The sequence below is a fragment of the Ipomoea nil genome, unplaced genomic scaffold (genome assembly GCF_001879475.1).
Source record: "Ipomoea nil cultivar Tokyo-kokei standard unplaced genomic scaffold, Asagao_1.1 scaffold1436, whole genome shotgun sequence".
NCBI lineage: Eukaryota > Viridiplantae > Streptophyta > Magnoliopsida > Solanales > Convolvulaceae > Ipomoea > Ipomoea nil.
Genome location: NW_017617864.1, coordinates 777,332 through 849,420, shown reverse-complemented (window position 1 = coordinate 849,420; position 72,089 = coordinate 777,332). Strand labels below are relative to the sequence as shown.

Below are 72,089 nucleotides of genomic sequence, written 5' to 3'. Positions count from 1 at the left end.
TTTTCATAGCACTTTACATGAAATATGCATTTTATACCATGACTGTGAAGGTAGTCTGCAGAAACATGGCCTCTGCTTTATTTTTGTGACTGGAAGTGTCATTTTTGTATGACACATGGCAATTTTTTTAAATAATATTTGTTTTTCTTTAATGTGGCATTTGTTTTTGTTTTTCTTTTAATAAATATAATTGAAGTTCAAAGTATCGTTTTTGGTTGCAGCTAAAGATTCCCTATCATGTTGTTTCAATTGTTTCTGGTGCATTAAATGATGCTGCTGCAAAAAAGTATGATTTAGAAGGCTGGTTCCCTGCCTCTGCCACACATAGAGAACTTGTTTCATGCTCAAACTGCACGGATTACCAATCAAGAAGATTGGAAATTCGGTATGGGCAGAAAAAGGTGGGATTTGCTTCCTCTATTTTTTGTTGTGAAATGATCTCCTTAAAAATATACTCTTTTGAGATTACCTATATAAAATATTTAAATATTACTCCATACTACATATCACTATTTGGGGGATGAAATTCATTCAATGGTGTCTGTTGGGTTGGTGTATGCTACAAAATCTGCTCTTAAATACGGAGTATGAGGTATGACAGTAATGGTTAGGTTAATATTGTGCTATTCTACATATTTTCTTACCTTTCTCCTTGTCATCATTGCTAACACAGGGAAATGACCAATCGGCGAAACAATATGTTCATTTATTGAACTCTACTTTGACGGCAACAGAGAGGACTCTCTGCTGTATCCTCGAGAATTACCAGAAGGAGGATGGGGTGGAGGTCCCCGAAGTATTGCAACCTTACATGGGTGGAGTGACATTCCTCCCGTTCAAGAGCGTCCCAACTGGTAAAGATAAAAAATCCAAATGAGCATTTACTTTCTAATGCCTTCAAACTAGAAACAAGGCTTTAAGGAAACACTATGTCAAGCTGTAGCTCGGTTTTAGAAGATATAACTTAAGAATGATTGTTTGTGATCCAAATATCCAATGCCCCTTGAGACTGATTTGAGAAGCTGTCGTTGCACAGTAATGGCTTACTGCGGAAATATTTCAGATACATATACTACTGTTCTACCTGATGTTGTGGTTATGGGTTTTTTTTTTTTTTTTTTTTTTTTTTTTTTTTTGTTTTTTGTTTTTTGTTTTTTTTTTTTTTCCTTATTGCTGCATTGATAAAGCAAAATCATTCAATTATCTACTGACATGATTAAAACCTTTACTCGTTTGATTTTTCTTTCCTTCTCCTTTGTGCTAGACTTTGATCTCCCCTACACATTAATTGCACTTGCAAGTGTATTGTGAAAATGGCATTTCACTTGTTATGCATAAAATATTATATCACATATTTATATAGCTAATATATTCATGTTTGTATTATAAGACCTTAGTATTTACTGAATAAATGTGTAGTTAATTTCTTGAGTTTTTATTCTTAACTATTAATGCATATTGATAGAATTAATTAACCCGGGGTCTGAATCAATTAACCCGAATAAATGAGTGAACGTAACAAGTATAGGATTAAACAAATTAATGATGAATATGTAACGATAATAGGGGTCAAAATATTGGTACGAATATAGTCACGGGAACTAGTATTGCATTAATTATGGATAAAATGCTATTACAAAGATAAGGATTATTATTATGTAATAATGAGACAAAGTGTGTAATTAGGACAAGAGATGTTTAAACAAGACACAAAGGAGTGTTTTTATACTCTAATCCGCCATCACAACTCCGGAGAACATGGTGGGAGTTGCTTGGACTACAATTGTTGTTGCAGGACTCGGTCGATGCGGGGACCCCACCCCTTGGCTGAACCCGGAGCTTGGCCAAGTGTGGACCACGAGGTGGCCGACCTCAAGGTGGTCGACCCTAGGGTGGTAGATTGCTCCATGCTCGGCGTGCGTGTAGTCAATTCGGGTCCCCGGTCTAATTTGCTCCATATTACTCCGTTCCGGATTAGCTTCGTAATTATTCCATCATTAGTCCCCTACTTTCGGTGTTGCGAGAAGTCGTCAATACAATAGAGTAGTACATCTGACCAACAATTATGGACCAAAAATTTGCACCTGAAATCACAATCCGTGCTCGGATAGAACTTCTCTCGCGGTAGGAGTCTAATAAGATATAGAATTCGAAATTAGTCCACCTTATCCCCTTAGGAGTCCCAATTCCAATAAAACTCTTCCAACTGCTCCATAAATAGTCTCAAAACCAAACCTACACATGCTACACTCCTACAACCATACAAAATTAGAGCTACAAAAATCCTTCTCTCATCAAGCAAACTACCTCTACCCGCTACTTCCCAGCCGAGGCTGTCGCACCGTCACACCGCCCAGCCGAGTTCGTCGCAGCGTCACGCAGCCTAGCCAAGCTCGCCGCAACGTCGCACCTTCCAGTTGAGTTCGCTGTCGCGCCGCCCTTTCGGCAGAGTTCGCTGCAAGCTTGCCGCTTGGTTCCCTTGTCGGCCGCCAGCTGCGAGTCCCTGCGCCGCTGAGTCGGCCCCTCCACCTTCAATTTGTCTCCCCCTTTTGTTGTGTCGGGTGAGTGTTCCTTCACCCCTTTTTATAGTTTCTTCCGAGTTTGGAATATTCCGAACTTGTGTTTATGCATTTGGTATCCCTTATTACGAGAGAATATTAGCTTCCATAAGACCTTTTGATTATGATAGTATATTGGACTCTATTGACTCTTTGGACCTCCCCTCGTCAAGTGATGAGTCCCTTCGTTTAGACCGATTTCCGATGAGTCCCTTCGTTTAGATCGATTTCCGTCTCCCCCCTCTTATATTGAGGACCTTTTCGTAGTACCCTTAACAATGCATCCTCCTTACTCGTTAGTCCCGACACCTCTCCCGGTTCCATTCTCCGCAAGCCGTTACACTTAACTCGATTCCTCCATCCCGCGAGGGATCGAGGCTAGCACGAGTGGTTACGAGTTCGCCCTCGCGCAATCCTTGGTAGGTCCCACTGCGAGGCCCGCATTCCTCCCCCGGGGGTGACTATATTGGAGCCCTTCGCCCCTCATTTCTTTGGTGTCCACCTTACCTCCCTTGAGATGGGTCTTTCCTTTCCCCTTCATGATTTCACCCTAGAGGTCTTGGACTATCATCGTATTACTCTGTGTCAACTAGTTCCTAATTCTCATAGAATGTTGACCGCCTTCATTGTTAGGTGCCTTCAAGTAGATATACCCCCCAATCTTACGCTTTTCCACTTCTTCTTTATTGCGGGTAGCTCATCGTCCGCCCTAAGTAGGGGCTTCGTAGCTTTCTCGGCTTGGGATAATCTGAAGGTGCTGGAGCGTATAAAAGACTTCCATAAAGAATGGAAATTGAAGTTTGTCTTCGTGTCCACGGGTGATTCCCTCCCTTTTCGAGTACCTTGGAGAGGGTACTTTGCAAGCATAAATCTCCCAAAAGGACGGATGAGCTTGCCTGTCACATAGAGTTGTTCTTGGGTACGGAGGGGGGCACCTTGATTTGAACTTTTTGGTCACCCACGAGGCCTTAACTGGGGCTGGCTTTAGTCGAGACCCTCCTCCCTCCACCACGGCCTGTCGTGGAGGAGCTCCCATTGGCAGAGGAGGCAGATGAGTTTGAGGATGACCTAGTAGAGCCGTTTGAGACACCCTCGCCACCCGAGTTGTTTGAGGCACCCTTGCCACCCTCTTCCACCAGCTCTGGGCACCACAGTTTGATATTCGCTTGCACTCTTTTTTTCTATGTAGTTTCGTATTTGGTACTCACTCGTTGTATGCCACAGGTATGGCCGTGCCTAAGGAGTCGCTCATTGACATTGTTCGACGTCTGAAGAGTCGCGGTGATAACGCTAAGCGACAAATGACTGCTGAGACTAGCCATGCTCATGTGGATGCCCGAGCTCTACGTAGTCGAGGCACGAGGCCGAGCTCAGCCTCCGCAGCGACCGGTTCGTCCGTTGCTCGGTCGGCCGACCCTACGGTCCTTCCTCCTCCTCCTCAAACTACACCGGCGGGGTGTTCCATCAATCTTTCGCCTACGGCTTCGATCCTTCAGGGGGACATCCTTCTAGATGCCATCATCCGGAGCTTATTCTTGCCTCGTGACGCGTATGTGCTTGAGGGCCAGGCCATTTCCGCCCTTTTCTAGAGGTGTGTGTCCTTTTACGACATTTCCATTTTCACTTGTAATCGTGTATCTTACTTCTTGATGTTATGCAGACCGTTGTTCGGGTTGCCGCCATGATGCTACGTTTGGGACCATCCAATCCCAACTGGAGGCCAAGTCGAGAGCTCTTCAGGACGCGGAGTCCAAGCTGAAGGAGCTCCAGGTGACGTGTAAGGACTAGGAGGAGAAACATGCCCACTTAGTTGTTTCGCGTGCTCGGGAGCATAAGGCGCACGAGGAAGCCCTTGCCATGGCGCTATCCTGGTATCGGAGCTCTGAGGCCTTCAAGGAGGACATGAAAGCTTACGTTGCAGAGCATGTTGATGAGAGCTTCGAGAACTTTATGAGTATCACCGCCGAGAGGGAGCGTGTAGCTATGCAGGGGTTGGCGATGTATGACATGGGAGAGTATGCGATGCAGCGCAAGATTTACCCCATCCTTCGCGAGAGAGATGAGACCTTCAATCCCGAGGCATGGGGTCTTCCGGCGGAGCTTGAGGACCCCGAGGCCCTAGTCGACCCCATGGACGTAGCCGAGGTGGATGCTCGCTCGCCCTCACCTGGAGCTCAGCCAGCGGTGTCCCCTCCAATGCAGACTTGATTGCAGACCTCCCGCATGGTACTTGTGCTGACGTCGCGCTGGATCAGATTCACATCGAGCCTTTCGGCGAGGGTGGCCTCGTTCAGATGGGTGAGGAGGAGGCGGTTGCGGGCTCCTCACGAAAGACTTAGTAGCATTAGACTTAGTTCTTTTGGATTCGTGACACTTGCTTTTATTATGTTGCTCAAACTATTGCTCCCTTTGTTGCGTGAGCTACTACTCTTTTGTTGCATGGACTTTCTCACTTTTGTTGCGTGCAGTATTTATCTTTGTAATGACATTGATGGTTGTTCTTTGATCGTTTATTTTGGTGTACTCCTTGTAATTTGAGGGATCCCCTCGTTTCTAATCACGTGTTCCTTTGGCTTGAGACTTAACGCATTGCACAAACTCGTGTTACCCCAAAGCATATTAGACTTGGGGCTTTGCTAGGGCTTCGAGTTCTCATACTTGGGTTAAAAACTCCTGCAAGCGTCGCCGAGTTCCTCGGGTTGTGACCCAAAGCGTAGGCCGAGCGTTGGCCGACCCTTGCGTTCATGTGTTCACAATTTTTTTTTTTTTTGAGTGTGCGCTCAGCCATAGGTCGAAGTATCTACAGTTTGGACCTGCAACTCATTCGTTCGACAATAGGCGAGGTTGGACCTCGTATTGCCCCTAGAGTATAGTGGTTTCAGGTCGAAGTCATTTGACTTTGGACCCGAAAGCTCTTCCGTTCGGCGATAGGCGAGGTCGAACCTCGTATCGCCCTTAGGGCGCTAGCGATTTCAGGTCGAAGTCATTTGACTTTGGATCCGAAAGCTCTTCCGTTCGGCGATAGGCAAGGTCGGACCTCGTGTTGCCCCTAGCGTGGCCGTTGCAAGGTTGGGTGAAGCGTTGCAAGGTTGGATGTACCCTTGCGAGGTCAGAAGGACCCTTGCAAGGTTGGATGCACCCTTGCAAAGTCAGAAGGACCCCTGCAAGGTTTGATGGACCATTGCAAAGTCAGAAGGACCCTTGCGATGTCTGATGGCTCATTGCAAAGTGAGAAGGACCCTTGCAAGGTCTGATTGACCATTGCAAAGTCAGAAGGACCCTTGCGAGGTATGATGGCTCCTTGCAAAGTCAGAAGGACCCTTGCGAGGTCTGATGGCTCATTGCAAAGTCAGGAGGACCCTTGCATGGCCTGATGGCTTTCTCCCTCAGATAGTAATAACTCTAGGGTTTGACGAATTTTGCCACTTTTATTACGAGGACGAGCATTAAGGGGCCTGAGCGCCTTACAAAAGTGTTCATGTTGGTAATATTTAAGTAGGTGCTTCGAATTACATACTCTGTCCACCATTTTGCCCTTTGGCATCTTTAACTTGTAGCTGCCAGGGCGGACCACGGCTTCGACTACGTATGGTCCTTCCCACTTTTTCGCAAATTTGCCCCCGTCTTGTGGGCAGCTTGCCTCTCGCCTCCTCAGGACGTAGTTGTCGACCTGGAAGTAGTGGGGTTGGACTTTCTTGTCGTGGTATGTCTTTGCTTGGCGTTGGAAGTTCTCCGCGTGGACCATAGCAGCTTCTCTTCTTTTGTCGATGAGGTGGAGGTCGATCTTGTGATGCTCGCCGTTGAGGTTGGGTCGTATTCCTCAACTCAGCGGGATGGTATCACTGCTTCGGTGGGAGGTCGGGCTTCAAACCCGCAAGATAGCGCAATGGGGGTTTCACCCGTGGTTTTTCTTGGGGTTGTTCGATATGCCCATAGGACGGCGTTAAGATCCTCTACCCATGCTCCTGCAGTTGTTTCTAGGCTCCACTATGGTCCTATTGACATTTTCTACCTGTCTGTTTGCTTGTGGATAAGCCACCGCCACGCGGCTATGTTTTATATGCCATCGGTCACAAAACTCCTTAAACTCTTTACCCTCGAATTGGCGTCCGTTGTCAGAGATGATCTGCATTGGGACCCCGAAATGGCATAGTATGTTCTTGTACACGAACTCTTTGCATCGAGTGCTTGTGATGCTGGCAAGGGGTTTAGCTTCGACCCACCTCGTGAAATAGACTATTGCAACAATTATGTATTTCCTCTTTCCAGACCCCACGGGTAGGGCCCCGACTATGTTGATTCCCCACCTTGAGAAGGGGATCACTGTGCTGATGGGCGTGTAGTTGGTGGCGGGTCGGCCTGGAAATGCTGACAGGTCAGACATTCGCGAGCATAATCTGCGCATTCCTTGGCCATCTTAGGTCAGAAGTACCATTGGATTATGGCTCTCCGAGCGATGGTGAAAGATCTTTGGTGCGCCGAGCACGTGCCCTCATGTATCTCTTTTATGGGGGACCTGGCTTCGTCTTGGTATAAACAACGGAAGAGGATACCATTGTAGGAACTCCTGTATAAGGTGTCGCCTAGGAGCATGTATGTGGGAGCTCTTCGCTTGACAGCTTTGGTTGCAACTCGTCTGAGGGTAAGGCACCCGTCTTCTTGTACTCCACGAGGTGGTCCAGCCAGTATGGAGGTCGACTTTGTATGGGAAGGGCCGGGTAAGCTTCCAAGTTGGACTTCTGGAGGTCCTCCACCTGTGCTATCTTGGAGATGTGCTCTTGGGCTCCTAGACTGAGCTTAGAGAGCAAATCCGCATCGCCGTTTTGATCCCTTGGTACCTGCAAAATTTCATAGTGGACCAACCGACCTAGGATTTGGAGCACCACATCGCGGTACCGCCTCATCCTTTCCTCTTAGCCTCAAACTCGCCGGTCACTTAGCTGACTACGAGTCTAGAGTCACATTTCACTTTCACTTTTTTCGCCCTCATGCTCAGCGCGAGTTAGAGACCGCATAAGAGTGCTTCGTACTCGGCTTGTTGTTAGATAGCTTGAAGTGGAAACGGAGGGCGTAGTAAGCCCGGAACCCTTTCGGTGTCACGAGGACCACTCCGCCTCCACACCCTTTGACATTCGACGATCCGTCCGTGGATAAGGTCAACTAATCTTCCTCTTCGCTTCTGGCTCACTCGGTGGCCTATCGGGCTGTGCACTCGACTATGAAGTCGGCGAGTGCTTGCCCCTTGATCTCGGGTCGGGGTTTGAACTGTATATCGTATTGGCTTAGGCGCATGGACCATCTTACCAGCCTATTGGACGACCCGAGGCCCTCGGCCGACCCGACCTCCAAAATTTAATATGTTTGATATTTTATATGGTTGTTATGCATAATTTTTGAAAATGAGTATATATAAAATTTTGGAGTGTACGGGCTAAGCGTAAGGCTCCATGCATCGCAAATTATGCTGTGCAACCGTGTGCACCATGCATGATGCACACTGTTTTATGTTCATAATTACTGAACTATATGTTCATTATTATAAATCTATATATTCATTATTTTTGAACTTCATATTCATAATTATTGAACTCTATATTCACAATTACAGAACTCTATGTTCATAATTTTCGATATTTATATTCTCAATTGTTGAACTCTGTATTCACAAATCACAGAACTATGTATTCATAATTTGATAACTATACAGTTTAGAAATTATGAATTTACAGTACATAAATTATGAATCTACAGTATAGATATTATGAATCTGTAGTATAGAAATTATGAATCTATTGTATTTAAATTATGAATCTGCGGTTTAGAAATTATGAATCTACAGTATAGATTTTACGAATCTACAATATAGAAATTATGAATCTACAGTGTAAAAATTACTCCCTCCGTCTCATTTTATTTGTCTTACTTTCCTTTTTAGTTTGTCCCAAAATAGTGTCATCTTTTCAAAATTGAACATAATTATCACTCTACATTTCTCAATTTACCCTTTTGACTTTTCAAATTTCTAGAGGTAAGTACAATTGTACTTTGTACAAATAACACATACTTTTGAGGGGCAAAATTGAAAAGTTAGTAAAATTTGTTATATTATATTAAAAATCGTGCAAAAAGCAAATGAGACAATCAATTAGGGACAAAGGAAGTATGAATCTATAGTATAAAAATTATGAATTGGAACTATGTGCACCTTGCATGGTGCACACAGTTGCATAGCATTACGTTACGCATGTATCCACCTAAATTGCTTTAAGGACATGTAAAAGAATGAAGAATAATCTCTCACATTATTCTTACGACTTACCAATTTAGTATTGGGTGGTCCACATCCCTTAAATAGGCAAATTATGCTGGTGGATTTGGATTATATTCATAAATTTTGAATTCTATATTCACACTTTTTTAACTCTATATTTACAGTATTAGAACTGAATATTTATAATTTTAAATTTCAAGACATAAAATTACAGAATTCATTATTTACAATTACGTAATTCTATATTCACAATTTTTGAACTCTATATTCACAATTTTAGAACTCTATATTCACAATTTCATAACTCTATATTCACAATTAAAGAATCAATAATTTTTTTAAATAATTTTTTTTCAATAATTTTTTTTAAATCATTGGTTGTGAATATTCCGTTCTAAAATTGTAAATATAGAGTTTAAAAATTATGAATATAGAGTTCAAAAATTGTAAATATCATCTAGATCCACCTTGCAAGGTGGACCCCGATCCATGGCATAACTATCTCCTTAAGTATTCTAAATATAGATATAGGTACGTAACATTAAATCCTCTATTTCAAGTTAAATCCAAACCAAAATAAATTCATCATAAATCTGCAACGAAACTAGTCAACAGTTACCATGGACTCCGGTCCACTTTGCAAGGTAAATCCAAATTTAAAATACACAATTTACATACTGGATATTCACAATTTGAATTGTAAATATTTAGTATGTAAATTGTGAACATTTGGTATGTAAAATTGTAAACATTTAGTATGTAAATTATAAATATTCAGCATGTAAATTTTATATTTTTAAACTTGAATCCACCTTGCAAGGTGGAATCCGGTACACAAAATAATTTGCGGAAACTAGTAGCCGGATAGTCAGGTCTAAGTTTATAACAAAACCCACAAATTCACTCAATGACTCACTATTAGCGTCACAACCTCAATTTTTGTTCCTCTTTTGCTCAAAAAGTATATTGATTTCCCTCTAGTAACTGATTTTGGAGTATACTCTCTTCTATCTTTTGTTTCGTACTATATATTATATGGTACACGTTAACTAGTCCCAAAAAAAAAAAAAAAAAAAAAAAAAAAAAAAAGGTTTCTTGAACCAAAGGACAACTGTTATATATTGCTGAAAACCTCAAAATATCAATGCTTCTTGTAGGAATTTTCGATATATAATTGAAATAAAAATTCTTCAAAAAAATCAAGTTTGAAAGCTAATTTTGAAATTTGACTTGGAAAACCTCAATATGCACAATAAAATATTTATGCTACACAATCTAAATTTTTTAAAAGTTGAATTGTATATACATACTAGTTCAAACTCATACATTTTTCAATATATATGAGATAAAGACTACTTATAAGTCTTTCAAAACGTATTGAATTTTTTCAATTCAATTGATACACTTTATAAATCAATTTCACATCCATCCGTTATCATTTTTTAGTGTATAATATATCAAACTTTTCACTTAGGAGAATTTGAATCCATTTTAATTTGACCCAAATTAGAAAGTGCAATCTACTCAAAATATTGTCTCAAAATAATCATTCAACTTGCCAATTTCAGTTAATTTTTCAACAATTTCTACTTGCCAATTTCAGTTAATTTTTCAACAATTTCTACATTTGTCATTTATGGAGCATTTGGTTGAAATGCGGGAATTAAGTGAGAAAGAAATTACAATTTCATGGGAGATGAATAATACGAGAATAAAATAGAAATTTAAATTTCAGTATTTGGTTTGCATGAATAGAATTATTGAGAATTTCAATTTCAATGTTTGGTATACATGGGAATTGAAAGGGAATAAGCAATATAAAAGTCCAAAATGTCCATACTTATTATTATTATTATTATTATTATTATTATTATTATCTAAAAACATAATAAGTCTCAATCAAAGTTATATCCCTAATTTATGTCCATGTTTTTAGTGCTAATCATTTTGTACATTGTACTTTTAGAGTTGTACTCCGTACTATATAATTTTTGGACAAAAATACCCCAACCATTATAACTTCCACTATCTTTTCCATTATTGTTACCATACTATACACATACATACACCATATATTTTCTTATACTCTTTAACGATAATAATATTTGTAGACATTATATATTGGATTATAATAATATAATAAGAGTTAATTCCAATAAAGGTGTACACAAAGAAAATTGAATATAATGTATATTTAATATTCAAAATTCTGGTTACATATCAAGTATCAATGCAATGTGAGTACAAGATCTCTGGGATGTCCTCTGATTCTTCAATTTGATGTCTTGAACACTCCACCATTGAAGGGCCTCCGGGTTTCAAGTGGCTTGATCGGGCCTCCGAGTTTCAAATGGCTTGATCTTCAAAGAAGGGCTTGTACATATAGCTTGTTCTTCTTGAAGGGCCTCCGGGTTCAAATGGCTTGATCTTCAATGGAGGTTTGGATCAATAGGCATATGCATGATCATTATGGAGGAGGGGCTTTTACTTTCAGGATCACATTTTTATTGTGATCTCTGAATAAGCTTCAAAGCTTTAAGATATTTCTATGAATTTTTCCTAGGATCTTGTGATTACATAGAAATGAAAGCTCCTATTTATAGCTGGCGGTAGGATAAAAGAGTTTTGATAAGCTCAAACTCTTTTGATATTATCTAATTAAACAAATTAGATAATATCAATATTATCCAAAATATTTTAAATATATTCTATATGCTAATATTGATAAATAATCAATATTTATCAAAATTTAAGTGTCTACAAAAGGTCATTTGTCTTTTGTGTCAATTCCACATTTATTTCCAGACTATCGCTTTTGTCACTTAACATTCCAAACTATCATATTATGGATACTTTTGGTCCTTCCGGTGGAACTTCATTTTAGACAAGGGTATCTTTGTCACATCACTTTTAAATTTTTTTCCCGATTTTTCGGCTAATGATCAAGCTACTTTCAATTTCAAAAGGCTCAGAAGCATGCCAACACATAGATCCTTGTATTAGTTCATCATCAACTACAACAATGGAAGTTGCAATGACTGAAATCCAGTGGCTATATGTATTTATTTGTGTGAACAGAAGATGAAAAACCTACAAAATTGAGAAACATTTCAAGAAAATTACTATTAATGATCACAATTCGTTGGCAAAATAATTAAAAGAAAATTTACCAACGTTCACCAAAACGATATCGTTTTGCGTCAAAACGATATCGTTTTGCGTCAAAACGACGCCGTCTAAATTTTTTTTAAAAAAAATTGCGTACTTCCTTGCCGTTTGTCTTCAAAATTCGTTTCTCTATATTCACAATTTTTTAACTCTATATTCACAATTTTAGAACTCTATATTCACAACTTTAGAACTAAATATTCACAATTTTAAATCTCAATATACAAAATTACAGAACTCAATATTCACAATCGCAGAAGTCTATATTCACAATTTTTGAACTCTATATTCACAATTACAGAACTATATATTCAACAGTATAACATAATTTTTGAATCTATATCCAAATATATATATATATATATATATATCTTTGGCTGAGGAAACGGTGCCACTAATGACACCATTATTTCAGACGCGCGTTTTGGACCTGGGTCCACAGCATAATTTGCCAATTTCTGCTCTACCATACTCTCCATATCGACACGCCAAAAACCGCTACTGTCGACAACGAGCAGGATGACCTCCGCGGGTGAAGTAGGTGGTGGCTCTTGTTGTCCCGTGGCATTGCAAGATGCGTAGAATTAAAAAAAAAAAATTTAAAAGTGATGTGACAAAAATACTTTTGCCTAAAACGAAGTTTCACCGAAAAAGTTACCGGAAGGATCAAAAGCGTCCAAAATATGATAGTCTAGGGTGTTAAGTGGCAAAAACAATAGTCTGGGACTAAATGTGGAATTGCTACAAAAGACAAGGGACATTTGATGGAATTAACTCAATATAATAAATAAATTTAATTTTATATATTTTTATTAATAAGAATTTGTTAGTTATTTTTTAAAATATAAATATTGGACATATGTTTTTGTGCATCCCGCATAGAAAAGACTAGTTAATTATTATTATAAATCCCAAATGATCAAATTCAAAATTTGTTATTGAAAATATATGAAACATGTTGTAAATATCCCAGAATTGCATAACAAAAGCAATAAAATAGACAAGGGAGTTTTGAGAAAGCATATTTGCTTAAGATAGTTATACTGATTGATGTTTTGTGCTGAGTAGAAGAAGAAGAAGAAGACACGTTATTATTTTTCTTCCTAAAATCCATGGAATTGAAATAACGCGGCGGGGGGAGGGGGCATGGATTCAAACTCCATGAAAATTGCAATTCCCTCCCACCAAATGAAGGAATTTGCTTGCCTTCAGAACTATGTGAAAATTAGGTAGGAATAGAATTGTAATTCCCTCCCACCAAACGCCTCGTTAATATTTTGTAAAAAATTTAAAAATCTATTCATCTATGTAATAAAACTTTTAAAACAATTTTAAATATATAAATGGGAAAATGGCACTTTTCCCCCTTGTGTTGTTTACTAATAGCACATTTTTCCCCTGTGTTGTTTACGTAACCACTTTATCCCCCTCAATTGTTTTTGAAGTGACTATTTTCCCCCTCTCCGTTAAATAAGTGTTAGGGCTGTTAAATATGAGGGTACAAATGACATTTCAATTATTATTATTATTATTATTAAGGGAAAATGGCACTTTTAAGATTTTGAGATTTGCGAAAATTCGGGTCGTCGTAGTAGATCATTTGACCAGCAGGATTCGAGTAAGGATTCCAGGCTAGGCCTCTCATTCTGAAATGAAATGAAATGGATTACAAAAAAAAAAAAAATAAAATAAAAAAATAAAAAAATAAATAAAAAAATCAATATAACTACTACTGGCCGGAAATGCAATAGTAAATGAATTGAAGTCTGCATAGGAATCGGAATAGTGATTGCAACATAATAATAATAATAATAATAATAATAATAATAATAATAATAATAATAATAAGTGAAATGTCATTTTTACCCTCATATTTAACAGTCCTAACACTTATTTAACGGAGAAGGGGAAAAATAACCACCCAAAAACAATTGAGGGGGATAAAGTGTTTACATAAATAACACAGGGAGAAAATGTGCTATTAGTAAACAACACAAAGGGAAAAAAATGCCATTTTCCCTATATAAATTTAGTGATTTTTCACCTACATCTATGGGTCCTAGTAATATCAAGTATTATCATGTATACCATGTTTGTTGTATGTTATACCATCAACATCCATATCAATAATACCAAGTACAACTAAATATAATATATATGATTATTGTATCAATATAATATTATTAATACTATAGAAAAATTCTATAAATTTAATTGTTGATATAAAATTCATAAGCATAAAATAACTCTGATTGATTAATTAAACCCATAGAACAAAATACAAAACAAACATTGTTGGGATGAACATACAGATATAGCTCTTCAACTTAAAAGAAAAAGAAAATACATACTAGTAAGAATGGCGATGCCACCTTATTGATTAAACCACACACACACACACACACACACACACACACACACACACACACACACATATATATATATATATATATATATATATATATATATATATATATATATATATATATATATGAGATGATGAGACCTTAGCTTCATATATAATGTTCTATGGGTTGTAGATAGCCAAGTTGTAACGCAAACTAGTTGCTTATACCACTTTCCCCTGCTGCATCTCCACCACCTTCTTCATGTCAACCACGACGGAGGACGGCGTCGTTTCATGGATCTCATCGTCTGTCCCTTTTTGTAGCATCTCCGCCGCCGTGGCGTCCACCACGATGGCCACGCCTTGGATCCCGCCGTTGGGCGCCACCACTGCAGCCGTTTTCCGGTCTCTATATATCGCGTACAGGATTAATTGTACTATTCCGCATGCAAATCCCAGCACGTTTGGCGTCTGTATATGTATATATATTCATTCCGATCCGATCATATAAGAAAGAATTTAATTTTAATGTTTACGTAAATTAAAAAAAAAAAAAAAGACTTACAGCTATGTAGAAATCGCGGATACAAAGCCCGTAGAGAAGCCAGACGACGGCGCAGAGAGTAAGGAACAAGGACAAGTTAAAGGGCATGTATTCCACACTCTTTGTCCTAATAACTTTCATCTACATATAATAAATTAAATTAAATTAAATTACTTAGTGTTTTGGTTGGTACGAGATTGATGAATTACATATATATATATATATATATATATATATATATATATATATATATATATATATATATATATATATATATATGCATATATACATACCATAATGCTAAGAGGAGCAGCGAAGACGCAGACTGAGATGACAGAGAGAATCCATCCTACAATTTTCACTCGTTTGTTACCTTCGGAAAGAAAGTACGTCAAAACAACGATTAACCCTAGAACTCCAATGTTGAACACAAGTACCGCCACTGCCATCAAAATCTGCAAATTCAATTCATATATGTAGATCATCACACTACCTACTACAAAAACACACACACACACACACACAAATTTGCATTTTTGGTCCTTTAGTTATACCAGCAGCACAAACTTAGTCTCTGAGTTATATGGGGTGACTATCTTTTAACCCTAAGTTATGCACGTACAAAGTGACAATTTTAGTCCCTCAGGCATCAGAGACTATTTCTACTCCATCAATTTGTCACTTAATAATCTGGCTGATTTGGTCTTTCAATGACTAAAATCGTCACTCCATACATAACTTAGGGTTAAAATGGTCATGCAGGGACTAAATTTGTACCATGGCGGGGTATAGCTGGAGGACTAGAAATGTAATTTTTTCATTAAATAAAAAGTATAGTATAGTATATGTAATTAACTAACCCTGCCCCGTTTCTTGGCATAAACGAAGTAGAGTACGAGATATATAGTCTCAACAAATATTCCAATGCCGTTGATGGTTATGAGAAAAAGCACGTGCTGCTTCACCAATGCGTAGTATAAAGTTATCATACAGCTAAACAACGCCACAGAATATGGAAGAAAGTGAAAACCCTCCGACGATTTTCTCTTGTAAATCGTATGAAATGTTGGCCTGCAGCAACCAAACATGCGCCATATATATTTATATATATCACCAAAAACAAAAACAAATTAAAATGATAACAAAAAAAAATAATACTAATAGTAGTAGTAATTTACAGTGGAGCCAAGAACACCATGAACGATATAATGTTTCCTGAAACATTGAGAAAACGAAAGAAATTAATAAAGAAAACCCATAAATATTGCATTAGTTAACCAGACATGACCGGGTAACGTAACATTACAAATTAAAGTAAGTAATTAGAGACTAGAAAAACAAGAGAACTTGCCAAGAATTCCAAACACGCCAGCCAGCTGATGAGAATTCATCATTTTGGATTAATTATTGTACGTACGTACTTAATTAGATTTGAGACGATTTAGAGATGGAGAGCTGAGCTTCTTTCGATCTGATATGATCGATCGATCAGCAAACTCTCTCTCTATCTCTATCTCTATGTGTTTGATGTGAATTTTGTGTGTTTGGGCAAGCTAGCTAATTAAGGTTTATATAGAACAAAAAAGGTGGTGAGAGGGAGACAAGGAGTGAGTGTGCTGACGAATTGAAGGATGCTCTTCCACACCTCCTAATAATAAGCTACTATCTATATATGTCTGTATATGCATGCAGTTTTGCACCAGCCTAGCTAGCTTAGCTTGCTTTTTTTGGAGGTAATTTAATGTTGTGTGCTCCTCCTCATTTCCGCCAACGTTAATCTAAATTATCACGTTACTTTCTGTGCCTTCTTCTAATTATTATACCTTAATTTTGTTATGTACATTTGTAACGGCTACAATGTTATTTTTTAATATATATCAACAATTTATCTTGTGTATAGTATATACACTGCAATCACGCATACCATACATGGATGTATTCCGATCCATACAAATTTTCACCCTAAAATTTTTCTACTCTATTACATTGTAGTATCTGTTCAAACATACTTTCTCAACCTAATGAAGCACACAGAGTCAACAACGCCTCCACTGTAGCTCGATTTCATGACCTCCCACATGGGAGAAGTCACTACATGCCATCTAAGGTCTATAATTATATCATAAAGTTTTTAAATTACGCAAAGTAATACTCTGTATTAAATCTTTGAGTCTTATAACTAGAGCTGTCAAAATGGGCTTAAATCACCAAGCTAGTTTGTCCAGTCCCGTAAAAAAGGCAGGGCGTATTTTGAATTTTATGGCGCGCATTTTGACAGGTTTGTTAGCCTGCCCCGCCAAAATGACCCGTGTTATGACAATTGTGTTTAATTATTATATTCAACTCTCGAAAACTCTATCTAATTAACTCAATCCAACCTTTTCTGAATATTACGGATACTATTTTACTGGAGCTCAAACTCATGACTTTCTATTTGGGAGACACTTCATGCCACCAGACTAGGAGTTCATTGTCAACTCAATCCAACCTTATTATGTTGACTATATATTTATCGACATACACTGCTGGAAATTATAGAATTTTTCCGACCACCTGAAAAGTATCTTAAATAAGAAGAAAGCCTTGTTCCGACCACTTTTGGTATCCGGAAAAACCTTTGCTGCTATTTTCGGCCACTTTTTACTTTCAACTTGATTTAATATCACTTTCAGGTGGTCGTAAATTCCATGATTTCCAGTCGTGATAGTAATTACGGAGTATATGTTTCTTTTTAAATTACAATTCAGCATCTGCGGGGACCATTGTTACATAAGTCAAACTAGGGGTGTGTAAGCTTCGTAAATTTTCGGTTAACCGACCGAACCGACAAAGTTCAATTAATCGTTTTTTAATCGAATTTTTCGATTCGGTTAATGGTTAAAAGATTTTAAAAATTTCAGTTAATGGTTAATTCGGTAATACAAAGTTCGGTCTGGTTAACGGTTAAAGTTTTAAAAATTTCGGTTAACTGAAAGGTTAACCGATTGAACACCCCTAAGTCAAATGCCGGTTTATTACCAATTTTATTTTTTGAGATATTTGTACACTATAATAAAAATTTTGATATAAACTATACGAAAAAAAATAAAGAATTAAAAAAATTACATATTGAAATTATCGAATGTAAAATAATTTTGCTATAATTTCAATATGGGTAATATATGTTGGTTTATCTCTTCATGATTCTTTGTCGACTAAGATCATAAAACATAATTCACCCAGAACATGCATTCGGGTAGCAATTGTGAACTTTTCTGTAAATAAATAATGAAAAAAAATACATCAAAGTAAATATAGCACAAAGCCACAAATATTTAAGTAGCCTTTAAGTCTTATGACAAATATTTTTGTTTTGTCATTCTATATTAGCCCATTGGAGATAATATATACAAGTGGTGAACAGTCTAACGGGGGAAATTATAATTTATGCCCTTTCGCTAATTATAAATGTCAATTCTGAATTATCAGTGGTGTAAATGTTGTCCCTCAATGTTTAAAATGGTACATATATTGCCATCTCGTACCGTACGGGAGAAAAATTGATGGGCAACATTTACACTACGAGAAGGACAATATATGTACCATTTTGAAAATTAAGAGATCGTATTTACACCACTAATAATTCAGAAGTGACATTGATAATTGACATATTATGGAGGTACATAGATTACAATTTTCCCTTCTAATAATAACAAAATAATCTAAGATTCATGGAATGTTTGATGGAAATTGTTCCTTGTATTAGGAAAGACCGATAAATTAAAACCCTGTATATTAAACATAACTTGTATTAATAGTATTCAAAAAAAAAAAAAAAAAAAAAAAAAAAAAAAAAAAAAAAAAAAACATAACTTGTATTTAAAAAAAAAAAAAAAAAAAAAAAAAAACTTAATCAAATTATACTTTTCAAAACCTCATACTTTTGTTACACTACACTTCATTATTTATCAATTAATCTTATTAAAAATTAAATGATTATAAACTACATAAACAATTAATTTCATTTTTTGTCCTAGATTTATAAGTGACAGTTCACTTTTAGTCTTTTTTTTTTTCTAATCAAAATATCTATTTTTGGTCCTAGTATTATTATGACATGACCAATTTTGATCATCTATCAACAAAATGGTTGAAATTTCATTAAAGTGAAGGACATTTAGGTCTTCAATTATGGATTTTTTTAAAAAAAAATAAACATAAAAATATATAACGGGTCAACCTACTTTGTATAAAAAAGATTGAAATGTCCTTATATTTAACGATTTTGTTGACGGAAGACCAAAAATGATCATATCACAATAATACTATGACCAAATATGGATTTTCGATTAAAAAATAAGTAAACTATCACTTATAAATCTAGAACTAAAAATAGAATTAACTCTAATGATATATATATATATATATATATATATATATATATATGATTTTATATATAAAAAATTACACACATTTCAATTAAGTGAAGACAATGAATGAGGCATAAAAAATTTCTATTAAATCATAACTAGTTCTAAGTGATTATTATTACGTAATGATGTAATGTTTGGTGCTACGTACCTGTTCTGTTTTGTGATTTCTAGAAACAAATGCTGATAGATGTATAATGGATGGGTGTAATTTACATGTGAATTGCGGTGCCACCCACAAATTTTGGTAGCTTTGGTTACGTTTCTCCTAGTCAGACAACTCAACTTTTTCGTAGTTTTTCCTAAACGTATAAATAATTCAATTTTCAGGTAATTAAACAATTCTTGTGAATAGCAACAGGGGCCCACCCGCTAATTTGGTAACTTTAGACCTTTAAATACGTTTCTCTTAAACAGACAACTCAACTTTTACGTTGTTCAGAGCTCCTACCACGCTAAATATAGCTTGCTTTTCCACCAATTTTGCTTTCTTCATGCATGATTGACGAGTTTGAGCTATTTTTGGCAATTCTAACTCTAATTGAATATGATTTTGTAACAGTTAATAATTTTTACACATTTTACAAATTTATAAATATTTATGTGTGAATTTGGATGAGTACATTCGAATTATGTCCTTATTTATGCATCGAGAGAGTTGTACGTTGTATTTTAGAAAATTTCTTTGCATTTGTACTAGACAACATTGCTTCCTTACCATTAAAACTTCCATTAACTAATTATATTTTTTATTTCACCAAATTAATTAAATTACAAAATTAATTGGAGGCATAAATAGTGCTAATTATTATTTTAGATTTTATTAATCCATAATTTCAATTGCTTCTCATTCTATATAATTAAATCAATTTTTAACAATATAAATTATAAATGCAATCCTCACAAAAAAAAAAAAAAAATTATAAATGCAATGAAGAAAAAAAATGTTATTTTCTTCTTTTGGTATAACAATAAAATCTTTTATATTCATTGGCCACTGTACTTGTGAATTGACTAATACCCCTAAGTTAAAAATACTACTCCGTATTTCCGTAATAAATAAATTTACGTATTAATCAATTTTATTTTAAAAAACACACACACATGCATACACACAATCAAATAGTTCTAGATAATAAGGAAGTCAATATTTAGATGGGAATGTTGCATCACTCAAAAACAAATATCTAATGGCACCAAGGTTGCACTCCCATATAGGAAGTTATGCGTTTGAGCATCTGTGGAGACAGTATTGACTCTTTGTACTTTAATATGTTGAGAAAGTAGTTATTATGAACAGATACTACATTGTAATAGAGTTAGTAGCATTCAAAAAAAAAATATTACAATAATAGTAATCATACTATATATAATTTTTTACCAAAATTATTAGCCATCAATGTTACATTACAATAGTTATTAATTTCATCCCATAATTATTAGGTCATAGATCCGAATTACTTCTATTTTTTCCTATATAAACACACTACCGGTCCGGGAAATTCTAAAGACGAAGCGAATCTGGATCGGTGGAGGCTGTCCATTTTGCGAGCATTATTATGAAACAGTCGAGCATTTGTTTTGCAACTATTAGACCGCTCGTCATTTATGGGGGATGGAAGATGTGCTGCAAGGGAGGAATTTGCAGGAGTATATGGAAACCATTATCAGAGATTCGGATCCAGATTTGGCAGTCCGAATGGCGGTCGTGTTCTGGGTTGTTTGGACTTAGCGGAATGATCGCATTTGGAAAAGCATGTCGCGGGGAATGGAGGCGCTGAGGAGTCATGTTGCGAGTTTACGGGTCACGTCGAAAGAGGCTTTCAAGCCGGCAGTTCACAACGAGCAATCTGGTGGCTGTCCGGTGCGATGGGAGTCACCAGAGCGGTACTGGTTGAAATGCAACGTGGACGCTGTTGTGTTTGCTGACGGAGTTGGCTTAGGAGCGGTTGTTCGTGACCATGACGGCAGGTTCGTGGAAGCCAAGAGCGGTCGAATCAACTACGATCGAGATCCCTTTATGGCGAAAGCCTTTGCAATCAAGGAATCTCTTCAATGGCTTAAAAGTCTTGGCCGCGAAAATTTAGTCATTGAAATAGACTGTTTAAATTTTTGTAATGCTTTTAATTCCAGTTCTTTAGATTTATCGTATGTCGATTTGGTTATTAAGCAATGTTTGTCGATTGCTAGAGACATCAGGAACGTTATCGTTCACCATGTCAAGAGATTAGCGAATCAAGTGGCTCATGTGTTAGCACGGGCAACTGATTCTTTGTTTGGCTCGGGTTCGTGGTCTGTTATCCCGCCTACTTGTATTTCTGCGCTTTTGAACCATCAATGATGTTATTTGCTTTTCTTTAAGAAAAAAAAAAAAAAAACAAAAACAAAATCACCAAAACTCATATAACCATCAAATCCTTACATAAAGCATGAGAAATAAACAACGGACCGGTATCACACCAAAACCGATCATCCAAATGCAGTGGCAGATCCAGAAAATAATGTGAGTGGGGGTGTATTTAACTCCAGATCTCACTTCTAAGAAAAAATTGCATCTTTCACAATTTTGTCTGAAGATTTCGCCACGACTTTAGAATTGCCAATGATAAAATATCAAACATCTATAATATGGTACAAATACATTATAAATTATAATACAATATTTATGATAGACTACAAGATAGTTAAGGGCCTAGCCAAAACTATACTTGGATAGGATGAAATTTTAAAACACTTTGAAATGTTATAAAAATATTTATGATAAAATATAAAGCATAATAATTAGATAAAATAGTTTGAATAGAAAAGACATTATATTCATAAATACTTTAATTTTAATTTTCTTTTAATTAGATCAACTTTAAAGTATTCTAAATTAATTTGAATACGATGAAGTATAATATAAACTTGTTGACTACATTAAGTAAATGATTCACAAAAAAAGTAGACTTAAAAATATTTAATTTATTGAATGGTAAGAAGAGCTAAAATAAAGAAAAGAAGCTAAAATATACATGCAAACAAAGTAGAATTAAAAAGAATACATTTAATTTATTGAAGAGTGGAAAGAGTTAGAATAAAGATAAGAAGCTAAAAGCCTAAAACATATAAAAATGCTATTGTCAAGTTTCAAACTTGAGACACTCCATGCCTTATCCAAGGTTCATTCCACTAATCTACTGAACACTTTTGTGATTCATACATATACTTATATATTAGAACTAAGTGTTGAGGGGGGGGGGGGGGGGGGGCAGTGGCCCCCACTGCCCCCATTGTGGCTCCGCCACTGTCCAAATGCAAACAAACATCTCTAGTTAATAAATGAACAACATCATTAGCTGAGCGCCTTACAAAATGAAAGGTAACCTTTGTAAATAAAGAAAGTAAAACACTAATATCTTTGAGCATCAAACCATGCGACGTCAAATTTGGAGAATGCAAATGATTAATTATTTGTTGTGCATTTGTTTCGAGTATAAAACAATCATATTCTTCCTACTTCATCTAGCTCAAGGCCTCCCGAACTGCCACCGCTTCAGCTTCACATAGTAAACAAGCGCCGTCCTTCCCCAAAGCGCTGGCAACTACAAAATTTCCCAGATGATCTCGCACAACCCAAACCACCCTTGTAACACCCCGTGTTATGCCCTTAAATTCAGATTAATTATTTAATTAATTCTGTTAATGAATAGTTAAAAGAATTTAATTCAGTAAGGATCCCTTAATTAATTAATATGGTTCACGGAGGATCATGGACCCTTACCCTTAATGAAATCCCAAGCCTGTTAGAATAAGGAAATGGGGCCCATTATTAATTAGACTCTGATTAGGATTCCTTAATCTATATAAAAGGGATTAGAGAGCCTTTAGAACCTTTCCCTCCCATCTCCCTCTCCACCACTAGAAAATTCCCCCCTCCCAGAGACAGACAAAGAATTCCCCGCCACCAAGCTTAGGAAAGATTGATAGGAAGAGGACCTTGAGGAAGACCCTAGAAGTCGTAAGAAGTTTAATTAAGGATACGAGGTAACCCATGTCTTACAAAACATATTTTCTTTGCTATCTTTTATTGATTGGCTCCTTTGAATGATTATATGTGTGATCTTGTGATTATGCCTTGATAGAGCTTGTCTTTAGGACTTATGATATGGATTCTTGTTATTCTTGGTGTTCTTGATGATCTTGTGTGTTTGTTTGCATATTCTTGGGTTTACGAGTAAATGAGTAATTAGAGCTTGTGTTTAGGGTTATGTTGTGAATCCTGTTATTCATGATGTTCTTGGCATTCTTGGGTGGGTATATGCATGTTCGGACGTTATTCAAGGTTTAGGGTTTGTCTTTAGGGCTTTATATGTTGGTTTCTTGATGATCTTGAGGTTCTTGATGCTCTTGAACCGTTATGTGCTTACCCTTGAGTCTTGGCATGTTTAGAGTTTGCGTTTAGGGTTCAATCGTGTTGTTTATTGGCGTATTCTATGTGTTCAAGTCCCTATTGTTGTTGATATGTGTTTGGGCATGTTTGGGACTTGATTTTGGGTAGATTGGATGAATTCCCTAGTGGGAAAAAATGCCAAGAGGGGACGTTACAGCGGGTAGTCGGTGGGGCGACGAACCCCCCACCTGACCGCCCGCCGGAACCGGCGTGGTGTTCCAGCGGGGGGACGGACGGGTGGATGGCCACCCGTTGGACCACCCGCTGGAACATGTGGTGCCGTCGACGGGAGGTCGGCGGGTGGTGGTCCACCCGCTGGTACGGGCCGACACGGGGTTGTTCGATCTCCGTTGGGTCGAACCCCGTGCCCCGAGGTGTTTTCTTTGATGTTTGGGAGTCTAGTACGATGTCTTGAGTACCGTAACGTGAATTATGAGTCGTGTCTTCGCATGTGGCCCATACTTGTTTCATGTGGTGCCAAAGTGTGGTCTTGTTGTTGAGAGTCAAATATGCATGATGTGCCCTTCCCCAGTTATTCCCTTATGAAGTCATTGTCGAGTCTTGCTTGTGTGTTGTTGTCCATGATGAGAAAAGATATGAGATTGGCGGAAAAGATATGTTGGTGGTTTTGATGCACTGCGCGTGCTTGTGTGTGATGGTACTGCGGTACCAGTGTGTGATTTAATGGCATCGTGGATGCTAAGAGTTCGGCGGTCTTGTTGGCGGTTATGTAGGCGGGGAGCATGCGGTGCTCCAGAGTGATAAGGATGTGGTGTGTAGGGTGGCCTGGAGGTACAGGTTGGAGAAGCGTAAAGGTTGGAATTTGGTATAAGGTTAGATCATGGATGTGTTTGTTGTTGTTGTTTGTTATTGTTGAGTCTTATTGATGTCTTGTCTCGTGGTAATAGTTTTCATGCATGTGTCTCTATGTGTATCTTGTTGTGACAAGTCTGTTGGTGTGTCTTGAGTCTTATTCCCGGTTTTGAAGCTAGAGTCATTTAGGACTATATCTATGTATTCCCAAGTCTCAAAATGATTTCTTATATCTATATGTATTATACTCAACACGTGGGAGTGAGTTGCTTAGCATTATTCACTAACGGTTGTGATACCGCATGTTTTTCAGGTACTGATTAGTTGGTCGAGAGCGCGCTAGAAGGAGCTGCGGTTCCTAGCCTAGTTAGTTCTGTTAAAGAAGTGAGAAGTACCTCTGTGTAGCTCTCTCTCTCATTCTGTGTATCTCTAGGGTTAGTCAACCACTCCTTATATACAAGGAGATTCTAAACTGATATGGTATGCCAATATTTAGTTTCCTGAAATATGGGATACTCAATCACACATAATATTTTATAACACTCCCCCTCAAGTTGGAGCAAAGATATTGATCATGCCCAACTTGTTACACAAATAACTGACTCGGGTTCCAGTAAGGGCCTTTGTGAATAAGTCCCCGAGTTGTTCTCCTGTCTTCACAAATCCTGTGGAGATTAACCCTTGTTGTATCTTCTCACGTACAAAGTGACAGTCAATTTCTATGTGCTTAGTTCGTTCATGGAACACCGGGTTTGATGCAATATGAAGAGCAGCTTGGTTATCACACCATAGCTTTGCAGGAATTGGAGCTTTGAAACCAGACTCATACAAAAGGTTGTGTATCCACATCACTTCACTTGTTGGTTGTGCCATTGCTCTATATTCAGACTCTGCACTCGAACGAGATACTACATTCTGCTTCTTACTCTTCCAGGAAACCAGATTACCTCCAAAGAAAACACAACATCCAGTTGTTGATCTACGATCATCTTTAGAACCTGCCCAATATGCATCAGTAAAACACTCAATCCGAGTGTGACCATGATTTTTATACAAGATTCCGTGTCCCGGAGCTCCCTTTAAGTAACTCAAGATGTGCTCCACAGCTGCCCAGTGATCAATAGTTGGAGATGACATGTACTGACTCAAAACGCTAACTGGGTATGCAATATCTGGACGGGTTACGGTCAAGTAGTTTAGCTTCCCAACCAATCTCCTATACCTCTCAGGATCTTCAAACAATTCCCCCTCCTTTGTCAATTGCAAGTTTGGTATCATGGGAGTGTTGCATGGTTTAGTCCCTAGTTTCCCGGTTTCAGAGAGTAAGTCAATAACATATTTTCGTTGAGACAGTAATATACCTGTCTTGTTCCTCATAACTTCGATACCTAGGAAATACTTCAGTGGTCCCAAATCTTTTGTTTGGAATTGACTGTGAAGAAATGACTTGAGAGACAAAATCCCTTCGGTGTCGTTCCCTGTAATGACAATGTCATCTACATAAACCACCAACCAGATGATACCTGTTTTGGACCACTTGTAGAACATGGAATGATCCGATTTGCCTTTCACCATCCCAAAATTCTCAACAACCTGACTAAATTTTTCAAACCATGCACGTGGACTTTGTTTCAACCCATACAACGATCGCCGAAGACGACATACCTTCCCAGACTCCCCCTGAGCAACAAACCCAGGAGGTTGCTCCATGTACACCTCTTCATGAAGATCCTCATGCAAAAACGCGTTCTTGATATCAAGCTGATGCAAAGGCCAATCATGAATGGCAGCCATTGAGATGAGTAACCTGACAGAAGTAAGCTTAGCCACATGTGAAAAAGTGTCAGAATAATCAACGCCATAAGTTTGGGCATATCCCTTTGCCACAAGACAAGCTTTTAATCGAGCCACAGACCCATCAGAATTAACTTTGACGGTAAACACCCATTTACAACCAATAGGTCTTTTACCTGCAGGCATAGTAACCAACTCCCAAGTACCGTTGTGATCCAAAGCGTTCATCTCCTCAATCATGGCATTTTGCCACCCAGGATGGGACAAGGCGTCCCTAACAGTCTTAGGAATGGATATAGAATCAAGGGAAACAATGAAAGAACATGAGGCAGGTGACAGGCTATCATATGATGCAACAGAGGATATAGGATAAGTACAACTACGTTTACCTTTCCGGGTAGCAATCGGACGTTCATCAACTAAGACTGGATCAGAAGACACAGAGGTGGTGTCAAGGCATGGAGCCGAATCTGGAAGGGGAGCGGGAGGCGGTGCCGGTACGAGTGTGTCAGGCCGAGGTCGACGAGAATACACATGTAAGACAGGAGGGGTAGGAACAGACGCCGTGACAGTATACATCAATATATCTTCCTCCTCCCCCTTACGAACAACCTCTGGGGATGAAGAAAAGAAAGGGACGTCCTCATGAAAGGCAACATCAATGGAAACAAGATACCTTCCAAGCTTATGAGAGTAACACATATACCCTTTTTGCACACGGGAATATCCAAGAAACACACACTTCAAAGACTTGGGATCTAACTTGGTGACATGGGGACGGACATCCCGAACAAAGCATACACAGCCAAATATACGCGGGTCAACAGGGAAAAAAGACTTTGAAGGAAACAGAGTGTGGAAAGGTGTTTTCCCACTCAAGACCGCAGAGGGCATCCGATTGATCAAGAAACAGGCTGTGGAAACGGCATCAGCCCAAAACTGCTTGGGAACCCCCATTTGAAACATCAAGGCTCTTGCAGTTTCAAGCAGATGCCGATTTTTGCGCTCAGCGACCCCATTCTAATAAGGCGTATCAACACAAGAGGACTGATGTAACATACCCTTCTGACGCATATAAGAGACAAAAGGAAGCGCAAAATATTCTTTAGCATTGTCACTACGTAAAATTTTGACTGGAACACCAAATTGAGTCTTAATTTCAACGCAAAATCCACAAAACACCTCAAAAAGTTCAGAACGAGACTTCAGTAGATTTAACCATGTTATTCGAGAAAAATCATCAACAAACGTAACAAAATATTTAAAACCGAGTTTGGAGGTCACAGAACACGGACCCCAAATATCAGAATGCACTAACTCAAAAGGAGCAGATGCTCGTTTGTAAACTCTAGGACTCAAAGGCACACGATGGTGCTTGGACAACTGACACGACTCACAATGTAAAGAAGACAAACTTGAAAACCACGGACACAATTTCTTCAACAAGGGTAGGGAAGGATGCCCCAAACGACAATGAGCTTCTACTGGATGACGACACCCGAACAAGCAACAGGCTCCCGCCTCGTGGTGTCAAGAACGTAGAGGCCCCCAGACTCGTGCCCCTTACCAATAACCCCCTTCGTCAAAAGATCCTGAAACAGACAATAATCAGGGAAGAACGTAATAGAACAGTTTAAAGTACGGGTAAGTTGGCTGACCGAAATTAAGTTGAATGAAAAATTAGGTAGATGCAAGACAGAAGACAAGGGAGCGAAGGGATGGGCGTAATGGTACTGGACCCAAGAACATGGGAGGTAGAACCATCTGCTAAGGTGACGGGGGAACTATGTGGGCGAGAAGAAAGTGTGGAAAACAGACTAGAGTTACCTGTCATATGATCCGTGGCACCCGAGTCTATAACCCACTTGGAAGAGGATGAGAGAAGGCACGTAGTTGCATTACCTGAGTCAGCAATAGCAGTGACTGAAGAGGATGAACGCTTTAAAGATTCTTGATACTCAGAGAACTTGGCAAACTCGTCGGTAGATACAGTGATCAACTTGGAAGATGCCTCAGTTGTGGAAGTAGCATTAGCAGTCGGATTTCCTCGCTCCCTCAACCATCTCCTACAATCCCTTTTTATATGGCCAGGCTTATGGCAATAATGACACACAATACCACCAGAAGTGTATCCCTGGGAATTTTTCCCATTCCCGTTGCGAGGATGACGGCCAACGAGAGCATTGTTGGATGGGATGGCAGCCTCATGCATACTTGGTTGCGATTGCACCGATCGACTTAGACGTGGAAAAACATTAGCAAGGGAAGGGATTGCATTGCTACTAAGAATTGCAGACCTCGCCGTGTCAAACTCAGAAGGAGACCTGCCAAAAAACTCAGAACAACCAATTGTTCACGTTGGTTTTGCTGCTCTTTAATGTCAGCAGTGAATGGCATAAGCTGATTAAGTGCCTCATAAGTCTTCTTAAATTCCATAAAGTATGCAGGGAGAGACAAATCATGTTTTTCAGCACGGAAAAAGGACTTACAAACATCATAAACACGAGTGATATTCCCTTTCCTAGCGTATAAGTATTCCAAACACTCCATCAACTCCTTAACAGAGGCACAATGACTAATGAACCCAACAATACCCTCATCAATGGAATTACGGATTTGTAGGAACAAACGGGCATCATCTCGTACCCAAGTAGCATCTTGGTCAGCCAAAGGTTTGGATAGTTGGTCACTCTTATCCAAACTAGTAAGATAAAGCTTAATGACATGAATCCATTCCAAGTAATTAGAGTCATTAAGCTTACAATCCATGATTTTAGAATTAACAGGAACTATATCAGTGACAACCACAGACGTATTCCCAGCCATACCCACAAATTTATGACCGCAAACTGATCAGAAAACACACAGAAAATGGAGCCGAAGGGTAACGAAACAACCTGACCTTAGAACCGAAAAGACCGACGCGAAACTGTTCCAAACTGAGCCCGGAACCGAGACCCCCAAACTCAGGCGACCCTTGGAAGACCGACCGGACGAAATTTCGGTCGCCAGAGACCCCTCACGCGCCGGCGCGTGGCGGCGGCGACGGCGGCTGTCGGTGGCGCGTGAGCCTCACGCGCAGGTCGGCTCGGCCTGAAAATTTCCAGTCGAGGTCGCTGGACGATGGCGAGTGGCGGTGGACCGGCGGTGAGGACAGGAGACGCCGGAAAAAAAAATTTATCGCCCTGGCTCTGATACCATGTTAAAGCAGTGAGAAGTACCTCTGTGTAGCTCTCTCTCTCATTCTGTGTATCTCTAGGGTTAGTCAACCACTCCTTATATACAAGGAGATTCTAAACTGATATGGTATGCCAATATTTAGTTTCCTGAAATATGGGATACTCAATTACACAGAATATTCTATAACAGTTCTAGTTTAGTTAGATGGCCTGTGAGTCATTCTTGTATTTGGATAATGACTATGGTTTATGCTTTGTTTAGTTAGTTTTAGCCTGTGCATCTAGGTTCTCAAGCTTAGGTGTGGCATAGCACCCCAATACTTATGTTTAGCTTCCGCTCTATTTTGGGTATTAATGATAGCTTTATCTTTATTTCGTAAGCTGTAATGGTTTTAAATTATGCTGAAAATTGGGGGTGTTACAACCCCCATCCTGTTCGACTCCTCCTGCACAACTACATCAACATTTACTTTCAGAAACCCATGTTCCGGAAGCTGCCACCTTTCAGTCCCCTCAATCACTCATCGGCTAGCTTCAGTGGTAATCCTATGCACCCCTCACCACTCTCGCAAATAAACCAGCACAAACCTCACCACATCCCTCGGGCTGACAGTCACATTTGCACCTGTCGTTATTAAATCTTAATTTGCTCTTGTGAAATCAATTAGATGATATGAGCCTAAATATTGTAATATATAGCGTGAATATTGACTATAGTTTTGCTCGAAATGTGAATTCATAGCACTATCTATTCTATATCTATATATCTAATCTATCTATCTATCTATCTATATAATAATAGAAGTGTCTGGTAATATTTTCCTCCCAAAACTTAGAGACATTTTTGTAAATATCAATTATTTGGACAAAAATTTCATTTAAAATTAAAATTAATTACACTTTCTTTTCATATGGTAATTTTATGTTAATTTCAACTTGAGTTTTTTTTTTTCTTTTTCTTTTTGTAAAAATAAAACTAATATATACAAAATATATCATTAAAAAGCTCTAATTAAGATATTTTGAATGACATCCATATTGATATTTTTTTATTTTTTATTTTTAAATAAATCTATAGGTATATAAAATCATTACTTTAGTATAATATTTATATACATTAAGCTTTATTTTTATTAACATTAACATATAGAAATAACATTATGAACATACTATAAAATGAATGGAAATACATATGATGTACATTTAGTTTAGGATTTTTGGACATTACAACTTATGTTTATAGACATATAGAATAAATATTAAAATAAATTTCACTTTTAGTCCACTGACTATTATACATGAATCACATTTGGTCCTTAACTATAAAAATTTTCTAATTAGGTGCATGCCTATGTAATTTGTATCACATTTGGTCCTGCCATTCAATTTTTCGGCCAACTATTGTCAAAAGTGTTCCTTCCGGAATAAGTAAATGCATGCAGTGCTCATTCCAGAAGAAGCAAATGCAGCACTTCTGGCAATAGTTAGCTGAGAAATTGGACGCAAGACCAAATATTATACAAAATACATAGTCACGCACTTAATTAGAAAATTTTAATAGTCAGTGACCAAATGTGATTCATGTATAATAGTGAAGAGACCAAAAGTAAATTTTTTTAAAAAAATATATGAACATAATACGAGATGAATGTTATTATACATGCATGGCGCGTTTATAGTAATGTGTATATACATTAAACGTTGTTTTATGAACATTATGGACCACAATGAATATTAATGTTTATGAATATTAATGTTTATGTTATGGCGCGTTAGTGTTTATGAATATTAATGTTTATGTTTATGAACATATAAAACAAATATTATGAGTATAGCACACAATGAATATTACTAACATGATGCGTTCATAGTATACTGTCTATGTATATTAAACTTTATTTTTATGAACTAGTTGTTTTACGCATTTTGTGCGAATGAAATAATGCCCAATGATTATTTTTAAATAAGTATTTCAAAGTATATCAATGCAATATTATATCGGAGATGTTCATGCATAGGTAAATAAATATTGAATTTGTTTATTTAAATCGGTAATTTAAAGTATATAAATGCAAGATAATATATGAGAGATTGATTATATTGTCACTAAAATAAATGTTTACAACTTTGTAATAACGATAGTCTAAATACTTAGTCTAAAAATGATAGTCTAAATAAATACTACTTTTGGTTTAAATTTCTCTAATTCTTCTTAATTCTCTTTTGGGTAGCATTGTCATTGTCTTCATCTTCAGTACATGTCCTCTTTTTTTTTTTTTTTTTTTTTTTTTTTTTTATTGGTAGTGTGTCATGTGTAATTGGGTTACTGGTGGTAGCATAGATGAATTCATCGTGCAATGAAATTATCATGTAGGAAGCTTTAGATTTGCCTTGTTGTGTATATGATGTGATCTTAATTGTACTATTAACTCTTTAGCTTACAAACACCTATTGATATTTGGTAGTGGTTGTTTTTCCCCTATATGTTTCATGCGTTGTGAGATTGTGTCCAGGGCCGGTCCTATCATTTTATAGGCCCGGGGCAAGATTAAAAAAATGGGCCCGGTTAATATATATTTCATGCCTAAAAAAATGGGCCCGGTTAATAATTTGAAGAACTAATTTCACTTTTGGTCCCACGACTTTAGAGTTTCTATCATTTTTGGTGCACAACTTTAAATTTTTTCAATTTTGGTGTCTAACTTTGTTATTTTTATCAATTTTGGTCCTTTCGATCAAATTGACTGTGAAATATTGCTGGATTTTACATTTTAGGGGCAAAATCGTCATCCCAAGAAAAGATATTCAATATCTAAACAAAAGAAAAATCATGTTAAGAGAAATATAAGAGTTTGGCAATCGTCGATGCTATAAATCTCATAGATCTGTGTCTAGTTTCTGTCCGTCTTCCCAATTATTCTCATCGATCAAACACTTATAGATATGATTTTAGAGTGATTTTGTTTAGATATTGAAGATGTTTCATTGGGATGACGATTTTACCCCTAAAAATATAAAATCCGGCAATATTTCGTCGTCAATTTGGTTGAAAGGACCAAAATTGATAAAAACAACAAAGTTAGGCACCAAAATTGAAAATTTTTAAAGTTGTGCACCAAAAGTGATAGATCCACTAAAGTCGTGGGACCAAAAGTGAAATTAATTCATAATTTGAATACAATGACACATGATAGAAGCTTCTATATTACATTGATTAGATATTCATACAAAGGTACGGAGTAAATTATCTTTTAATTTTTATTTTTTTTTATAATTCAATCTCAAAGTATATCATATAACACCCTCCGTCCTATTTTTATGTGTCTTATTTGGTTAACATGAGTTGATTGAAGTTTTTTTAATTCAATTTTCATAATATGTTTAGTATAAGTATATAAAAATTTATAAATTTAGAAACTGCATTAAAAATCTAATATAAAAATTTATATATTTAATATAAAAAATTTTCATAATATGTTTAGTATAAATATATGAAAATTTATATATTTAAAACTATATTAAAAGTACTACTCCGCATTAAACACACAAAAAATCAATAAAAATAAATTTTTAAAATATACATTAGAATACAAGCAAAGAAGTAAAATTGAGGAATTCTAAAATGTGAAGGGGAGAGTTGGATCACCGGCCTTTGATTAAATGACGTTAAAATTCAAGTATGTTACCAACCAAACTATTTCACCTTATTATAAAACATATGTATATAAATTACTTATACTCAATACATATATATTATATATATAAGAGATAGTATGGGCCCTCCCCCAACATGGGCCCTGGGCAAGGGCCCAGCCTGCCCTTGCCCCAGGGCCGGCCCTGATTGTGTCGTAGGTTATCATGTACTAATATTATTTATTATATTTGTATAAAATTAAATACTTGGTAAATAAATAAATAAATAAATAAATAAATATATATATATATATATATATATATATATATATATATATATATATATATATATATATATAAAACATATTTTGTATTATAACTTTGATAGAAGACAATGAACAATATAGTGAATATAATAAATTAATAAATTTGAAGGTAATGAATCTTTGAATTGTAGAAAATAAAGATAATATAATTAATAAAATTATATCTCTTTTTAAATGTTTTATAATGAATAATTTTTTTTTAAATAAATGCATTATAGACATATAATTCTAAATTAATTAAATGCATATGTATTACTTTTTGTTGTAGCTACTAATTTATTTAATTTAATAAGATCAATAAAGTTGCCTACATACTTTTCATCAACAATAATAAAATTATTGATTTTTTTTCTAATTTACATTCGTTGTTGAGACAAGTTGTTTTGAGAGTTTGTCAGTGACAATTGTTACAATTCCTGTAAATAGAGGATGATAATAAATAATTCAAAATATATAGTTACAATAGATATTGTTATAATGATAGAGTAAAAATTAACTTACAAATTTCTTTAGAAGTTCTTATGCATTGATAAAATTATGATGTGTAAACTTGTTCAATTGAAGCCAGTGGGATTTCAAAATTGTCGATCAATTATTTGAAACATGGTCCTACCGTTTTAGAGTCCATGTGCAATTGTATTTATGATCAACAACTTTGTAGTTAAGTCGTGCATGTCTAACAATGATGTAAGAACAATTTTGTCCGATAAAAAAATAATATAATAATTGTAAAGTAATGTACAATTGTACTATTATAAAAATACATACAAAAACTATTAATACCATAATTTCCTAAATCATACCAATAATGCAAAAGTATAATTGAAATATTAAGTTTTGTTCTGATCTAAATAATCAAAATAAGAATATGAACAGATACTACAATGTAATAGAGCTAGTAGCATTCAAAAAAAAAATAATCAAAATAAGATTAATTAAACGGAAAAAAAAAAAAAAAAAAAAAACTTAACCTAAATTTGTTTTTTTTTTGTTTGTTTTAAATGCATAAAAATCAAATGATTTTTAAAGTTCTTGATTTATAATCTTTGATGCTTAACTTTGAATGTTATGTATTTAGTCGGACTAATTATTTGACCAAAGTTTATGTTAAATTTTATATTATGTTATATTTTATATATATATATATATATATATATATATATATATATATATATATATATATATATATATATATATATATATATATATATATATATATACACACACACATTTTAACATATTCGTAGTATATGTTTAAAAATTATGCCAACTCTAATTGTGATGGGGTTTGAACCTAAGACCTTTCTTACAGAAATTAATGAGTAAGTTAAAAATAATAAATAGTTAACGGAATATTTCGTTACTAAAGTTTATACTAACGGAATTTAGGTTATTTAAGGGAAAAAAATAATAAAATAGAGGGTAAATAAGGAAATCCATTAAAAAAATACTAAAATCAAAATAATATGAACCATACATTTTAAGAAACAATACTACCGACATTTTTTTGTTCAATTTAAGGGCCTAACATTATTGGTTCTTATTAGAATTGTAGATATTATGAACCTACTATAGATGAATAAAAATATAATTTATATTTAGTTTTGTGTTTATTGACACTGAGGTTTGATTTATGGACATATAGAACAAATATTATGAACATAGTCTATGATAATGTTATTAAATATGATGTACTAATTAACATTTGATATAAAACGATGCCATTTTGGACCAAGATCCACCATGGAAGCAGTTGTTATATCGTGGACCGTGGTGCACGTGCACCGCGGTAAAAAAAAATGGCACCGTTTCTTTAAGTAAAGAAACGGCGCGCCGTTATAGTTAACGGAGCGCACATGTTTGGTGTATTAATTACCAACTGAAACTACAGTGTATCTAAATTGACACTGCCTCACATATTATTTTTATATTATCAAGTGAAACTGCAATTGAAATGAAATGAAACTGTAGTTGTGTTGAAATGAACTGCAGTGTATACAAAATGAAACTGAATAACAATTTCACATATTTGAGTGTATATTACCCAGCGAAACTGTAGTTATATCAAAATGATAATGTAGTTGTGTTTAAATGAAACTGCAGTGTATATAAAATGAAACTGAATAACATTTCACATATTTGAGTGTATATTGTGCAATGAAGTTCTAGTTATATCGAAATGATCATGTAGTTGTGTTTTAATGAAGCTATAGTGTATATAAAATAAAATTAAATAACATTTTTACATATTTGAGTGTATAAATATCGAATGAAACTGTAGTTATATCGAAATTAAACTGTAGTTGTGTTGAACTGAAACTACAGTGTATACAAAATGAAATTGAATAACAGAGTTACTTTTTGCGGAACGGCGCAAAACAGTGTGAAACGGGTACCATTTCTTTTCATTAAACAAAACGACGTCGTTTGAAACTCGGTGCATAATCGATTATGCACCGCAGTGCACAATATAATTTGCCCCATGGAAGGTGACCCTGGTCCACCATGGAAGCAACACGCATGGCCTACATCTACTAACGAAATATATTATCTTGAAATCCTTAAACACTACACATAGCCTACATTTACTAATATTACATTATATTTAGTGTAATAGTTTAGTATATTCAAATTCTACTACTTTTGGGCAGCCTAATACATTATTTGTTGTGCTGAATACATTTTTAAAATTTTCAAATTCAAAATTTGTGTCTAGCAAAGTCACTTTATAGTCTAGCTTTTAGATGTCCCTTAGCATGCTTATAAATACCTAAAATTAGGTTCAATCTTTGTGATTTTTGGTATAGTTCTCTTTGTATGCCCATGGTATTTTTTTAGTTTGACAACTGAGGGTATATGGTCCTTTTTTATTATTTAATCCCAACACTAAGTCATTATAAAGCAAAATTTGATATTAGGTACTATACATACTTTATTATAATAAGATATTATTATCTCACAAAAAAAAGATATTGTTAGAATATTATATAATATTTTGAGTACTTATTTAGTTATTTGCATTATTTAAATTTGATAATTAATATAATTATTGAATATATGTTGATATCCGTGCATCGCACGGGTGTTATACTAGTTTATATGATAACAATACTAGGACAAATTATATGACTCCAATGTGAAATTGATTTGATACAATTCAAAAGTCAATTATTATTTATCCAAATTCATGTCCTTTGACTCTCGGTTATAACAATTATTATTGCTCATGAGTACTATAACATTAAAGATCTCAATATTTAGTATCGAAACAAAATGATAGTGCATAACTTTTGGATATAGTCTATGTCTAAAAGGTAAACTAAGAGCACTAATTTTTCTCATATCACCCTGGCTTTTAGACCACAATTCGATAGTGAACATTTGATCGAAAATGATTCACAGATCCTATGTTAATCCCTGAAAGGATTGATACGGTCAACAAAGGTGTTAAACCCGCCTCAATATATGACCAGTGCAACAATATTGTACTAAGTAGTTGTTATAATCCTCCCTTCTGAGCTAGTCGCCTTGTACTCTAAACTGATCATCTTGTACTCCAGTAGCAGTACATGATGAAACTATACTAAGCACTTTGAGTTTCATTGAGCTTTGAAAGGGATATTAAATACCTAGTTTTAGCGGGAATACACTCTATAAGTTGTTGACTAGAATACCTTGAATAGGTATTAATATTTGGGTGACTAATCGCTCATGACCCATGAATGAAGTCTGCAATTTTTTAGTCACGATGCAATTAGAAGTGAGTCACATCATGTTAGTTGGCTTGAAATAAATAAGTTGTGAATATTTGATGTTGATGACCCTTCGTAAGTTGAGGAAATAGATTTTAGAAATCTTGAATGGTCTCACCATCTATACATCTATTGAGCAAACATAATGAGTCAAATATTTTACTAAATTATATGTTTTGAGGATATTGAACATGATATACTTATGTATTGAATCCAAATCTGACTCACTGCATATCCAGATTAATCCCCCATACTCCTAGTACATGGTAGTATTGAACATTTCCCAATTTGTGTTTTTATTCTTAGTAGGTAGTCTATTTTACTTATCACCACCATAGCATATCTTTAAGGGCTATCAAATGAAGTTGGGTGGGTACACATGTTGGTTATAAACCTCCGTTTGTTGTCTAAATACCCATAGTCCATAATAGGGGATCAATAGATACGCTGACTGCATACTTCATGAATATCGGTTCACGGCATTAGGGGGAGATAATGAGCCCAAATTTAATGAAATGCTGAGAAGTTCCATGGAATGGAAAGATCTTCATTAGTTAAGAAATCCACGTACTAGTTAGATTGGACTGGAAGTTCAGAAGATAATTTATTTGCGACATTAGCAAATAATTTGCCAAATATATTTATTGATCATACTGATCATAAAAGAGTGACTATGCCCCATGTACCTTCCCCAACTTGGACCAAATATATTTACCGATACTCCTTGACGCCAGAAGTGTAGGAGATCTATCGGTGTAAGAGATAAGAACCACTACTAGATCTAGTAAAGAAAATTTGTCACTCTTAAAATCTAATAGAGGATTATGTCTTGAAGACGTTCATCCAGAAGGTGAAAAACCTCCCAGTAAACTTATCGGTATACTAAATAATTATAATACTGGGGATGCAGAACGACCAAATCTGAATATCTTTGGGAAATGTCTATAATCTCATTGACTTAAATATTGCCATGAACTATTATAAATATGAGAGAAATTACGATAAAATGTTATAGTTGTTGACAACACAATTGCCTTTACAAATTGCTGATTATATGATAATCTGGATCCAGAGTTAGGCACCGAAAGTGCCATGACTATTTAACATATAAATGACTAATTAAGGCATAGCGCGACTCGCTAAAATGAATATATTCTCTTTATAACAATACACCATTGAGCGTTAACCCTGAAGGTTATAAATGGATGTGTGCACGAAAGAGAAATAAGAATAACGAGGTGATATGATATAAAGCGAATTTGTAGCTTATGCGCTCACGTAGATACCCTTTGATTCTAATCAAATATACTCTCCCACGGTAATGACATTAAGTTCCCCTACATAATATCATTGGCAGAATAATAAATTTAGATATGCAATTAATATTTATTTTGAGAAATCTCTAATGGATTTATAATTTTCCAAATGAGAAAATGAAAATCGTAACGTGTATGATATTAAATTACAATGGTCTTTATATGACATGAAACAGTTAATAATTGACTGAGTATTTTTCCTCTTGAAGAAGGAATATGTATTTATTATGTGTCATTATGTATTCTTTAAAGAGTTGCAAATGGAGTTATTATTCTCATTAAGAAGGAATAATATGTATCATTATGTGCTCAATACAGAGTTGATAATGAACTTATTTATTATCTCAGTCAATATTGAGGGTGTAAACATCAATGAAATATCTAAAGAGCTTGATGATGTCAGTTCATGTCTGAAGATTGAGTTTTTCCTTGAATGAATTTTATACACCAGTTAGCCTACATCTAATAATCTCTTGAAGTAGATAAGAAACCGTTTAGACTCGGTGAGGATACCTTAAAAAATCCTTACTTCATTGTCGTTGGAGCACCATTTTAGAACTAGAAGTTCCATAGTCGCAACAAGCATGATATTTGCGATGAAATTGCTAGCAACATCTAGAGCTCCTTCTATAATGAAATATTGGAATAGTGTTTAATATATTCTCCGAGTTACAAAATATTTTGGCATTTAGGGGAGAAACAAATGTATGGTTTGATAGGCTACTTGGGTACTGTCTATTTTGTTTGATTCCCGTGATGCCAAATCCCAAACTGGTTATACAATGAATTACTCCCAATGTCCTAAAAGAGGACAATAACACTTGTGTTGCACAAATGATATATGAGTGTGTTAAAGAATATTTGACAACGCATATATAGCGTCAAAATTCAACCCATATGAGCTCTAGAAGAGTCAAAAAATTATTGTGCAAGATATTCACTCTAGTGACAATCCAGAAGATTTGTCCAATCCATTTCTACAAATTTTTGGAAATATATTTTGTGTAGGATTTGAAGATTGTTATCTTGAGGGGAGTATCATTTTACATGGATCAATCCTGAAGATTGGGTCTTGACGATTAACCGTCGTACTCTTTTCTTTAGTTAAGTTTTTCCCCACGGGGTTTTTCCTTAATCTAGGTTTTTAATGAGGCAGCTAATATAAAAAAAGGATACACATACATCATGCACTTTTTTCCTCAACTAGTTTTTCCCCACTGGGTTTTCTTAGTGAGGTTTATAACGAGGCATGCGTATGATATAGTAATATTAAAAGGGGGAATGTGCAAATAAATACTTAAATAGACAAATCCCAAAATCTTGAAGATTATACCTTGAAGGTTTATGATTATTGGTTTATGGTTGTACTCCTTTTTTCTTTAGGGTGTGTTTTGACTAAACAAAGAAAATGGAAGTCAAAGGAAAATGACACTTAGTCAATGGAAAACAACACATCTTTTCCGGAAAATGACTTCCCCTTATTTTTGGGGGAAGTCATTTTCCACTCTCTCTTCAGCATAACTAGAGAGGCAACTAGCAGAAAATGTTTTCATCTTCTTCCACCATCTTCTCCAAGACTTCTTCCACATCTTTCCATATCTGATCTACGGCTGTGGAAACCACCGGAAACCATGGCTTCTGGCCGCGAAAACCAGCTGATTTTCGTCTTCTTTCACCGTCTTCTCCAAGACATCTTTTCATTTTCTTCCACATATTTCCAGATCTGATCCATAACTGCGAAAACCACCAGAAACCATGATTCTAGCTGCGGAAACCACGGGAAACCAGTTGGTTTCTGACTGTGGAAACCAGTTGGTTTCCGTTCTGGTTTTCGCTCCCGGAAACCAGTGGGCACTGGTTTCCGTGAGCAGAAACCAAATTCTTTGTTTATTTTGTTTTTTTAATTTTTTTCTTTTTATCTTTTAATAATAATAATAATAATAATAATAATAATAATAATAATAATAATAATAAATCATTAAAAACAATTCTTCTCATTTTTCGGAAAATGAAACAAACACATCAAGACAGTTTTCAGGGATGCAACCAGACACTGGAAAGGAAAATATTTTTCAGAAAATGACTCATTTTCTGAAAAACATTTTTCAGAAGTTATTTTCCTGTTTTCCAAACGGACCCTTAGTTATGTTTTTCCCACTGGGTTTTCTTAGCATAAGGGGTTTTTTTTAGGCAACCCTTACAACACATGATTATACATACATCGTGTACTCTTTTCCTTTACTAGTTTTTCCCGCAGAGTTTTTCTAGAAAGGTTTTTAACGAGGCATGATCACGAGAAGATAATGTCCAAGGGGGAGTGTTACGAAGATTTATATTTGTGGCCATTATGCTTTAGTGGTTAGTTATGTTTCCTAGTTTGTAGGGAAGCATATATTATACAATGTTATTTTGTTGGCTGGATGAATGAGAATTCCCCATACATTTCCCTGAGTACTCCATATTATCGTTTTCCATTTACTCTTTCTTTCTATCTCCTATTGTGCGATAAGGTTTTCACCGATGATCAATCACACAAAAAAACTAAAAGTTCATAACACCAACTACTAATGTAGTTTATCAATAAATTTTTAATTTATAATTTTAAATACTTTGTATTAAACTTTTAATAAAGTTTATTATTTTAACTGATTACCCATCTTAAATATGAATTATTATTTTAATTAGAAATATCTATATTCAGAACTTTTTCATATCAAATTAACATAATTATTATATTAAATAAGAAAACTATATAATGAATTAAGCTCATATCTCCATTTTATATATATGAAAATAATTTAAATATTTTAAATCAGTATCTCGTGCATCGCACAAATGACACACTTGTTTTTCAAATAAAAAACACCAATAAATACGGAGTAGTAAACGAAAAGAGGAAATGGGGTGCAAGAAATTTCTTTAAATGCTAAAATGTTGGGCTTGAGCACCTCAACTTGCTTTTTCCCTATCTTCCTAAATACAAAATCACACATAACTTCATTTATAATCACTATTATAAAATTACACATAACTTCAGAGTTAATTACCGATTTGGTCCCTCGACTATGAGAATTTCACCAATTTGGTGCTCAAGTACCAAAATTCCTCAATTTGGTCCCAGACTATGTCATTTTTACCCGATTTGGTTCTCAGTGTAATTTACCGGTCAAACTAAAAAGGCAAATTGAGGATTTTAAAAAAACATCTTCTTCTTCCCTAACTTTAACTCGTTTGTTTTATATAGCAGTCGAGAATGCAGTCCAACGCAGGCGACTCGGTGGCCTCAACGCCGAGATCGGAGCACCACCAAAACCTCGACGACGGTGGCGTCTCCATGCAGCAGCTACCACGCGTCCGCTTCATGTGCAGTTTCGGCAGGAAGATCCTTCCCCGGACTCACGACAATTAGCTCCGCTACGTCGACGGCGACACGTGCATAATCGCGTTGAACCACCACGCGTATTTCTCATCCCTCCTCGTTAAGCTGTCCAAGCTCGCCGGCACGGCTAGCGTGGTCGTGAAGTACCAGTTTCCCAACGAGGACCTCGACTCGGGTTGATTACGGCTACGATGGACGAAGATGTGGAGAATATGATGGAGGAGTATGAACGGGAGGCGCAGAGTCACAAGTCGGCGGCGTGTCTGCAGCGTTTCCTTTTCCCGATAGACGTCGATTCAAGAACCAGCACGATTAACTCCATCCTCGACGGCTCGGCTAAGCGCGAGCACTGGTTCGTCAACATGTATCATCTCTTGCTGAACCCATTACAAATAACAGCCACTTCGTGAATACTGATGTACGGTTATAGTTGTTGGTTAAAATACATATGATTTCTCAAGTTTTCAATCATGGATTGTGCGATTAGGGTTTGATATTTGGAAATTCTAGGAAAATAATCTGTATTTCTAGGGTTTGATATTTGGAAATAATCTGTATAACCCAACAATAAAGCGTGGAGATGAAAATGGACAAGGGAAATAAAGTGAAATTACAAATATGTCCTCGCTTTTATTGCTTTAAAAATGTTGGTTTGACTATATGACCAAATCGGGTAAAAATGACATAATCGGGGATCAAATTGAGAAATTTTAGTAGTCGAGGATCAAAATGGTAAAATCCTCATAGTCGAGGGACCAAATCGGTAATTAACTCCATAAATTCATTTATAATCACTATTATCCACCTACCTACTCTATATATCTGTTCATAACTACTTTTTCAACCTACTGAAGCACAAAGAGAACCATGACCTTCCATTTGGAAGAGTCACTTCGTCCCTAAACCACTAGGTCATTAGCACCTCTTATATCTATTTATTTTAGCATCACCACTTTTATTTATACAATATATATATATATATATATATATATATATATAATATTTTATAGGAATTAGGGTCAAATAGGCCATCCAACTACATACCAAAATTACAATTAGGCCACTGAATTAAAAAAAAAACAACAATTGGATCCCTGAACAACACAAATTCTTGCAATTTAATCTAAAATGACTTGTTTACCTTTTAATATGATGACGTGTCGGTTTCTTTATTTAAAAATAATTTTTAAATTTTTTAAAATAATTTTTAATTAAATAAATATTAAAAAAGCAATCGGAGACCCCTTCGTGTCCGGCTTCGTCTAGCCATGGGGGCGAAGGGGCCCGGCTATGGAGACGAAAGGTTCTCCATGACTGGCCGGAGACGAAGGGGTCTCAGGCTGTTTTTTTTTTTTTTTTTTTAAATTTTTAAATTTTAAAATATTTATTTAATTAAAAATTATTTTAAAATAAAGAAATCGACACATCATCATATTAAAAGGTAAACAATTCATTTTAGATTAAATTGTAAGAATTTGTGTTATTTAGGGACCCAATTGTTTTTTTTTTTTTTTTTTAATTTAAAGTTCAGTGGCCTATTTTATATGTTCTCTTTACAATACCCATATTATTAGGATTGACAATAGGTAGGTACTTGTGTTGTTTAGTCATTGAATTGTCAAATTTGAATAAGAATATATTTAGAACTACTCGAACACTAGTGAATAGTACTCATGCAATTCTAAACCTATTTGACACTGCCTATATAGTACTCAAAATCACTTCGAAACCTATTTAATGCACGTGCATGCTTGTACACACAATTTGAGTATCGGACATGAGAATTTCACTACTATCCGAACACATTACAAACTCAACTATCAACTACTCAAATCCATTTTATTAGGATTTAGGAGGTCAGGTAATTGATATTATTTTACCTATTGTCATCTATAGATATTATTTTTATTATCCGAATTAAAACTCAAAAAATAACCATCAAAATTTTGAATATTTAAAGCAACCCAATCTAACGCGCAGAGTATAATTTGTAAAAAAGAAAAAAAACTGTGAAAATTGAAACAGAAAAATAGAAAACCGAAAAATGCTTCAGAATTATAGCCGTTGAAGAAGTATTATTATGCATGGGCAGCTCAACTGGTCACAGAGGTGAAACTTTGGAAGAATGACCAGGGATCGAATTTCGCCTCTGTGGTTCATGTTCAGTTGAGTTACCATGATTTACATCCTCCCAAATGCTCTGTCGGGTCGGGATGTGGGGGCCCTTAGGGCTTCCTTTTGGAAGAATATTTTTAAATTTCATATATAGATATGAAATACAATTTGGAATAAATCAACTTAATTATATGAATTTTTTCTATAAAGTTATCTAAATATGTACATGATTAGAGATTATATTAACCATACAAAATTTTAATTTTAATTTTGTATGTTATGAAAATAGATACTTGACTAAATATATAAAAGTCCAACTATATTATTATATTGTACATTTTAACATCTTTTTATTTTTCTATTTTTATTTTAAATTCATAATAACAAAAATAAAATTCCGTGCAATGCATGGATAAAACACTATATTTAAAAAATACAATTTGATAAATATCATAAATTAATTAGTAAAATATCATTTATGTGTATAATAATTAAATAAAAAATAAATAATTCAACTATGTGAACCAATAATTTCAAAATGAAATTAATGTACAGATAGTCAGATACAAATAAATATAGCATGATTACATTTACTTTAATTAGTTTTAATTCCCTTAATGATATGACTTTTCTTTATCAGTTTTTTGATGGGAGACTAAATGAGTGTTTGGGTTGCTGAAATTTTTTTTTTTTTAAAATACTTACTAATAAAAAATAATTTTAAAATATTTTTTTACCCCTCATAACATGTGTAAATCTTATATTTTTTAAAAATAAAATTTGATAAATATCATAAATTAATTAGTACAATATCCTTTCTGTTTATAAATTATAATAATTAAAAAAATTAAATATGTGAACCAATGATTTCAAAATGAAATTAATATACAGTTACAATCACTACAAAAAAACACAAGAATAGCGACGAACGAATTCCGTCGCTAAATAGTGAAAATCCGTCGCTAAAGTATTTAGCGACGGATTAGCGACGGAATTCGTCCGTCACAAAAACCCTCCTCGCTAAAAGTTAGCGAGACAATTAATTTTCCGTCGCTAGGCTTAGCGACGGAAATTTCCGCCGCTAGCCGAAATATATCCGTCGCTAAACTCCTTACAACGACGGATCCGAAGAGGACTATTGCGAGCAAATACCGACGGAATAGTCCGTCGCCATAGTTAGCGACGGAAATTCCATCGCGAAAGCAACAACAATTCCGTCGTTAAACTGCTACTACTATGCTCCGCGACGAGATTTACAACGACTTAGCTACGGATTTTTCCGTCGCTAAATATAGAGACGGACGTAACCTTCGTTACCGTCCATCGTTATATTAACGACGAAAATTATCCGTCGCTATTCTTTTATTATTATTTGAATTTAATTTAATTTAACTACAACTTAGTGACAAAAATATCCGTCGCTAAATTTAACTACGAATTTTTCAGTTGCTATTTCGTTACATTAGTACCATATTTGTCCGTCCCTAAATTTTGAAAATTAATAAAACAATTATACCCGCTAATTAATATCAGAAACATGCATTAAACCTATAATATAGTACTTGAATAATATAATTATAAAATATACTATATTAAAAAGCATTCAAAGTGAATAGCAACAACAAAAGTGTTGTAGTATAATGTTACATCATTAGAACCAGTACCAAATATATTAATAAACATAATCTTAATCATCTCCTAAGATTTCATCATTTGAATTAGCCGAATGTTGAGCTTGAGTACTTGGATTGGATAACATGCCATTGCGACGCAACTCATTCATCAAGCTTGCAATTTGAGCTTACATTTGAACCTGCATTTGAGTTCTTTCAGCTTGCATTTGAACCTGCATTCAAATAAAGCTTATAATAAACAATCATGCATTCATAAACCTCCGGTACCCACAGGCGGTTTAGCCGGAGAAAACACAAGTGCCGGTACCCACATGCGGTTTAACCGGCTAATAAACAACAAATAAACAATCATGCATATTTTTATAAACCTCCGGTACCCACAGGCGGTTTAGCCGGAGAAAACACAAGTACCGGTACCCACAGGCGGTTTATCCGGCAAATAAAGAACAAATGTAAAATGCAGACAAAACAGACAACAAACCTTTTTAATTTCTTCTTCTCTTCTCTTTTGATGATGAATAATAATTATCCTCTGCAACTTAAACAAGTTCGGGTTCCTGCAGATTAGAGAATTAAAATTAAATTAAGAATCAAAACAAATCACATAAGAAGGCAACAAGCAATGCAGTTATGTTTTTTAACAATTTCACAGTATGCCTATTCTTTCACTGGCAAATTCCTTTAAACCAAGCACAAAGTGCATTCAAAAGACTGTTATTGTAGACTAACTTCTAGCATGATCAAAGTCCTCAAGCCAAAGATTGGAATCCAAAAGTTGACAGCACTGTTCTTTTTGAGTATGGATATAAATTTTACTCGTCAACCTACATTGGAATCTAAAGATTTTTCCTTGTTTGGTTCAAGAACAGCCTATGCAAGTCTATTATGAATATAAAAAAGTGAATCAAATAATTTGATTTAACACCAGTTAGAGGTTGAGGTCTTGTTAGGCTACTCACCTCTAATTCTCTTTCTAAAGACAGCCTTTGTACCAAAGATGAGTGCATTTGTAATCTGTGATCAATGTCCTGTTTGCAAGAGAAATTTCAAGAGTTCAGACTTCAGAAAGTAACAGATAAATAGAACAAAATCAATAAATTAATGGATGAAACAACTTGGGCCTTGGGGCATCACTGGCAAGAAAGGCCATAGTCAAGCAACAGTCCATTGCTTGTCACAGTACCAAGTAAAATAACAACAAAATATACGGAGTAGTTCAGATATATCTCTTAATCAAAATTTTTTGTAAAATTTTGTGTTCCTAATTTTGCTTTCAAGTTTAGTTGGTTCTGTTAATCTTTCAAATGATCAAATTAAAAAAGTTGGAATATATGAATGGAATGATAAATGTCTGGAAAGTTGTATCCCTTTCCCATGTCAATCCATGACAACACAAATGTTCTAGTTGGTTAGGTAAATTACATGTGACAATCTAGCTTAGGTTTTATTGAAACATGAGCACAAATGCATAGATAATTTGGTTGAACAGAAGCTTAGGATTTCTTTGGTTCAAAGAAGTTAGATTCCTAAGTATACATCTGCCCTGACAATCATAAACACCTTCAGTACTAAGCACAAAACCATCTATACCTAAAGCCTATAGTTCTGAATACTTAAACATAGTTGTATGTCTCACATTTGAGTAGAGACAACACGTAGATACTAAATTATAACATTTTTCATCTTCCAGTATAGTAAAACTAAATTATTTGAATTTAAGGCAAGTACAGAAATAATTAATAATTGATGTTAAAGACTAATTTTATTCTTTCTAACACTATTATAAAAAAAAAAAAAATGGACCAATACAAAATTCTAATAATGCAAATTCAAACTTCAATAGGGAACCATAAAATTCATAAAACACATTATAAGTGCATAATTAATAAACTAATACCATCATGAATCACAGAGCCCAGCAGATAAAAATTAAAATTTCATTCAATTTTAATACAGAACAAATATATATAATCAATATATTCCATTCATATGATCATATCCATCATTTCAAACCAGATGCATGAAGAAAGACAAAGTATTATGGATCAGAAATCAATATTTATCAGAAAATCAAACAGGCCAACCAAATTCTATTTGAAGAAATTAAATATAAACAACTAAAGCTGCAATTTTTCCCTTCCAAAATTATTCTTTGTGTCAGTTCAGAACATGGATTTCATATATTTGGGAAACAAATCGAGTCCCTTTTTTTTATTGTGTTTATGCCTAGAAGATCAATCTGATACTGAAATCGCTTATGCCCTTTAATTTGGTTCATATAATCAGTTGTGTAAAGAAACACAGCTCTGTCAAGGCTCAGGAACAACAAATATGGAAAACAAAGCCTATGCCTTCCCTGTTATATTATAATCCATATCAACTAACTAGTACAAACTCTCTAAAGACTAAAATTCTCTGAAAGCTGTAAAGGAGGCAGAGGAGCAAGACAAGCTGTAACAGCAACTGTGTTGCTCTGTGCATATCATGAGGTGGGATAACATGACCAAACATTTCAAAAAGAGAAGGAAAACTTATGCTAACTCATTAAATGCAATTACATTACCAACTTGTGTGCAACTATAGTACTACTAAAGATTTTTGACGTATACCTTACATAATTTACAACTTTGGGAGCCCCAATAATATTGATTTCCTAATTCCTACTTAAGGTTAAATTGCAACTACATTACCAACATCTTGTGAGCAACTATAATTTTCTGTAAAAGATTCAAGTATTTAACACTTAAACCCAAATAGCCTCTCCAATTTGTACATATCCTTAACAAAAAATCATGAAGACAGACAGAAATTTTCCTGAGATATGTGAAATGGAGTACCATCCGAAACGTAAATAAGATCCTAAACTTACAGGGCGTGTAGAAGCAGCTGCATATAGATGTCCAAACTTTGCAGAGTTGCAGCCTATCCATACATATATCTAATTAAACAGAGATTAATTTGAATGTTACTCACTTGAGGGGGTGTTGTTCGCTGGAGATTGCCACTGACAAAGACGAGAATGCCGCCGGCGGGTCCAGACGGTGGTGCACTGCTGAATGCGGAGAGAATAGCAGAAATTAAGTCGATGATGTTCTGAGAGCGTGAGAGAATCGGCCTTAGTTTTAGAAGTAATGCAGAGAATCGGCCATAGGTTTAGGCGTGAGAGAATCGGCCATAGGTTTAGGCGTGAGAGAATCGGCCATAGGTTTAGGCGTGAGAGAATCGGCCTTAGGTTTAGGCGTGAGAGAATCGGCCTTAGGACTGACTACTGAGGTGTGGGCGGTCGGAGGCGGTGAGGTGGTGAGAAAATAGCGATGGGGAAGAGATTCTAAAACCCTTAGGACTGACTACTGAGTAAATTTTGATTTATGAACTCCTAGCGACGGATATATCCGTCGCTATGAAATCATTAAAAAATATTGTCTTATAAATTTAATGACGGAGTAGCAAATCCGTTGCTAAGAAATAATTGAAAAAAATGACTTGTAAACTTAACGACGGATTTTCAAATCTGTCGCTAAGAAATGATAAAAAAATTTGTCTTATAAATTTAACGACGGATTAACAAATCCGTCGCTACGAAATCATTAAAAAAAATTGGCTTGTAAACTTAACGACGGATTTCTAAATCCGTCGCTAAGAACTCAATAAAAAAATTGTCTTCTAAATATAACGACGGATTATAAAATCCGTTGCTAAGAAATCATTAAAAAAAAATTGTCTCATAAATTTAACGACGGATTAGCAAATCCATCGCTAATAAATCATTAAAAAAATTTGGCGTATAAATTTAACGACGGAATTGCAAATTCGTCGCTACAAAATCATAAAAAAAAATTGGCATATACATTTCGCGACGGATTTGCGTATCCGTTGCTAAGATGTCTAAATCCCGTACAAATTCTAGCGACGGATATGCGTATCCGTCGCTACACTTGAATCAAGAATACATGCCCTTGAAAGATTAGCGACGGATCAATATTTCCGTCGCTAGTCTGTAGCTATTAAAAATAAGAAATTAACTTGCGAAAATTTCGTCGCTAATCCGTCGCTACTCCGTCGCTATGTTTTGCGCCAAAAATTCCCGCTAATAATAGCTACGTATTTAACGACAACAATTTTCGGTCGCAATATCCGTCGCTAAAATTATATTTCACAAAAAAAATAAAATCGGTCACTAAAATGTCGCTATTCCGTCGTTATATTAGCAACAGAATGTATCCGTCGCTAAATCCGTCGTTATTTCCACTTTTTTTTGTAGTGAATTAAATATAGCATGATTAGAATTACTTTAATTAGTTTTAATTTTCTTAATGAAGTGACTTTTCTTTATCAGTTTTTTTATGGAAAGCTAAGTGAGTGTTTGGATTGCTGGAAAATATTTTAAAATAAAAATACATATTAATAAAAAATATTTTTAAAATATTTTTTAACCCCTCATAACATGTGTAAATGTTATATATATATTTTTTAAATACAATTTGATAAATATCGTAATTTCTGTTTATAATAGGTAAAGAAAAAAATAAATAATTCAAAGATGTGAACAATGATTCACGTTGAGTTATTACCGAAAAAATCAGTCTTAAATCACGGTTAATTGTATGTGACTTTTTCCCGAGTCACCCATCCTGATGGTCTGATTGTTTTAACTCTAGACGGGGATGAATAAAATCCCGTTACTACTACCAATGTCGTCTACAAAGAGATTTTCAATAATGTATAATTCAAGTCATTGATATTATGTTTTTTAATATACAAAGATGACAAAATTGCTATATATATACATAGAAAATATAACTTACATATAAATAATTTCTATAACCGAGTTGCTAGACAACGAGTTAATTAGCGCAATTAATACAAATTATAAACACTGATATATAAAATCTCTACAGTTGCAGCAATGAATGCGTATATCTACACGTTAGCTATTAATTGAGAAATTATTTACTTGAATTCAAGCATTGATAACATTAGAAAACATAATCGGTGCAACTCAATTCTTCAATTATATTATATAGGGAAAATGACATTTTTTCCCCCTGTGTTGTTTACTAATAGCACATTTCCCCCGTGTTGTTTATGTAACCACTTTATCCCCCTCAATTATTTTTGAAGTGGCTATTTTCCCCCCTCTCCGTTAAATAAGTGTTAGGGATGTTAAATATGAGGGTAAAAATGACATTTTACTTATTATTATTATTATTATTATTATTATTATTATTATTATTATTATTATTATTATTATTATTATTATTATTATTATTATTATTATTATTATTATTATTATTATTAGTAATGAATTTGGTTTGCAATATAACTGTGCATTTTAAGCGTGGAGTACTACAGTATATTAGGGCGTTGGGTGGGACTTATTATTATTATTATTATATTATTATTATTATTATTATTATTATTATTATTATTATTATTAATGAATTTGGTTTGCAATATAAGTGTGCATTTTAGGCGTGGAGTACTGCAGTATATTAGGGGTGTTGGGTGGGGTCATTCATTAATAATAATAATAATAATAAGAAGTGAAATGTCATTTTTACCCTCATATTTAACAACCCTAACACTTACTTAACGTAGAGGGGGAAAAATAGCCACTTCAAAAATAATTGAGGGGGATAAAGTGGTTACATAAACAACACAGGGGAAAAATGTGCTATTAGTAAACAACACAGGGGGAAAAAGTGTCATTTTCCCTATTATATAATATTCAATGTTATAATTTATACAATTGTATATCAATCTAAATATTTTTAAAATATTATAACAAATTCATTCCGTGCAACGCACGGGCACAAATAGTTTTTTTAAAATATTATAACAAATTCATTCCGTGCAGCGGGCACAAATACTAAAATTGAAACAGAAAAATAGAAAACCGAAAAATGCTTCGGAATCATAGCCGTTGAAGAGGTATGGTGCTTTCTGGTTTGCTTCTCTCACGTTTGAGACAAAATGGAAAAAAAAAAAGTATGGGCAAAACTATAAATATAGTAAAGATAGAGGGCTCAATCTAAAAAGCATCAAACCATTCACTTTTATCGATTTTTGAAATCCCGGGGGCGACGTCATAAATAAAAAGAAACTTGGGAACGAACGTCAAAACTATGAGAAGTACATGAAAGAAATACTCTCCCAGTGCCGAAGTGAATTGCTGTCGTACTTCAATTGCGGCAGTTTCGCTTCACGAATTAGGGCTTTTCAAATATTCATCGTACAAAAGAAGAAGAAGCCCGATTTCCCAACTTTCAGCTAAGCAAGGAAGAAGTAATGCCAGAGTCTGATATTAGGTATTTTTTTTTTAAAATTTAATTATTTTTACTTTCGCATAGCGGGTAGTCCCTGAACTGTGTTTTAGTTAGACCAATTAAGTTTATTGTCCTGAAATCTATTCCTTGAAGTGTATTTTGTTCGATACTGACCCCATTGTGTGCAAGTTGGAATTTTTTTTATGACTTAGTCTTTAATTTTTCTTTTTTGCAATTTTTGATGTTCGTTTTAATAATTTTTATTTCCTGAACTGAATGTCGATTCCATTTCTTTTTGCATGGTCAGATTGAGGGATGATTTGTTGATCTTTCCGTTTAGTATACATAGTTATTGCTTCGCAATCAAAATTTTTGAGTGTGGTTACTAGTTCAAGTTCATTAATTTGAGTTTTATTAGTTTATCTTGTATAAATTTGCATTTACGAAATCTTTTTCTTTCATGTGGTTTGTTTACATGACTGTTGGGCATTATATTTTGATTTGTTCTTTTTCTTTGTGATGAATTCATTCTTTGAGGTTGCTTTTGTTGGATTTGTAATTATTTGCTTTTTTTACTAGGCAAATGGGCTGTATGTATTTATTTTAGATGCGTGGTTACGTTGAACAGCTGCTGCATATCTTAAGAGTGTAGGTGTACCTTTTTACAGATTGGATTTTACAAATTACAAATACCACTTCTGGTAAGCAATTTTCTTATTATATTGTAGGATTTGCAGGTTAGACCCTTGTTTGTTCTCTTAGTTAGACATTGACATCTTTGTGTTCAATCATAGGTTGTCTCTTAAGTTTCTTGAATGGCTCCTATAGATGTTGTTATCAGTTCTGACGATTCTAGTGAAGATTCAGAGTTGCGAGCAATAGATGAATACAAAGATGAGTCACCTACAGTGGACTCTGCCTCTTCTGATTTTAGGGTTCTTCCAACATGGGCATCAGGTTAAAGATTTTATTTTATTTTAATTTTTCGCTAACCTAATTTTCAGGTTTGAATATAACAAAATTTGACTAAATCTCAGATCACAGTCGTCCCTCTGCAAGGGGTCCTTCTCCCAAAAGAACAGCCTCTGCAAATGGAAGTTCTTTTAATTTTAATGGGGTGAATGCAAGCTCTTCAGTGCGTCCATCTTATGGTGATAGATTTGGAGCTTCAAGTTCTAGGGCTTCTGCTGATGATAGAAATGGTAATATGGTTCTGCATTGTCATTAAAATTTTAGACAATATTGGTTGGTGATTTAAAATTTCACATGTTTGACACAGATCATGTCAAGAAGAGGGCGCTTCCTGCTTCTTTTTATCCTTCTGGTCCTTCTTCCAGATCCAGTTTAGTAGAGAATGTTGGCAGCAGTCAGATTCGTCAAACCCAAGAAAAATCTTATCAATCTGCTTGGTCAACTCCAAAAGATGCAGCTGCTATCCATTTGAAAGACCATTCCAGCAGGGGCATTGGTAATGGATTAGTTGTCAATGATAACAAGGGAAACAGAATACTACCTCCATTTTTGATGCATAGAAAATCTGCTTCAGGTGCTTTGTATACTGGTGTGAATGATCCTCTACATCATCCTGGGATGGGTGATGAGAGAGCAGCAGGAACTGATGAGAGGCTGATTTATCAAGCTGCTTTACAGGTGTTCTTTGGTGCCTTCAATTTTAATGCTTTTTCTATCTTGTATATATCTTTCTTATTTACAAGGGGCATGGTAAGCTGCTTTCAGTTCCTTATTTCATTTTTTATTAAGTTTTAGTGTGACAGGACTTCATTTCCTAGCAACACAGTTTTTCTTATGCCAAGCATCCTGCTAGAAATAAATTAATCTACTTACATTCCTTTATTTGATTGCTTGATTTGGGGGTTCAGCATTGGTTTTGCATAAGCATCTGAAATTGTTGCAAGTACTGTCATGTAGACATACAATCTTCAATATTGTATGTCTATAGGTTCTTTGTGAATACAAGATATAATTTCATGGTCCACTTCATTAAGGCTAGTAACCTCATTTATATTTGTCTAGTTTTTGTTAAAACTTTTTCTTTTTGTTGTTTCCTAGTTTGATTGGCTTCCAGTCATAAGGTCTTTATGCTGTAAGTGTAAAACTTTTAGTCATCCCAGTGTAATGACTCTGAATTTCAAAATGCTTGTATTCCTTACAATTGGAAAGGTATAACTTATAAATGAATGTTCCATCAGAAGCTCATGGCTTTTGGATGTGTTTCTTTGTAATATTTGATTGGGATCTCTTAGACTATCGGTCTTAAGATGCAGGTGGTTACATTTTGGTATGAATATATCTGTCACTTCCTTGCAGGATTTAAATCAGCCCAAGGTAGAAGCCACATTACCTGATGGTCTTCTATCAGTTTCTCTGTTAAGGCACCAGGTCTGTATTCTGCTTAATTTAAGTGCTTTTGTTTTCTTTTGGTATTTGTGGTTCTTAGTTGCCATAATCTCAATCTTCAGAGGATAGCCTTGGCATGGATGCTTCAAAAGGAGACTTCTAGTGTACATTGTCTGGGTGGAATTCTTGCTGACGATCAGGTTACTTATTCAGTAAAGCCATTATCCTTAATTTTCGTAACTTCTGATCTTTCTTACGTAGCTTATACATTATGTAACAGGGCCTTGGGAAGACTGTGTCAATGATTGCAATTATACAGACACAGAAGTCTTCACAGGAGAAAGCTAAATCTAAAAATGTGGGAGTTATGAAAGCTCAAGCCTTGAATTTGGATGACGATGATGAAAATACTGGTACTACTTCTCAGGAACCAAAACAGAGTGCTGAACCTGATGACTTTCAGGTGATTCCAGAAGCAAGTACTATGAAGGGATTTCGTAGAAAGAGGCCAGCTGCAGGCACATTGGTTGTATGTCCAGCCAGTATTCTTCGACAATGGGCTCGGGAGCTGGATGAGAAAGTTACAAATGAAGCAAGACTTAATGTGCTGATCTATCATGGAGGAAATAGGCCTAGGGATCCTGTTGAATTGGCAAAATATGATGTTGTTATAACAACATATGCTATCGTGACAAATGAAGTTCCAAAACAGCCGGCAGTTGAAGATGATGATGATGAGCAAAAGAATGGTGAAAGATATGGATTTTCTTCTCAATTTTCTAATTACAAAAAGCAGAAAAACACATATGTTAAAAAGAAGGGGAAAAAAGGTAGGAATGGAATTGATACAGATGATTTTGATCCTGGTTGTGGTACACTTGCTAGAGTGAGCTGGTTTAGGGTTATTTTGGATGAGGCTCAAACTATAAAAAATCATAGAACACAAGTGGCTAGAGCCTGTTGCAGTCTTAGAGCGAAAAGAAGGTGGTGCTTGTCTGGAACACCTATACAAAATTCCATTGACGAGCTATTCAGTTACTTCAGATTTCTAAGATACGATCCCTATGCTGACTACAAAACATTTTGTAGTGGTGTCAAGTACCCAATAGCTATGAACTCGATACAAGGTTACAAGAAGCTTCAAGCAATCTTGAGGGCCATTATGTTGCGCCGAACAAAAGGTGATTATACTTCTGTCAATCTAATACTTTTAGTGTTTAGTGTTTTGGTTTTTCTACTTTGGAGGGATGGCAAAAGTAATTTTGTTCCTTAGTTGTAAACTTGTACTTCCTTTGTTCCCAACATGGAAATACAATATTTATTACTTTATTACTCAAAACACCCTTTAAAAAACCTACTACATTTATTATAAGAAAAATTTACAGTGCATTTATCATGGGAAAAATGAAAATATAGTATATATCACTTAGTCAATAGTCAATACATTAAATTTATTTTCCTAAATTCGTATGTCCAGTTAAAGAGGACATACTTTTGGAATGGAGGGAGTACTTATTACTGAACTTTGAAAACATCAAAACACAATTTTATTACTTTCTTAATATGAAATTACAAATGCAAGTGGTAATTGTGTTTGGATCAGAGATGGGTTGCAGTGGTGGGGGTAAGAATGATGGTGAATAGTTGGTGATAATGGTGGTACAGGGCAGTTGTTGGCAATAACAATTTGGGGTGGAAGTAGGTGGTGGGCAGTTATGGTAACAGTAATAACAGGTGGGTGGCGATTGTGGTATTGTGGTGGTGGGTGGAAGTATAGTCGTTACTGTAATAGCTGTGGGTGGTGGTGGTGGTGGCTATGGTGGTTGGTTGCTGGCAGTGAGAGTGGTAGCGGGTGGATATGGATGGTGGTGATGGGAGTATGGGTGGTGGACTCTATGGTTCATGTGCGTTCTCCATTTTTAAGAATAAAGCGAGAAATGTTGCAAGTTTACTGAGGAAACTTTGGCAAATATCTTGTTTTCCAACTTCCTTTGTTAAAGATTATTACTGGAAAGTGGAGTTTTCTTTTTTCTATCATAGAGCCAGTTCCTTTTGTGAAGTTTTCTTTTTCTAATATAAAGCTAGTTCTTTTAAAATACAAAACTATATTTTCCAAGCACTTAAAGTATGGTTAATTTCTTTAAAACAATTTGTGCTCTAAATGTATCTTGGTTCTTAGGAGTTTCCAATTCTATGGTAGACTGGTAGTATACATGCTTTTCTGTCACTTGGAATGGCATAAGTTTGGGGATTCCAATCAATTAATTTGTTAGAGTAGAGTTGTTCTACATCTTTTAACTTGTGATCATTGGTTTGAACATTTCGTTTCTTAACGTGGATGCCTGCTCTGATTGTTTACTGATTGTCATTGACAGATTCATCTTTTATCATCATTTTAAGGATGACTGAACTATCTTTCATATAGACTGTTAACCCCTGCTGTAGATTCCTTATTCAATAAGAAAGGGGAAATGTATCTTTTTCCAAAAATAATAGTGGGGAAAAAAATAGTGAGGCAGGCCTCTTGACAGTCAACTAGCCTGGTTAATTTTCAAGCTCTATCTCTGCATAGCGATGTACTTAGTGGATTTTCCGGCTCACTTTCTGCATGATATGTACCTCAAATTTATTTGATTCTCACCTAAATTTGATTAGTATGCTTTCAATGTTGATGTTGAGCTTCCTGAGCAATATTGGTAACAGATTTGGTAGGTTCAAAATTACAACTGAGCATTGAACTGACACCAAAGAATGTTAATGCATTACCTAAATGCTTTGCACTAATTTTTGAAGTCTCAGAGAATGTGTTACCTAGAAGAATGTAGGTCTTATGTAATCATTACCAAACTTTTTTCTTCCTCAGTTGAGGGCCAATCTGACCTTAGAACTTTCATGTTTGGTGGAGAGGGTTAATGAAGAAATGTAGTCTATTTTGCAACAAAAAAATACTACTAATAATTATTATTATAATAATACTTTATACTTTATTTGACTTTGTCCTTTTATTCTTTCTACCAATCTCTTGCACTTTTAACAGTTAAGTTTGCTAGGAAGTATAGATGTTTATACTATTCTTGTAATGCTGAAATATTAGATGTTAGAAGTTAATAATCTTCAGTGTTTTATTCTAGGTACATTGATTGAGGGCCAGCCAATTATTAACTTACCACCAAAAACTATACATTTGAAAAAGGTGGCTTTCTCTGCTGAGGAGCGTGATTTCTATAACAGGCTAGAAGCTGCATCGCGCTCACAATTTAAGGTGCCTGAATGTTGTGCTAAATTATTAAATTTTACTATTGTCTTCCCATTGTTTTTAATTGATATGAAGGATATAGCTATGTTATTCCAAATCTTGAACTAGTGTTAGAGATTTTAATTGTTCAAAGCTTCATTAGCAAGGCCAATAAAGCTTGAACCTGTACAATAACTTTGATGTATCATCATAATGTCATATTAAATAATGGTGAGCAATCTGTAGAGAAAGATCTTTTTTAACATAGATGAAGGAATTCTAGAATCAGCATAGGTTGTAGGAAAAGATATGTTCTAAAATGGGAAGCTACTCATTCATGCTCCTAAAATGTCATTTTAAGGATGGATGGGATTTCAGGTTTGTGAAATGGAGGTGGGGTATTCTTGGCAGGGTGCATTTGATAGATTGGGGTTGGGATGTGATCTTTAAGTCATTGACTGGGGTTGCATTTTGGGAGGATTTCTTATTTGAGGAATAAAGGTTACCTTACTAGAATTGATGGCGGCCAGCTAGGTGGCAAATAAATGGAGTGATTTCGTCTGTGGTTGGGTTTTGGAGTAGAGAAATGCTTAAAATCCTGGAACAGATGCATGAGCTTGACAACAAATGAACTGGACAGACCTTGAAAGTAAATCCAATGGTTAATAGAAAGGGAGAACTTTGGGTCCTTGGGACAAGGAATTCTTGTCTGTGATTTTTAGATCTTATAGCTTCTAGAAATATACTCGAAAGTAGTTTTTCAAAAGCCATAAGCTTTTTTCTATTAAGCATTTAAGCTTATCCACAACGCTTTTTGCTTCTCGCGTAGGGGTTGCATTACTGACCATTTACATGTCATTGTAAATCATATATATAATATATATAACCAAGTGTTAAAAATTGATTTTGTGGTCCTGTTTCTTTTTGTTAAAAAATGTCACTGTCAGTTTGTGCTTCAGTGTTAAAAAAATGTTACAAAAATGTCACTCTCGTCCAGTGTTATCAAGGCGACGCCTAGGCGTCCGGTCGGTCGAGACCGAACGCCTAATGTGCTCGCCTCGCCTAAGTGCAGAATACAACCCAAAACCCCACCAAACATACATGGGCTGAACCTACACACTAAGGCGAGTTGACCGGTGTAATTTTCAGCCGGAGAAGTCGCCGGAATCTGCCTCACGCGGCGGCGCGTGGCGTCGGAGCAGCTGCTCAGCGGCGGCGCGTGGTGGCTCTGATGGCGGCGCGGTTAAAGCTCCGGCGTCGTCCTCCTGTTCCGAGCAAAGCCCACTACCTCACTCTGGCATTTTATCAATAAATACTAGACTTCTCACCACCCTAGGAAAAACTATTCATCTTCTCAAGACAACTTGAAGTAAATAGGGTTATAAAAAGGCTTCCCAAGACAAGATATTTTCAATATACAATAAATACTTGACTTCTCACCATCCTAGGAAAGACTATTCATCTACTTCAAGTAAATAGGCCAGCAAAGAGGCTACCCAAGACAAGATATTTTCAATATATATATACTTTTTATTTATTTAATACTCATCGCCTAGTCGACTAGGCAGTCGGTGGCATCTCGCCTAGAAAGTCCGCCTTGATAACCTTGCTTGCTCTCGTCACTTTGTTGTGATTTCACTCTCATCAAGTTTGTGTTCCATAAAATAATGGTAAAAAAGCTATTATGATGAATATTTTTCATACACAAAAATAGGGATGAATATACTTCAAACTTTTTGAGTACTTCCTTGTCAAGAGATGCTGATCTTTCCATTAGGGGTTGTTGATTTGAATGGAGGATAATAGGATATAGACTAGCAAAGAAGTGAGAAGACATGAAAAAATATGGGAATTTCTTGGCATCTCTTTTAATAAGATGATGAAAATATGGAAGCCACATTTGAATCAAGGTCGCAAGTTGGGACTAACATGGGCCACCACCAGAGACCATAAACCAAGTTATTTGGACTTGGAAGAAATGCTAAGACATAACAATGAGAAACCAATAGGCGTTGAGTAGAAGTGAGTTAATCTAAATTAGTATACCTAGGAAGAAAGTTTCACTCAGTCACCTGTGTGGCTGTGTCTGGGCCTTCTCTATTAAAATTTCTGGGTCAGTAAATGTTTGATTCCATTTTGGCATTCTAATTTGTTTAAGGAGTTAATGCCATTTTTGGTCCTAGATTTATATGCGGCAGTCCACTTTTAGTCCTTTTTTATTAGAACATCCACATTTGGTCCTAGTATTATTGTGGCATGACCATTTTTGGTCCTCTATCAACAAAATAGTTTTAATGCCGTTCAATACAAAGTCATTTTGGTCTTCAATTATGATTTTTTTCAAAAAAATAAACATAAAAATATAACGGCGTCAACTCACTTTGTATAAACATGATCGAAGTGCATTTGAATTTAACGACATTTCAATGATTTTGTTGATGGAGGACCAAAAATGGTCATGCCACAATAATACTAGGACCAAATGTGGATGTTCTGATAAAAAAGGACTAAAAGTGGACTGCCACCTATAAATCTAGGATCAAAAATGGAATTAACAGTATTGTATTATGATGATATACAATTCTTCAGTTTAGCTTTATGTGTTTCAGATAATGCTCTGCATTGGTTGGGGGGTTTAAGTTCTTTCTGTTTTTGTCCGCAATGTATTCATGCTTCAGATAAACCCTGACTTTTCTGAGTTTTCTCCATACTGTATCAGTTTAGTTTAGTCTTTATTTAATTTTATCTTTTTAAATGAATTCCTCTAACTTTCATATACTATCTTCTCATAGGCATATGCTGCTGCTGGAACTGTGAGGCAAAATTATGCAAATATTTTGTTGATGCTTTTACGTCTACGGCAGGCTTGTGATCACCCACAACTTGTTAAGGGACAAAGTTCTGACTCTGTCAAAAGAACTTCAACGGAGGAGGTGAAGAAACTTCCCAAGGAAACTCTCAAGAGTTTGTTGAAACTTTTGGAGACTTCAGCCCTCTGTCAAGTTTGCCATGTAAGTTTCTCCTAATCATTCTACTCCCTTTGTTTAGTTGGTAATCGAAACATTAGTGGATCTAAGATGCCTCCCTGAGAACCCATGTGGCTGTAAAGATCATCCAAATCATAGGTCAAATAATATTGAGTTTGTAATAGCTGAGTTGTTGGCAGCCTTTAAAATGACTCTTTAGATACAACAGACTGTTGGAAAGCAATCTCAAACTCATATTTTTTGAGTCATTTTAGACTGCTGGAAAACAATTTTCACACAGAATTGATAGGAAACTATATCAAAGAATGCTTGTACCATTTATAATTAGCAAAGTAGGCATTTTTCGAACAGAACTGTGAAATTTATACACAAATTGAGTAATGAAATAGTAATAGGAACTGTAATCATCTCAGGGGGAATAAATTGATTAACTTTGAAGTTTGTACTAAAATGATATGCAAAATCAAATCTTGGGGAATTTAGCTGTAACCTTTGAAACAAGGGAAGTTCCGAGTGGAATTGTGCCTTTTTGCTATATTTTCATGGGTCAATGCTGCAGATTTTTTTTTTCCTCTGCATTATTTTCTGCTAGAGATTCTTAATTAATCTTTTAATATTTATATGCTTCTCAACAGGATCCACCCGAATATGCTGTTGTCACTTTGTGCAGACATGTCTTCTGCTATCAATGTGTATCTGAGTATTTGACTGGGGAAGATAATACTTGTCCTGCTCATGGATGCAAAAAACAACTTCATGCTGATATTGTATTTTCAGAGGCTGTCCTTAACAGATGCACTTCTGATAATCCGGATAAAGATCCTCTGAATTTGTATTTATATGATGATAAATCTATAATGGGGAAAAAGTATTGTTCTTCCAAAATCAGGGCTTGTCTTGAAATTCTTAATTCATTTTGTAAATCAGAAGATTCCAGCTCAGATTCTGATATCTTGGTCCAATCAAATGGGGAAACCTCATCTATTGAAAACAAAAACTCAGTTCCACACACAGAAGGTCCAATTAAAGCTATTGTGTTTTCCCAGTGGACGGGCATGTTGGACCTAGTTGAGAGGTCACTAAACCAGTCTGGCATACGATATGAAAGGCTTGATGGCACAATGAGTCTTGGTGCAAGAGACAGGGCGGTTAAAGAATTCAACACCAATCCCAAGGTTGGAGTTTTATATTATATGGTTTCAGTTCAACCAAAGCTTTTAGTTTCTCTTAGATGTGGGCTAGCGAAGTAGTATTAAAATATGTAGAATTTTCTTAGTTCTTTGTTGCCCCCTTTCACATATTATGAATTTTTCTTGTCCTATTCTTCAGAGCTAATATGTTACTAGCTGAAAACAAAAAAAGAGATTTCTTTAATGCTTGGTTAAGTATGTTAAACAAAAAGAATTTTAAAATCCCTATATCTGTTTACACAAGTATTACATGCATGGAAGGCAAGGCTATGATTTGCATGTATCTGGAATGTGCTTTCATGTATGATCCAATGTCAGCATATGAGTAAAATTCTTTCTTCTGTAACTGTTGTGTACTAGGTTTCAATTTTGTGCTGTGTTAAATATTTTCAGAGTATGCCTTAAATTATTGCCCTTTTACAGGTAACTGTTATGATAATGTCTCTGAAAGCTGGAAACCTTGGTCTAAATATGGTGGCAGCTTGTCATGTCATCCTTCTGGATCTCTGGTGGAATCCAACTACAGAAGATCAGGCTATAGATCGGGCTCACAGAATAGGACAGACTCGTCCTGTAACAGTGTCCAGATTAACAATTCAAGACACTGTTGAAGATAGGATTTTAGCTCTCCAGGTTAACTTTTCAACTAAACTCTACATCATCATATCATTTTTTGGATATGAATTACCATATGTTGTATTTCTTGATCCCCTGGTTTCAGTTTGATCAGTTACTCTTTATATATAATACCAGAACTTCTAAAACAATGTTTTGCAAAAGCAAGACTACTTTTGGTGTTTGGGTTGGTGGGGTGGCAGTTTATGCATATTTGTGTGTGTGCCTGTGTAAAATATATGATAAGATTTTTGTTCTTTCCAAAGAATTCTTCTTGTTGGTATGTGCTTTCTATAGCTCTATGATAATTTTGCTTGCATAGACAATGATACCACAATGAGTTTAATAAGGAAATAGGGCGTTTATGACATGCTAGGAAGTAGCAGAACACTAGAAGTGTGGAAGGAAGTCTAGTCCTAGTGCACTCTAGCTCTTGGGCTTTTTAATAAAATGGAATAGATGATGATTCTATGATACACTGAACTCACTTAGAGTGCAAGGTTAGAATGGCATCAAGGGTATGCACTAGAATGAAAGTTTTCCATTTTCCCTTGATTTAAAAAACTGGAAATTGCTATCTACATGGAGTTTCTATTCACCTTTCACTTTATTCCACTTCATTGTTTGGAAGGTATGTGAAATGGATTGACAATTTTGATAAATTAGTTCAAAACCCTTCCCTAATAGCTGTTTCACTTAAAACCACAAAATGAATGATCTCTATTCATACTCCCTAATTTGCTGAAAATTAAGGTAGGTTATTTCTCAATGACTCAATCTCTATGAAACATTGTTGGTTCATCTAAAAAGATAGTTGATAAAGATAATTTGTTTATTGCTTCGAATTGAACCAAAAATGGTGGTGACTAGGGAGATAGTTTTTTGTGACAGCTATGGTGGTGTTCCAGTGGTGGCTATGGTTGTAGCTTATTAGTTGAATAGGGTGAAGGAGAAAACAAATTAAATATCATGTGATGACGAAGCCAAATAATGAAAAGATGAAAGAGTTACTCTTTAATGCCTAGTGTTCGGCTTCTCTTGTACACAAAAACGGATGGGGTTTATCTCAATCTAGTAAAAACCACATAACTCCATCTCTCGTGCACACAAAATATCAAAATTTAAGATTTTTCTTAATATGTTTTTATATTTTACCCTTAACTTGTGGTAGTTGTTGTTGCGTTTCAGGAAGACAAGAGAACCATGGTTGCATCTGCTTTTGGTGAAGATCATGCAGGAGGCACTGCAAGTCGCCTCACTGTAGAAGATCTAAGGTACCTTTTTAGACTTTAAGAAAAAGTTGATTGTTTTATTTTGTCTTTGAGGGGGAAAAAACAAACATTGGTTAGTAGGAGTAGATGTCTAATGGTTAATGATCCGATCGAGCTAGCCTTACGGCTTGATGGGCATTGTTGCATTTCTGCTGGTACCATAAATTTTGCCCCCTTGCAAATGCAGAAATGTAAAGCAGCCAGCTTTTGCTTGTATATATGTAAGAAATGTGTATTATTTTGAGCATTAGCGATGCTGTTATGTAATGATAAAATCTGCTTTGGTGCTTGTGATGTGGATTAGATGTTGGTATGTAGTTTGTGCAGGAAGTTGGGGCATGATAGAATTCATGCATTTCTGTCAGTAATTGTTGCTGTCAATTTGTGGTTACCTTCTTTTTATTTTTGGGTGTAACCCAGGGTATCCACTGCCAACTAATTCCCTCACTGAATTGTAAGCACCTCTAAAGGGTGGACATTTGGTTAAGGATAAATGAGACCTTTCTACTCCATCACACCCTCCAAGTTCCCAGTGTATGCACGTTAGGACACATTGATTAATCCTTTCGTTAAATTGTAGACACCTTTAAAGGGTAAGAAAATTGACTTGGAGATTAAGTCTGCTCCATATCCCATATCAAGAATTAATCCCTTAACGTTTGGTTAATGATAGATGATTTCCTTTTACTTAACCACACCTTTCAAGTTAATTTGTGGTTACCAAGTATAGGTGATGATGATGTCTGAATTCCCCTGTGAAAGTTCTATCCATATGTGTGTTGAGTTTGGCCCCAAATTCAATATTTTTTTGAGAATTGCACTTCTAGATTCAAATTACTATTGAATAGAGATTTTTGTAGCAGATTGCTTGGGGAGGGGTGGGTTGGGGTGTGCAAAAATGTCTCTCAGCTTTTAAATAAGGTTGTATTTTAAAGAGTTGATAAAATTTAAGAATGTGTCAAATAGGCTATCGTACTACACACAATAATGTAATTAAGCCACTGAATTTAAAAAAATTATAATTAGATCCTTGTACTAACCAATTTTATACAATTAGTCTTATTTGTAGGTTTTTTAAGTTGTTAGTAGGTTATTCCTTTTCAAAATATTTTTTTAAAAAATTATTATTTAAAATAATTATTTAAAATTTAAAAAAAGAAATAAAAAAGGAAAAAAAACCAAATTAACTCCGCCGGAGATGAAGAGGGTTTCTTCGTCTCCGGCCATGGAGACGTCTCCATGGCTGGAGACGAAGAAACCTTATTCATCTCTAGCTGGAGACGAAGAAACCTTATTCGTCTCTAGCTGGAGACGAAGAAAAGTTATCTTCGTCTCTGGTTGGAGACAAAGGAACCTTCTTCGTCTTCGATTAGAGACGAAAGTGATATTTTTTTTTAATTTAAATTTTAAATAATTATTTTAAATAATTTTTTTTAAAAAATATTTTAAATTAGAGGTGACTTGTTAATTACTTGAAAAATCTACAAATTGGACTAATTGAATAGAATTGGTTAGTTTAGGGGCTTAATTGTAATTCTTTTTAAAATTTGATGGCCTAATTATATTATTGAGTGCAGGTCAATGGCCTATTTGACCCTTATTCCTAAAATTTATAACCTTGTTTGAAATCTATGACAAAAAAAGTAATGTTTTGTAGTTACTTTGTAAATTTATATATTTAAATATCCAATTAGTCTAACATTCATAAAAATTGTACGAAGTATTAGTTACATAATAAGAAATGATTTTTAGGATACAAAATAACATGCTTAAAATATCCGATTATCTCATATGCAATTAGTATAAAATAATATAATATATAATTTAAAAATTGAGGTTTAGGTCGTGGTGGGGGATGTTCCCCCATCCTCATCTCCAGTGGGAAGGGAAATACTCTCTCCTTCTCTGCCCATGTTTCGTGAAAAAAATCTCCATTCTTATTATCGCATGATATGAATTCTTTCAAATTAGGTTGAATTGTCTAATTAACATATTTAAAAACTAAATATCCAATAATGGTACCCAACATAAAAATTTTTGATTATATTAAAATATCTTTTTAAATAAATAGTGAATAACTTTTTTTTTTTCAAAAAAAAACTTATTTTAAAAACAATTATTATAGAATCTATATTATATTGAAAAGTGGCACCATGTGTCCATGTATTACCCATCAAATGTTATGGAAAACAAAAGAGATCATAAAAGTAATAATTATGATACTATTGTTATTTATATTAAGAAGATTTTTTTATACTAGTATGATTGATTATTATTGTACTATTTTGATTTATATTAAGATTTCTTTTATTAGAAATACAATCAATATTTGGTAAAATTAGTAAAATTGATTTTGTAAGTATTAAGTAATTAGGTAAAATAATTTGATATTTATTATACACTATCAAAATTTTAATAGTTATTTTGTTCTATAAAAACTAATGTACTTTATGTATACTAAAAGTATATTACGGAGTATTCGTGTACTAAATTTACATTATTTGATAATTATATATTAAAAAAATCATGTACTTTCAAGTAATGTATTTTATGTATACAAATAATGTATTTTTAGTATATTAAAAATGTACTTTTTATTTATGGTTCACACAAATGTGTACACTACGGTCCATGAAATAATGATGGTTTGTGTTCAATCATAGGCTAATCACTGAGATCTTTGGGCTCTACTGTCAATCTGCCATTGTGATGCTTGCAATATTTCTAACCAAATCATTATTGCAACGGAGTGTTTAGTTGGGAGGAAGGAATTAGGAAGGAAAAAAATTATAATACGGTGGGAAAAGAATAAGGTAGGAATAATGTAGGAATTCAAATTACATTGTTTGGTAGGGAAGAATAAAATTATTGGGGATGGGAAGGAAAAAGTGGTATAAAGAATAAAATGTCCTTGTGTAATCTATCTACATCTACAATCTATATACCATTCTAATAAGAGTCAATAAATCAATAATGTTAGGCCCTTATCTACAATCTACATCTATCTATTTACAATACATATCTACATCTACAATTTTAATAAGAGCCAATAATATTAGGCCCTTAACTAGAATAAAAAAAATGTCGGTACTACTTGTTTCTTAAAATGAATGGTTCATAGTATTTTGATTTTAGTATTTTTAATAATTTTCTTTATTTACCATTTATTATATTATTTTATTTCCTTAAATAACCTTAAATTCCGTTAGTATAAACTTTATTAACGGAATATTCCGTTAACTATTTATTATTCTTAACTTACTCATTAATTTTTATAAGAAATGTCTTAGGTTCGAACATCATTCCAATTAGAGTTAGCATCGACGTTGTTAAACATATACTACGAATATGTTAAAATGTATTAAAACATAAAATATAAAATTTAACATAAACTTTGGTCAAATAATTAGCCCGACTAAATACATAGCATTCAATGATTATAAATCAAGAACTTTGATAATCATTTGATTTTCTTTCATTAAAAAAAAAAATTAAGTTCAGTTTTTTTTTTTCGTTTAATTAATCTTCTTTTGATTATTGAGAACAAAACTTAATATTCCAATTATGCTTTTATCGATGCATGAAAACTTCTAAAGAAATTTGTAAGTTAATTTTTACTATATTATTATAATAATATCTATTGTAACCTTATATTTTGAATTATTTATTATCATCATCTATTGACAGTAATTGTCATTGACAAACTCTCAAAACAAATTGTCTCAACAGCGAATAGAAATTAAAAAAAAAATTCAATGATTTCATTATTGTGGATGAAAAGTATGTACGCCACTTTATTCCATCGTTATGCTGTGCAACTGTGCATGTCCACCTTGTAATGTGGACACAGTTCTATGTTCATAATTATAATGCTATATATTCATAATTTTTGAACTTCATCATATTCATAATTATTGAACTCTATATTCGCAATTACAGAACTCTATATTCATAATTACTGAACTATATGTTCATAATTATAAAGCTATATATTCATAATTTTTTAACTTCATATTCACAATTATTGAATCTCTATATTCATAATTACAGAATTATATGATCATAATTATGTTCACAACTCTATTTTCATAATTATAAAACTATATGTTCATACTTTTTGAACTATATATTCATAATTATTAACAATTTTGAAACTGTGTCCACCTTGCAAGGTGAACGTGGATACGGTTCCACATCATAATTTTTCCACTTTATTGCTCTTATTACTTAAATTAAAAAATAAATTAGTAGCTACAACAAAAAATTAAATAATACATATGCATTTAATTAATTTAGAATTAGATGTCTCACAACATATAAAACATGTAGGGGAAAACTACCACTACCAAATATCAACATGTGCTTGTAAGATAAAGAGTTCATAGCACAAGATCTAAGTCATATACACAACAAGACAAATTTAAAACTTCATACACCATAAATCTCATTGCATGATGAATTCCTCTATGATACTACCAATAACCCAATTGCACATGACATACTACCAATAACATAAAAAAAATGTACTGAAGATGAAAACAATAACAATGCTACCTAAAAGAGAAATAGAAAAATTTAAACAAAAAATATTATTTATTTAGACTATCGCTTTTAGACTTAGTACTTAGATTAGCGTTATTACAAAGTTACAAACATTTTACATAAAAAAAAAGTTGCAAACATTTATTTTTGTGACAGTTATATATAATCAATCTCTCATATATTATCTTGCATTTATATACTTTAAATTACCGATTTAAATAAACAAATTCAACATTTATTTACCTATGCATGAACATCTTCTATATAATATTGCATTGATATACTTTGAAATACTTATTTAAAAATAAGTATTGGGCATTATCCTATTCGCACAAAGTGCGTAGAAAAACTAGTAATAATAATAACAACCAACAAGGGTATTTTTGTCATTTCTTACACTTTTTTCTTTCCCAAAAGCATTGAATATTCATGGAGTTACCCCATGAATTGCAATTCAACAAAAGGATGGAATACAATTTCATCCTTTTGCAATTCCCTCTAACCAAACACTGTAATTGAAGTCTTCATTGAATTACAATTCAATTACAACTAAATTACATCCAACCAAAAACCACCATAGGTGAAAAGTAAGTGCACATGTAAGTGATTTTACATGCAATTTTTACTTGCAAAGGTGCACCAACTACTTGCACATATAACACATTTACATGCACTAAAGTTCGAGTTATGGAGTAGGGTTCTAATGAGAACACTAGCTTAGGTGAGAACATGAGAACAAATTGTGTGCATCCATCTAATATTTTGTAATGGTCTAGATTAGATTAAGTGTGTGCAAACACACTTAATCGCGTTTGCACACATTTAATTTAATTCGCGTTCGCACACATTTAATCTAATCTAGACCATTTAAAAATATTAAATGGATGCACACGATTTGTTCACACGTTCTCACCTAAGCAAGTGTTCTCATATAATCCTCTATATATATATATATATATATGAAAAAAACCTTATTATGCATGGGGTCATGCTCCAAATTAGAAGCTGTGCGAATTATGCACCACTTTTCTTCTCCACATTAGGAGTTTGGGGCATTAGTGAAATTACGTACAAAAGAATATTTCTAATCGCTGAATTGAAATGCTGTAACTTAAATTTTGACGATTTAGAGTAATAAATTATTCCAAACGTTAATTATTTTTAGTATTTTTACTTGATTTAAACGCTGAAATTGGTCAAATCCATCAAATATTGGTGGATATGCCGTGACAACAAAGTTGGTCGCATGAACCACAAACTTCTTTCTAAATATTTGACCACCTGTTGGTCGGATGACGAGGAGGGCGGGTTTTTATTTTATTTTATTTTATTTTATTTTTTTAATTTAAAATTATAAAAATAAATTAAAAAAATAATAAATTTTTAAGACGATGACCACCACATGAGCAATGACCTTACGAACATGTCAAATTTAATTGAACTACATAATTTTGGATAGTTTAGAGACTTAATTACACTTTTTTTTTTTTTTTTTTTTTTTTTTTGAGTTGGTCAAATTATATAATTTAAGCCACGATCCTATTGTGCACTCTTGATGATATTTCTGTTCATGCAAGACTACATTATTATTTTTATCATTATTTTCATGCAAGACTACATTATTATTTTTATCATTATTTTCATTCTATAGAATAATTTTGTTCACTGGGTATTACCCTAAGCTACTACGCAGAACGCATGTGCACGGCTAGTGTTAAAAAAATCAAAATATAAACTAGTGTTTTACCGGTTTCATACACGAAAAAAATTATTATTATTATTATTATTATTATTATTATTATTATTATTATTATTATTATTATTATTATTATTATTATTATTATTATAATATGTGTACCCTTAGATCATTTAACATGTTAATCTAAACAGTTAATTCTTTTAAATATCTTTTTACCAAGATATAATTCCCTGGTCAAATTTGTTGGTCCCGATAGGGTGGTAAAAAGTCTAGCTAGAGGGGGGTGAATAGACTTTTTAAACTTTTTCACAATAAATAATACTTTGATAATTTCAACTCCAAGTTACAAATAAATAACAAGATATTTAACTTGGATGCACATCGAAATAATTTAACAAGTAAAGTGTTATGTAAAAACAGAGAGATATATTACATGCAATACGTTGGATATACTTGAAATAACTTAAATAATATGTATGCAAGTTTTGGTTCACATGCGAACATAGTAGATACTAAGCCGGACAAATTTATCAGAGTATCAAATGGATCAGTACAATAAATAATGGAAGATAGATTGGATGCTATGCGTCTATGTGCGTATGAGAATATATGATTTAGTACAATAAGTTATGCCAAAATAAATATGAAATTATGCATGCATGTTTTACGTATGGAAATTCTAACTAGATAATTAATAGTCAACTTTTAGCATGCACTGATAGGAAATAATAAATGCAGATAGAAAAGATTGTATTAGATATATGGATTATATTGTATGTATACGTAGAAGTAGTAAACCCAGATAATGAATATATATAAAATGAGTTAGTTCACAGTGATAAATAAATGATAGCAGTAAGTACTGGTTCAGAGGTGACGTAATCCTCCTACGTTCACTTTTCTCCTTTTTAGCCTAGAAGAAAATTCACTATTTTTTCATACAATTACAAATAGTGAATCAAGTGTTTTGCACACAGCTATATCGAAATATTACTCTCTTCGATCTTGTGACTTGCCTTTAGAACTTCAATCTCGGCCGTTCATCAACTCAAATCTTCAATACTGCAATACCTTTCGGTCTTCATGTTAAAATTTCTTAAGTGAGACAAATTGTTGCTTTCTCCAGGTGTCATCTTCAAGTTCGTCGTCCCCTCATTAGCTTCAATTCAGTCTCATCCCCCCTTTCATAACAAACATTGTTCCTTAACCATTCCACGACTTGATCCTTCAGTGTCCTCCATAGCAATTAAATCACAAATAATAACATTCTGGATATTTCTATTTTGCTATTAAATTTGTAGGACTTATGGCTTGATTTAGGACTTAGACAAATAGACATCTAGACTCAAAAATAAAATATGAAAAATTTTAAAAATACAATATTGACTCATCAAAATTATATTACAATTATCAAAATTCGCTAACTGCTGATTGACAAACAAGGACATTGCGAGATAGTTTCTCACTTCAATTTGTTGTGTGATTTGAATACTCTCTTTGTCAACAAATCGCTCAAGTAGTTAATATGATTGTCTTATATATATATATATATATATATATAATTTTTTCATGATATTAATAAAATACTTGGTAAATAAATATATAGTATTATTTTGTATTATAACTTTAATATTTAATTAAAAAATAGCTCACAAAAATTATAATAGACAATGTAGTGAATATAATCAATTGATGAATTTGAATGTAAAGAATTTTTACATTGAAAAAAATAAAGACAATATAACTAATGAAATTATTTCTCTTAATTAATTTATTGATAATAGATATTTTTTTTTTAAATAAAGACATTGTAGAGACAATTAGCGAATATAATCAATTTATGAATTTGAATGTAAAGAATTTTTATATTAGAGAAAAATAAAGACAATATAACTAATGAAATTATTTCTCTTATTTAATTTATTGATAATGAATATTTTTTTTTTTGAATAAGGACATTGTATATTTATTGTTTTTTGTTGTAGCTACTAAATTATTATTATTTTTAATTTAATAATAGTAAAATAGAGTACTAATTATGTCAACTTTGATTGGGACGGGGTTCGAACCTAAGACCTTACTTTTTGAAATCAATGAATAAGTTAACGGTAAATTAACAAAAATTAGCTAGAAGATAATATCTAACGGAAAAGTTAACGGATAATCATATAATTAAGGTTAAGTTAGGAAATCTAAAGGAATAATTAAAATCTGATCAATCTGAGCCATTAATTTGATTAAAAAATTTGACCGTCA

General features: G+C 34.4%; 3 protein-coding genes and 2 long non-coding RNA genes across 6 annotated transcripts in view; 2 read left to right on the top strand and 3 right to left on the bottom strand.

Moving 5' to 3' along the window:
* The window catches only part of LOC109188588 (serine--tRNA ligase-like), a 5,647-nt gene extending 4,525 nt beyond the window's left edge, over positions 1-1,122 (top strand). The window contains exons 9-10 of one of the 2 annotated variants that reach the window (XM_019339217.1): positions 222-401; positions 674-1,122. In XM_019339217.1, coding sequence (XP_019194762.1) covers positions 222-401; positions 674-877 — 384 coding nt within the window. In that variant the 3' untranslated portion in view covers positions 878-1,122. Of the gene's footprint in view, positions 1-221; positions 444-566; positions 594-673 lie in introns of those variants that run through there. The other variant, XM_019339218.1, reaches the window with a different exon arrangement.
* A 13,368-nt stretch (positions 1,123-14,490) lies between these two features.
* LOC109188578 (bidirectional sugar transporter NEC1-like) lies at positions 14,491-16,409 on the bottom strand. The gene is made up of 6 exons (XM_019339214.1): positions 16,240-16,409; positions 16,067-16,103; positions 15,749-15,959; positions 15,182-15,343; positions 14,910-15,029; positions 14,491-14,815 (listed from the first exon to the last, which is right to left on the bottom strand). Exons 1-6 carry the CDS (start codon positions 16,280-16,282, stop codon positions 14,567-14,569), a joined length of 822 nt encoding a protein of 273 aa, XP_019194759.1. The 5' UTR covers positions 16,283-16,409; the 3' UTR covers positions 14,491-14,566.
* Positions 16,410-39,110: 22,701 nt separating this feature from the next.
* Positions 39,111-52,721, bottom strand: LOC109188584. Its single transcript, XR_002055448.1, has 3 exons — positions 52,711-52,721; positions 43,886-43,890; positions 39,111-39,204 (listed from the first exon to the last, which is right to left on the bottom strand). It is a non-coding gene; the product is annotated as an uncharacterized LOC109188584 (long non-coding RNA).
* Positions 45,637-48,999, bottom strand: LOC109188582. The gene is made up of 4 exons (XR_002055446.1): positions 48,644-48,999; positions 46,630-46,698; positions 46,152-46,227; positions 45,637-45,882 (listed from the first exon to the last, which is right to left on the bottom strand). It is a non-coding gene; the product is annotated as an uncharacterized LOC109188582 (long non-coding RNA).
* Positions 51,701-63,881, top strand: LOC109188577 (helicase-like transcription factor CHR28). The gene is made up of 14 exons (XM_019339213.1): positions 51,701-51,978; positions 52,516-52,637; positions 52,731-52,893; positions 52,974-53,138; positions 53,216-53,404; positions 53,483-53,586; positions 54,265-54,336; positions 54,417-54,494; positions 54,575-55,475; positions 57,426-57,556; positions 60,322-60,540; positions 61,152-61,691; positions 62,130-62,339; positions 63,510-63,881. Exons 3-14 carry the CDS (start codon positions 52,752-52,754, stop codon positions 63,612-63,614), a joined length of 2,856 nt encoding a protein of 951 aa, XP_019194758.1. The 5' UTR covers positions 51,701-51,978; positions 52,516-52,637; positions 52,731-52,751; the 3' UTR covers positions 63,615-63,881.
* The last annotated feature ends 8,208 nt before the right edge of the window (positions 63,882-72,089 follow it).

Coding starts and splice junctions, on each gene's coding strand:
- LOC109188578 (XM_019339214.1), bottom strand. CDS start 16,282: ATGATGAATTCTCATCAGCTGGCTGGCGTGTTTGGAATTCTTG. Junction 15,960..16,066: donor ATGGTGTTCTTGGCTCCACT/GTAAATTACTAC, acceptor TGGTTGCTGCAG/GCCAACATTTCATACGATTT. Junction 15,344..15,748: donor ATGCCAAGAAACGGGGCAGG/GTTAGTTAATTA, acceptor TTGAATTTGCAG/ATTTTGATGGCAGTGGCGGT.
- LOC109188577 (XM_019339213.1), top strand. CDS start 52,752: ATGGCTCCTATAGATGTTGTTATCAGTTCTGACGATTCTAGTGAAGAT. Junction 52,894..52,973: donor TCTTCCAACATGGGCATCAG/GTTAAAGATTTT, acceptor ACTAAATCTCAG/ATCACAGTCGTCCCTCTGCA. Junction 54,337..54,416: donor TTTCTCTGTTAAGGCACCAG/GTCTGTATTCTG, acceptor CTCAATCTTCAG/AGGATAGCCTTGGCATGGAT.